Raw genomic sequence first — 71,064 nt, 5'->3', positions numbered from 1 at the left:
AGAAAAAATAAATGTAATTTTTTTTAGACAAAAGTTTCCTTTTTTACAAGTAGATTTTTCTGTGATAATCTTGTGGCAACTGTGCAGAATTATCTATTCACTTGTACTGGAAAGCTAATTGTTCCTTCTATTCTGGTATTCTTAAAATGACTATTGCCCTAAAAGACAAATATTCTTAATATTTTTCTTAGCCAGTGTTCTATTGCTGTGAAGAGACACTATGACCATGGCAACTCTTCTAAGGGAAAACATTCAATTGGGGTTGGTTACAAGTTCAGAGGTTTAGTCCATTATTGTCATGGTGGGAAGCATGGCAGTATACAGGCAGACTTCCTCTAACAAGGTCACACCTACTCTACTCCAACTAGGTCATACCTATGAGCCACTTCCTATGAGCCTATAGGAGCCATTTTCATTCAAATCATCACAATTTTTTTATAAACCTGAAAAATTTGAAGAGCTAGGTTATATATAACTAACAGACCCATTTGCCACAACAATGTAAAAAAAAATAATTGAGTCAAAGTCTAGAAGTTCATAGTTTAGATCTTGAATTTCCCCCAGAGACCCGTGTGTCAAAGGCTTGGTGTCTAGGTGACAGTATTAGGAGTTGGTGGCACCTTTGAAAGGTGGGGTCTAGTGGGAGGTTTTCAAGTTACTGACCTATATCTTTAAGGAGGACTGTGGGACACACAGCCCTTCCCAGGTTTTTGGCTTCTTAATTCTGGGTAAACAATTCCTGGTGTGCTACCTTAAGGAAGGGCCCAACTGAAACCAGGCTGGGACCTTCGAAACTGGTGTGGGAAGTTCTTCTGTATATGTGTTACTTTTATTGGTTAATTGAATAAAGAAGCTGGCTTGGCCTGTGATAGGGCAGAGTAGAAATAGGTGGAGAAAACTAAACTGAATGCTGGAAGAAAGAAGGCAGAGTCACGAGACACCATGTAGCCACGAGAGTGGAAAGACGTGTGCTACCTGCTGGAACCTTGTTGGTAGGCCATGAGCCTTGTGGTAAAATATAAAATAATGGAAATGGGTTAATACTAGATGTAAGAGCTAGCTAGCAATATGCTTAAGCTACTGGCCAAATAGTATTACAAATAATATAGTTTCTGAGTGATTATTTCGTAGTCTGGGCAGCTGGAAATGAACAAGCTGCCTTCTGACAACAGAAATAAACACTTTTTCATTATAAGGTGATTATTTCAGATATTTTTTCTTTAAATTTATTTATTTATCATGAATACAGTATTCAGCCTGCATGCAGGCCAGAAGAGGGCATCAGATCTCATATCAGATGGTTGTGAGCCACCATGTGGGTGCTGGGAATTGAACTCAGTACCTCTGGAAGAGCAGTCAGTGCTCTTAACCTCTGAGTCATCTCTCCAGCCCCTATTTCATATATTTTATGACAGTGCAGAAAGCTAACTAACATAGTTCATGTAAGATTACTAACTGGCTAAAATACTGGTGGCTATTTTGATTTGGTTTTGGTTTGGTTTGACTTTCTGGTGTTTTTGAAACAAGGTCTCTCAAAGTAGCATGGGATTACCTTGAACTCACTGGTTGAGGTAGACAGAACTCATGGCTATCCTCCTGCATTAGCCTCTTAGTGCTGAGGTTACAGGTGTGTACCGCTGTGTCCTACCTATGAAAACGTTCTTTGTTATCTAATAAACTGAGTCTGTGAAAAGACTCAGTAGATACAGGCACTTGCTGCCAACCCTTATGAACTCAGTTTGATTTTTTGAACCCAAACACACAGTGGAAGGAAAAAACCAACCCCACAAAGCTATAAAGTTGTCCTCGTCCACCATGGCACACACTCTCTCCCTCGCTCTCTCTAAATAAAGAAATGTGTTTTTTATCTAATAAACTAAATGTCATACTGATGTGAACATAACTGCAGTGTATTACATGGTTCAAACCATGTCATGACCAGATACTTTTAAATAGGCAAAGATCACTAAAAATGCCCTGTACTTGGTTCAAATTTATCCATGTTAATCAGTTTCTTGTAACAGCAACAAATTCCCGAGACAAACAAGATGCAAGGACAGATTTATTCTGGCCCCAGCTTTGTGGGTTCCCATCCAGATACTTGTCCCATTGTTCACTGTGGATCTGGACAAGGTTGGGTCAAGGGTGAAGGTAGGACAGAGCAGAGCTGTGGACCCATCCTCAGCAGAAGATGGAGAACAACAAGAGAAAGCCCTCAGTGACACACCTCCAGGGACCTATTTCCTCTAACTAGGCCCCTCCTGTGAAAGTCTCCAAACAACGTCATCAGATTATCCTTCAACCTGTGGATAAGAACATCCATTGAGCAGGTCAGCGCATTGGTGATCCACTCAACCTCTCAAGGCCTGGACTGACCGGCTGGACGCTAAGCCTTCACAGAGACTTTTAGGAGACTGCATATCTAAACCATGACTGCCCACATTTCCTTACTTCCACATTTTCCTCTTATTCCCCTGCATTTCCATGCTCTATAAATACATTATCTCAAGGGAAGGGAAGGAAGAGACAAACACCAGCTCGAACTATGCTTTAGGTATTTTCGTGAGAGAAAAACAAATGGCCCAGTGAGTTAAAAATTGAAGAAATTCAAAAGCACCGAATAGGCGCATGCATGGTGTGTTTGGTCCAAGTACACAGGATAAAGTGAAAAGGGTTCACACGAATTAACTGAGGGAAGGAAAGCCTGGCTCAGGGGACTGGCAGCTGGGTGGGGGCTAGGGGCGGGGCAGGGGAACCAAGTCAGGGAGACAAACAGGATGCTGGGAGGTGAGAAATAAGGGTGGGGAGGAGTGGGCAATCTTAAGAGGAACTAACAAGTTCTGTTGCTTATAGTTACCCAGAAAACCTTCAGAACAATAACAGACAACAATCTTGAAAGAGAGACCCTGGGAGCTAGAGGCCCTCGAGCTGAGGAGACCCAGGCAGGTGTTCCGGTGTACTGGGGAGGTCTCTCACATTCATGGTCCCAAATGCCGACTCCTCTTTTGTTGCCCTTGGACCCAATAGATCCTGGCAAAGGAACTTAGAGAGGAAGATTAGACCCTGGGCCCCAGGAAGTACGTGCCTTTAAAAATAGGAACTTGGGCTCTGTTCAGTCTAATTTGCTGGCTCCTCTGGTTTTCAGCTTTTTCTGCTTGGAAAGGTTTTCAAGTAGAAAGAGATTTTGAGGAAGAATTCTAGTTTCTAGAAACTGAGCAGGCCCAACCATTCAAGCGGCCGCTGAAAACTTAAAAGATAATTGTTTCATCCAGGCTTCTTACCTCCCACCTCCTCTCCTCTCCCTTGCCCCCTTTCCAGGTGCCTGAGTCTGGGGTGCTTTCAAGGGACCAATTTTGCATTTCTTTAGACAAAAATTACCCACTTCTTTCTAGCTACTTTTGTAGAAACACTTTTTTCCTTGTTTCTGAAGAGTGTGTTCATTAAAGAAAGACTACATCAGAGTATTGAAATGCAAAGAAAAAATTCCCCTGTCCACCAACCATCAAGACAAACCACTCCAATCATTTTCATGTACTTTCAGTCAATCTTTCTTTCCAAAGCTGATAAAGACCTCTGCCCCATTCTTGGTACATGGTGTGTAGCCATGGATATAGCAAATGCTTTATTCTCAGTGCCTGTCTGCAAGGGCCAAAAGAAAGAAGTATGCTTTCAGTTGGCAAGTCCAGCAGTATACCTTTATAGTTTTACCTCAAAAATATATTAACTCTCCAGTTTTGTGTCATAGCCTAGTTAGAAGAGATCTTGATTGCCTCTTCCAGAAACATATAATAACTCACTATATTAACAATATTATGTTGACTGGACCAAGTAAGTAAGAAGTAGCAATCACTTTGAACTCATTCATAACCCATATGTACATCAGAGTATGGGAAATAAATCCAACCAAAATTCAAGGACCTCCTATATTAGTGAAATTCTTAGGAGCCCGCTGGTATGGGGCCTGCAGAGACACTCCTTCTAGGGTTAAAGATAAGTTATTGCGCCTGGCCCCTCCCACCACCCAGAAAGAAGAACATTTACTGGCCTCTTTGAATTCTGGAGATAGCACATCTCTCACTTGACTGTGCTCCTCTGGCCCATATACCAAGAGACTGGGAAAGGTTTGTGTGGGGCCTGGAGCAGAAGAATGCTCTTCAACAGGTCCAGGCTCCTATGCAGGCTGCCCTACCACTTGGACCATATGCTCCAGGAGACCTACTGGTACCTACTGGTACATGACAGGTCAGAGGCAGGTAGGGATGCTGTTCAGAGTCTCCGGCAGGCCCCTATAGGTGGATCATATCAGAAATCCTTCGGATTTTGGAACAATTCTCTGCATCATCTGCAGACAACTATTCTCCCTTTGACATACAACTCTGAACCTGCCCTTGGGCCTCAGTAGAAACTGAAAGTTTGGCAATGGGCTACCAAGTTATCATGTGACCTGGACTGCCCATCATGAGCTGTGTGTTATCTGACCCAACAAGCCATCAAGTAAGACGTGCACAGCAGCAATCTACTATCTAATGGAAGTGGTACATAAGTGATCAGGCCCATATATACAGGTCCTAAAGGCACAAGCAAGTTACATGAAGAAGTTGCCCAAATGCCTATGGTTTCTACTCCCATTATAATGTCATCTGCTGCCAAGCATTCACCCATAGGGTCATGGGTTGTTCCCTGGGATCGGCTGACTGGGGAAGAGAAGACTACCGCCTGATTTACTGATGGCTCTGCCTGACATGCAGGCACCACTCAGAAGTGGACAGCTGCAGCACGACAGTCCCGTTCTGGGACGACCCTAAAAGATACTGGTGAATTCTTCATGGTGGGCAGAATTTTGGGCAGTACGCATGGTTATATAGTTTGTTTGGTGGGAGACATGTCCAGATGAGCAGTTGTTCACTGATTCATGGGCTGTAGCCAGTGGACTGACCAGATGGTCAGGAGCTTGGAAACAGCGTGATTGGAAATTGGACAGAAAGACATCTGGAAAAGAAGTATGTGGATAGGTCTCTCCAAATGGTTGAAAAATGTTAAGATGCTTGTGTCCCATGCGAATGCTCATCAAAAGATGCTCTGTGGACAGTCCGCCTTTCTTCAGGTTGTCATGGCCCCCCATGAATGAAGTGGCCATGGTGGCAGAGATGGGGTTACCCTTGATGACATAGACATCTACTGCTGTGTGCCAGATCTGCCAATAGCACAGACCAACCTTGAGCCCCCGATAAGGCACCATTTCCTGGGGTGACCCATTCCCTGGGATGACAAGCCAGTGACCAGGTATCACGTTGACTACAGTGGACCACTTCCCCCATGGAAAGGACATTACTTTGTCCTTACTGGAGTCGATCCTTATTCTGGTTATGGATTTGCCTTTCCTGTCTGTGATGCTTCAGCCAAAACCACCAGTGCACAGACTTTATTGAATGCCAAATCCACCATCATGGAATTCCACACAGTATTGTTTCTGACGAAGACACCATGCCCGTCTGTGCTCTATGTGCCGCCATACAGTTAGTGAACTGGGCAAGGGGCTGGAGATTGAAACACACAAAGACTCACAGACAGAGACACAGGTCATCCTTGATGCCAGAATGCCCCAAGAATGCCCCCTTTATTGTGTTCAGGGGAAGCTTATATAGAGATAGCCACGCCCCAGCCAAATGTACCAGAAACCATTCCCCTGCCATCAGGAACTCTTGAGGGTCTCATGCTCAGAGCAGCTGTAGGCACTCAGATCAGGGAAAACCAAGTTGTTTACAAGAAATTCAGGATCTGGAGGTTCACAGCTCTCAATAGGAACTCACTTCAGAGAAGTGCCATGGTGAGCCCATGATCATGGGATCCATCGGTTTTGCCATGTTTCCCACCATCCTGAAGTATAATGAGATATGACCATGTGTGTTCAATTGACAAGAAATGGACTTGTGATGGCTATTCTTGGTTGTCAGTTTGAAACAACATCTAAAAGTGGTGGAATTTTTATTTAATTTGAAGTAGGAAGATTCACTTCTAATCTGGATCTTTAAGGTAGGAAGACACACCTTAATCTCTCTCTCTCTCTCTCTCTATATATATATATATATATATATATATATATATATATATATATAATTTTGCACATAATCTTTATATATATACAATATACATATACATAAAATGAATAGAGATTCATTTTATAAGTTCTATTACTCTCAAGAACTATGACAGATATACTTTACAATGCTATAAAAAGCAAACACATTCTGTGGAAATTAAATTTTATATTTTAATCTCACCTGGGGCTGGTGACGGGCCACAGGATGTGCTCTGGCCATGCTATGCAGTGACAGTCCTCCAAGGACTTCACTTGGCAGGTTAGGTGAATTATTCACTGCCCCTCCAACTTATTAGGAACAGTTTAAGATGGGTTTGTTGAAAGCCAGGCAGGGGTGGTACATGCCTTTAATCCCAGCACTCAGGAGACAGGTGGATCTCTGAATTCAAGGCTAGCTTGTTCTACATAGCACGTTCCAGGATAGCCAGATCTACACAGAGTAACCCTGTCTCAAAAACAAGACAAAACAAAAAAATGGGTTTCTTGAGTAGGAGCATCATAGAACAAGAAATATATGTGCACATTATAGGTGTTGCTTATTCAATGATGTTATTTAGTATTTTTTCTTTTAAAATTCATTTTACTTATATTATTAGCGTGTGTGTGTGTGTGTGTGTGTGTGTGTGTGTGTGTGTGTGACATGAGTGCACTGTTGGGACTCTCCACCCTGGTTTCACTCCTCCCATTCCAGAAAGCCTGCCCCTCAAAAAGCTCACCAAGGATCAGTTCCTCCCCAAGAGCTACTCAAGACCACACCTACAGGGTATTTAAGACCTGGTCCCTAGGTCTACCACATGAGATTTCTCTCCTGTCTTTCTGAGAGTCACCACGGAATTGCTTTGCTCTGTTTATTAAATCTGGTCTTATTAATTCAGTTTGACTTATTGCATCAGCAGAGGAACCCCCAAACCAGGGATTTTCAAAATACTTACCATGTACAACATATGTTCAGAGGTCAGAAATCAACTTTTGGGAGATTTTTCTCTCCTACCATAGTTTCCCAAGCTTGAACTCAGATCACCAGGGTTTTGTGGTAATCAGTTTTCTGCCCCCTGTTAATGTTCCCCCATCAACATAGTAAGCTGGATCCAGCTGATTGAAAAAATATAGCAACAGGCTTATTGAATAAAAAAGCTCCCGGGTGGGTTCTCCAGTCCTAGAGATCAAGACTGGAGAAGGCATGCCCACAAATGAAAGCACAGAGACTTTACAGGTTGCAAGCAAGGGATGACAATGCGTTCGTGTCTACACACTGGGTTTACGCCCAAGTATGGTCAGAAGTTGAGGGCTTTAGGCGAGGACTTGGAGCTGGCAACTTCAGGGGAGGAAGCTGCTGTAGCCACCAAGAATGTGGAACTGGAGCTTTTTGGTGTCTTCCCTTCATTGGGAGACTCTGAGCGGGTAGGGTTTGGATAGAGAGAGAAACAGGAAGGGGCTTCCCGATCATACAGGGGTGAACTGGAGGTTCCAACCAAACATGTGACCAGCACATTTACCTGCTGAACCACCTCAACAGTCATTTCTTTGTTTTGATTCCCTAACTCCTTAGCCTGCTGTCTCTGCTTCCTGAGTGCTGGATTATAGGCATGAGCCACTATAACGGGCATAATATCTTTTTTTTTCCTCTTTCATTTCTTGTATGTGTGTTGGGTGTATATTTGTGTATATGTATTGAAATGGGTGTGTGGTCTCATACAGCTAGGTACCAGAGGCTGATTCAGATCTGCCTGCCTATCTCTGACACCTAAGTGTTGGGATTAAAGGTGTGTGCCACCAACGATGGGCCCTTGTTTAGTTTCTTTTTTTTTTGTACCCCCACACACACTTAAAAAACAAAACAAGCCGGGCGGTGGTGGCGCACGCTTTAATCCTAGCACTCAGGAGGCAGAGGCAGGCGGATCTCTGTGAGTTCGAGGCCAACCTGGTCTACAAGAGCTAGTTTCAGGACAGGAACCAAAAAGCTACAGAGAAACCCTGTCTTGAAAATCAAAAAAAAAAAGGGGGGGGGTCTTTCCATGTACCCAAGCAGACTTATAATTTGAGATCTACTTGCATCTCCCTGGTACTGGAATTGCAGGCAGGAACCACCTTGGAACTGCTAAGGTTCCATCCATCTCTTAAAGGTCCTACTTAGTATCTCCATATTGCAGATCTAGCTTTATGGCAGACACACTAAATTGAACCCACAATGCTCAGTATGTTATGTATTAATATAACAATAACTGCTGAGCCTGGTGGTGCAGCCCTTTAATCCCAGAACTCAGAAGGCAGAGGGACAGATGGATCTCTGAGTTGGAGAACAGTCTGATCTACAGATCAAGTTACAGGACAATTAGGACCACACAGAGAAACCTGTCTTGAAAAACAAAAAATAGATAAATGAAATAACAGCAATGAACAAACTCAGTTCCCAATCAGAAATAAAACCGCAGAATAAATTTACGTGTGTGTAAGTCACTGACTTCAGAATTATGAATCAGATCCCTCTGACATGTGATAACATGTTAATATCTCTGACCAGTCCTTCAGAGGTAGCTTAAAATCTCAATGCTATATAAACACTTAAGCTGACATGTTTCACAAGAAAAAAATAACCAATAGGCAACCAAACACAAAAGACAGAGTTTAGCTGAGCTATCAGGACTCAGGGAAGCCACTCTAAGGGCAGTAAAGCAGCTCTCTCCGGCTGTCACCAGCAGTTTGTGAGGGCCACAGAAGTAAGCGTGCTCCACCTTGACTGGAGCCAGAGAGTTGGAGTTTATTTTTGCTCTCTCGAAGTTGTTGACAACAGATATGGCTACAAGCAAGAGATCCTGACCTAGGGTGTGGTTAATTAGTAATTTGGGTGTAGAGGTGGATCCGCTCCACTTGGATGAAAGGTTGGAGAATTCGAGTCTTTTTCTTATATCCTGTTAATGAAGTAAGTCTGTTGTATCCCCCTGCCCCTTTTGGAGTTAAGTATAAAAGTGTGTGGAAAATAAATGAGGCAGACTCAGTATCCACTGAATGTCCCTCCTGATTCTATTCTGTGTTTCTTTCTCTTATATCTCTGTTCCTTTTGCTTAATTCTAATCCTCATGATCCTACCCTGGAATGTATGAATTTCATCAAGGCTGGTCTTTGACATTTCTTGGCAGGTTTTTTTCCTATAGAATAAAGATGTGGCAGAAGGAGGCTGAATCATCTTCCCAGGATCCCGTGGCCACAGTTCTGAGTACCCTCAGGATCCCCAGAACCAAGGTTCTATGCCCATTGCTAACATCCCTGCCAAAATTTCAGGAGTGGCTCTGCTGTTCTCTAGTTTCCTCTTCCAATTCTCTGGACCATGTTGTCCCAACGGGCAGCTTCACCTATGGATAGTAAACTCAGAGGTCTCCCTTTTGGCCCCTCACCTCTGAGTTTCAGGTTGCTCATGACGTTATTCCCAGCACTCTCACTTTCTAGATATCTGGAATGTCCAGATGTTAATCCCTTAGCTATCTCCCTACATCCTCTTTGTGTTTGAACTCTCCTACTTAGTTCCAAGATCTAATGATTTGGCTATTTGTGCTATTGTTCTTGATTGAATTCCTCCGGAATTTTGTTGTTGTTGTTTGAGTGATTGTTTTGAGATAGGGTCTGGAGTACCCCACGCAAGTTTGAACTTAGTATGTAATCATTGTTAATCTTTTTGTTTGGTTGGTTGATTTTTCAAGGCAAGGTTTTTCTGTGCATCCCTGATCATCCTGGAACTCACTCTGTAGACCATGCTGACCTCAAACTCAGAGGTCTTTCTGGTTCTGCCTCTGATTGCTGCGTTCAAAGGTGTGCACCACCACCACCAGCTTGCCTTGGTTAATCTCAAACTTCTAAAAAAAATTTTTTTTTGCCTCAACCCACCCTACTTCTGGGAATTCAGTTGTGTCCTGCCATTCCTGGCTATTTCTCTGCCACTGTCTTTGGTTGGCATGTTCAGCCAAAACAGAATCCAGGGCAATTGCTGGAGTCAGGCAGGCAGGGAATCATCGACAGAGTTTGAACTTCATCAGAACTCTTGGCCATCAAACTACGTATAGTACTGCACACCCGTAATCCCAGGACTCGGGAAGTACAGGCAGGAGGACTGAGGATTTGAGGCCAAACTGGGTTATGTAAAACCAAAACAAACCGAAACAACTCTTAGCCATCTAATTCAATCTCAATACTTCTGATACTCAATACTTCCTTGGCAATTTTAAATTGGACAGATGGATGGCTGGATAAATAAGGGCTTGTAGAGATGCTTGAAAGAATCTCCACGGCACTGCAGTGTTTTAGAGATGGGTGGCCCTCAATATCTTTCCTATATTACTTCAAAACCAGTTTCCTCTTCTCCTCTAAGGTGTGTGGACCTGTGGTGTCACAATCTCACAGTCACGTGACACTCTTCTGCCCTTGTCACTCTCCATCATCAGAGGAGGAGGAGAAACTTTCCTGAGCAAGAAACCGAAAGTTTCTAAACCGTAACAGAAAGAGGAAATCTCAGGGGGGGTTATTTTTTGCACAAGAACAGCTGCCTGAGCTGGAACTACATGAGGTGTGAGCGTGAAAGAGAAAGCAAAGCTTTGGAGCCTCGGCTCTACCGCCCTGGAGTCACTTTCAGCCTGGCTTATCTTGTGGTCACCTTGTTGAGCCTGGGTTATCGTGTGGTCATCCCATCAGCCATTAATCCATAAGTCCCCACGGAATAAGTTCATCTGCGAGACACTGTTTTAGGAGCTACAAAAGACGGACTGAAAGTGCCCAGGTCCTTGTCTAAGGAGCAAAAAACACATATTTTTAAGAGAGCAGCTCTTTATCCTCTCTTCTCCTCTCTCTCTCTTTATCTCTCCCTTTCTATCTTCCTCTCTTCCCCTCCCCCATCCCTTTTTATCTCAATAAAATTCCTCATTTAAAAAAAAGAGTAAGAGAGGGTTGGGGAGATTGCTCAGTGGTTAGAACACTCACCACAAGAGGACCAGAGCTCAGCTTCCCAGAACCCATATAAAAATACTGGGTAGGTGTGGCTGCTTGCATGTAATTCTAGCCATGGAAGGTAAAGACAGGAGTCTCCCCAGCAAGTTGGCTAGCAAGACTAGTAATATAGGTGAGCTCTGGGTTTGACTGAGATGCTGCTTCAAAAGAATAAGGTGGAAGAGAATTGAAGAAGATTCCCCCTATCAAACTGGATTACACACACACCATGTACACCAGAAAAGAAGAAGCTAATTTTAGTTGATGAGATGTTTAAAGAGGGCAGTGAATGACAGAAGGGAGAAGAATGGAATCTTCATTGTCAACCCGACTGGGTCTAGAGACACCTAGGAGATTCGCCGCTGGGGTGTCTCTGGAGGTGTTTCCAGACAGGTTTATCCCCCCGAATACGGGCAGCACCGCGCCAAGGGCTGGAGCCCCAAAGTGATGTGAACTCCAGCACTCGTCTCTCAGCTGTGACTAGCTGCCACGCATTTCTGCCACCACAGCTCTAGCTGTTCTCAGTGCTATGCCGTCCCTGCGACGATGGGCCGTTCGCTCAAACCGGGAGCCAAATAAACCTTTCTTTCTTGAGTTGTTTCTGTCACAGAAAGGAAACACATAGCTAGCGGGGAACTCGCTCATGAAGAGGTAACGACTGAACTAAAAACTAAACGGGAGAGAAAAGAAGCATCAGTATGGAAACTTGAAAGCCTTTCTCCTGTGGGACAAGATGGCTGCAGTACGTTTAGGTTCCACATCCTCACAGCACACTGTCCAAAGTAGGTCTGGGGGTTTCCTGTTGCGAGGAAGAAAAATATTTCCCACAAGGCCCTAGCGTACTTACCTTCCTGTCCCAAAGGCCAGAACTAGGTCGCACAACACCTACTCTCCAGCCAAGAGGGTGGGGTTCAGTGACTGCCTGGGAGCAACTGTGGCTCTGTAGAAGACGAGAAGGGGTGGCCTGTACTGAGCCCGAGCCACCTGAGCTGAGCCAGACCAGCTTGCTGTCACCCCAAAAGCCAGCTGGAGAGACTGCATTTATTTTGGAGTGATTGGGCACCTAAGCCTGCGACAGGCACTGTGCTAGTGTTGAGGGTAAAAAGAAAAGCGAGTACCAGGCGTGGTATTCCATTCTATACTTTCAGTGTTAAAAGGACTGAGGGAAACTGTTAAAAGTTCAAGGCTAGCTTGGACTCCTGTGTAAGGCCCTAGTCTCTCAGGTGTGGGAGCACACATTTGTAATCCTAGCTTTCAGCAGGTAGCGGTGGGAGGATTCAAAATTCAGGGTCATCTTTGGCTATATAGTAAGTTCAAGGCCAACCTGGGCAGGATTCATGAGACGCTGTCTCAAACAAACAAATGGGGAAAAAAAAACTCATTTCACTTAAAAAAGAAAGAAAATGTTTATATATATATATATATATATATATATATATTGTACACACATATAAATATAGTATGTGTGTGTGTGTATGAAAGGTTTAGGAACTAAAACCTTACGTGAGGTATGAACCACTACTGGAGAGGTGAATGCAAGAGAATCAGGACATTGCAATTCATCCTTCTGCATGAGTACATTGCAAGTTTGAGGCCAACTTGGAGACCCTGGCGCTAAATAAATAAATAAATAAATAATAAAAAGATAAAGAAAGAGAAGAAAAAAGAAAACCAAAACAAACCTTAGGTCTGGGGTGAGTAACAGCTCCGTTTAGAGCTCTGGAGTGCTCCCCAGCAGTCAGCTCAGTCTAGCGTTCTGGAGTGCTCCCCCAGCAGTCAGCTCAGTCTAGAGCTCTGGAGTGCCCCCCCAGTGGACAGCTCAGTCTAGAGCTCTTGAGTGCTCCCCAGCAAGTCAGCTCAGTCTAGAGCTCTTGAGTGCTCCCCCAGCAGTCAGCTCAGTCTAGAGCTCTGGAGTGCTCCCCAGCAGTCAGCTCAGTCTAGAGCTCTGGAGTGCTCCTCAACAGTCAGCTCAATCTAGAGCTCTGGAGTGCTCCCCCAGCAGACAGCTCAGTCTAGAGCTCTGGAGTGCTCCCCAGCAGACACAGGTTCTTTCAGATTCCCCAGCAGGATAAAAGCAAACCAAAGCAAAGCAAACTGACAGACCCCACTTAGGCATTATATCCACTCTGGTGCTTGCAAATACTCAGCAAGAGGCACTCCCTCCTGCTCCTCCTCCCCACACTCCTATTTCCAAGTACTAGGGTTCAGTGCACCTTCTCCCCTCTTCTCCCCACCCCTTTGCAGGGGGGAGGTGGAACCCAGGTCCTACACATTCTGTGCCACCATTGTACCACAGAGCTTGGGCTGCATTTCTTTATCTCAGAAGATCTTCCCTTCCTCTCATTTCTAGAACAATCTATCTACTCACTTGACATGCTGTCGCTGGACAGCCGGGCCCTGGACAGGTAATATTGCTCAAATAACAGTGTCTGTCCTCAGAGGTTCCACTCTCGTTCCAACTGAGGAACCATCATGGTGCACTGACAAGGACAGAAAGTGTTACAGGAGGAGAAATGGGCGCACACAACCCACCAGCAGAGCTCTTGCCGAGCAAGCAGAAGACTGTGCTAAAGCCTCAGAATCACAAAACGACAAACAAAGAAAAACATCTCCCAAACAAAAATCCAACATGGTTGAAAGTCATCAATAAATCCATGGATCAAATAATTATTATCAGTTCAGGGTATAGCTTGATGGTAAAGGACTTCCATGGTCTGGAGGCCCGGGTCCAATCTCCAGCACCAGGAGGGAAAATGTCCAGGGTGAAGGAGATGGCACAGTTGGTAAAGTATCTACAGCACAAGAGAAGGGATCTGGGTTTGGATTCCAGCATCCATGCAAGTATGGCCGCAGGTCTACAATCCCAGCACTGAGGAAGTAGAAGAATGGGGGAGTGGGGGAGGGGAAGGTTGGCCAGCCATCTAGGCAATCAATGAGCTGAAGGTTCACTGAGAGACCCTGTCTCAAAAAATAAGGAAAGGCCGAGCGGTGGTGGTGCACGCCTTTAATCCCAGAACTCGGGAGGCAGAGGCAGGCGGATCTCTGTGAGTTCGAGGCCAGCCTGGTCTACAAGAGCTAGTTCCAGCATAGGAACCAAAAGCTACGGAGAAACCCTGTCTCGAAAAATCAAAAAAAAAATAAATAAATAAATAAGGGAAGGGGGGATAAAGGACTCAGTGCAGCCTCTGGCCTCTGAACACACACACACACACACACACACACACACACACTCCATACACATATTATTGAACTGAGTATGGTATTGAATACCTATAATGCCCGAAGTTGGGAAGTAGAGGCAGAAGGATCAGAGTTCAAGATCATCTCCAATCTTTCTCTTCTCAGGAGGGGCTGGAGAGCACCTAGCAGGAGCATCTTAATTTGTCTGAAGAGGGTGGAGAATGGTGGTAGGAGAAGATATACCTCTGAGATAGTCTTGTCTTAAAGAGAAAACCATCTAGGGAAATAAAAGTGGAGGTAAAAAGTTGAGAGAAAAAGCAAGGGGGCTTCTCCGCCTAGAGCAGTGGTCCTCAACCTTCCCAATGCTGTGATTCTTTAATATAGTCGGCCCCTCACATTGCGGTGACCCCCCACAATAAAATTATTTCATTGATACTTAATAACTAATTTTGCTACTGTTACGAATTGTAAATATCTGATACGCAGGGTATCTGATATATGACCACTGTAAAAGGGTCACTCAAGCCCCCCCCCCCCACACACACACACAAAAGGAGTCAGGGGTTGAGAACCACTGACATAGAGACCCAAGCACATAAAATGGCCAGGGAAGCAGGGTAAACAGGAAGAAAGCAGAGTAGGGCGAGAAGAGAACAGGGGAAAGGAGTCTAAATGGGAGGTAGAGGACTGAGTTGGTTTGAATAAGATGCCCCCCAGATTTCTGGGCATTTGAGTACTTGATCTATCCCATGTTGGTGGAGGTCTGGAGAAGCTTAAGATGGGTGGCCTTGCTGGAGAAAGCCTTACTAGGGGCAGGCTTTGAGATAGCAAAGCCTTCCATCACATCAGCTCTCTCTGCTTGCTGTCTGCCATTTAAGATGTGAGCTCCCAGCTGTTCCTTGTAGCCTAGCCTGCCTGCTGCCACGCTTCCCTGCTATGATGCTGATGGACTCTCATCCCTCTAGAACTGTAACCCTGATGTGGGTTTCCCCTCTGCATGCTATGAATATGTTTTATTGCCATTGGCTAATAAAAAAGCTGCTTTCGGCCAAGGCTTAACAGAGTAAAGTCAGGCAGAAAATCCAAACAGAATGTAGAGAGAGAGTAGGCAGAGTCAAAGATGCCATGTACCCACCGAAGGACTCAGAAGCCCTGGAACCTTGTCAGTAACCACGAGTCTCATAAAATACAAAATAATGAAAATGGGTTAATTTAAGATGTAAGAGCTAGCTAGAAATACACCTAAGCTATTGGTAATTAATACAGTTTCTGTGTGATTATTTTGGGTTTGGGAGGCTGGGAACAAATGAGCAGCCTTCTCCAACATAACCCAAAATAAACTCTTTTCTAAGTTGTGTTGGCCATGATCTTTTATCATAGTGACAGAAAAATGAACTAAGGGGGCTGGAGAAATGGCTCAGTGGTTAAGAGCACTGCCTGCTCTTCCAAAAGTCCTGAGTTCAATTCCCGGCAACCACATGGTGGCCCACAACCATCTGTAATGAGATCTGATGCCCTCTTCTGGCCTGCAGGCATACATGCAGACAGAATATTGTATACATAATAAATAAATAAACAAATATTAAAAAAGAAAAAAAATGAACTAAGACCCAAGTGTGTACCAGGGAGTAGGGTATTGCTGTGAGGGCCTGGGTGTGTGTTTTCTTTTTGTTTGCTTGGGTCTTGTCAGAACTTGTAGTGATATTTTATTTGTGTTTTAACAAATAAAGCTTGCCTGAAGATCAGAATGCGGAGCTAAGCCACTAGAGTTCAGGGAGTGGTGGCACACACCTTTGACCCCAGGACTCACGGTCTCCCTGGGTTACGCAAGATTGAATCTGCCTAAAAAGAGAAATAAGATTCACACAAAGGTGCCCCCAGCACTCAGGAGATACACAGCTTTAATCACGGCACTAGGGAGGTGGAGACAGAGTGATATGGCTGGGTAGAGAGAGGAATATAAGGTGGGAGGAGACAAGTGCAGTCTGAAGTTTGGTGACGAGCGTGGCAGTCTGCAGTCACTCTGAAGACAGGATCGCCGCTTTGCTTGTCTGAGCCTTGGTAGAGATAAGAACTCTCTATTGGCGTGGCTGCTTTGCTTTTCTGATCTTTAGCTTGAACTCTAATATCTGTCTCTGGGTTTTTATTAATCATGCTACAGGGACTGCCAGCTCACAAAAAAATGACACGAAGACTTAATAATTATGAATGCTTAGCCTTAGTTTAGGCTTGTTCCTAACTAGCCCCCCCCCCCCTTTGGTTTTTCAATACAGGGTTTCTCTGTGTAGCCTTGGCTAACCCTGAACTCACCCTGTTGACCAGGTTGGCCTCAAACTAACAGAGATCTGCCTGCCTCTGCCTCTCGAGTGCTGGGATTAAAGGTGTGTGCCACCACAGCCCAGCTCTAACTAGTTCTTACAACTTAAATTAACTCATTTCTATTCATCTACATGCTTTAATGGCTTTTACCTCTCTTCCTGCATGTCTTGCTCCCTTTGTGTCTGGCTGGCAATTTTTGTCTTTCTTCTTTGAGACCTCTCTGTCCCCAGAAGTCCTGTCTATCTGTTGGCCATTCAGCTCACAGTGACTCATCTTCACACCGCATAAAGGAATATTCCACAAGAGATCCTGGCTTTAGTCATGAAGGAGATATAAGTAAAGGGATTATAGAATCTTCCTACATGGTTTCAGAGAGCCACTGAAGTCAGGCATATGGCAGAAAAGTCCTTTTGTGGAGGCCCTCAAAGGCTAGTGTGTGAAGTTGTGGAAGTGAGGCCACAGTTACAATTTAGACCCCAAGATGTTGGAGATGCCAGAGCTGTGGGAAATCTGCCAAGGAGAGCTGCCCACAGGGAGTAGATGAACCCAAGAGAGAAGAATGTGTACAGCAGCAGAGCTGGAAGGGCGGCGACATCCCACAAGGAGATGGAGAACTTTGGAGTTTGCCCTGCTAGGCTCCACACTTTCTTTACTCTAGTGTTTTCTCTCCACACCTCCATCCCTCCCTTTTGAAATGGATGTATAGGTTTTGTGCCACTGAACGCTAGAAGTACGTCATTTCCTTTTGGATTTTACAGGAGGTTACAACTGAGAGATTGCCTGGAGTCTCAGAACAGAGTTTAGAATTTTTGAAAATGGCGTTGAGACTAAAAGACTATGGGGACTTTTGAAGTTGGACTAGATGCATTTTGCATCATTACATGGCCGCAGACTAGAGGTGCCAGGGAGTGGGATGTGGTGGTTTAAGCATTTGAGTCTTTAGCCCTCTGTGGGTGGTGCTATTTTGGGGAGGGGGTCCGGGAGCTGTCTCCATGGAGGAAGTGGGTCACTGGGGAGTGGGCTGGAGGTCCAAGTCTCTCCCCATCTCCAGTTCTCTGCTTGTTTGCTGTTCAAAATGTGAGTTCGCGGCTGTTCCTGCTGCCATACTTACCTGCGGCCACACTTTCCCACCACAATGGCCATCAAACCATAAGCCCCAAATGAATCTTCCTTCTCTATGTTAGCTTGGTCGTTGAGTTTTAATGCAGAAGTAGAAAAGTAACTAACACAGGGACCCATCAGTGGAGACAGAAAGGTTGAACTTCAGGCTAAACTGAGTTACCCAAGGGCCCATTCCGGTTTGCATTCTTGCTCCGTGGCTTCCACTCTCTTCCCACATGGTTAGCCACCCGGCAAACAGGAGAGATACTGCAGCATCAGGGTGGACCAGGGTAGTGGCATGGAGTAGGTGATGGTGGAAGAGGGTTCCGTGACTTGCTAGGGAGGGGCAAGAGTTCAGGATGACTTCAGGCAGTTCTGTCTTGCCCACCTAGCAGGGCTTCCGCGTCACTCCCGGAGCTACTCGGCACAGGGTGGACACATTTGAACTTGGGTATTGAGTTGACCTTCCCAGGAGCCACCCAATACAAAGTGCTCACTGTTAGTCCCCCACCCTCAACCACACCCACATCAAAGCCTTCTTATCTGGTCTCTTTTTGCCCAACAGTGGAAACTTTACCCTTCTATGGTCCCATATCCATGTGAACAATAGAAGGGTACTATGGTTATGGATTTTCAAATTTTCATCACCCCATGTCCCCTTGAGTAGAAACCTTTATTTATTTATTTATTTTATTTTTGAGCACCTACTATGAGCTTGGGAAACAATTCCATAGTCATTGCATCTGTCTCAGTTCATTCAGAATCAGGCCATTCATGCAGAATGCTTATGGTTGGTGACCAATGAAAAGCAATTAACAAACGACACAAAAATCAACTGTCTTTTTCTTTGCGTATTTTACTCAAATAAACCACCCAAGACCCCCACCACTTACACTTTAATAGAGGATATTATGAAGGTATATGAACCAGTGAATTCAGGGTCTCCTCAGGACAGGCAATTTCAATGTTGGATGTTACCGGGTTCTAGTTTTATTGTACTGTGCAGTTTTATTAAGGAACGGGGAATCTATGTATCACTATGTTTTAAGTAGTACCATGCCTGGATGAGGCATCAAAGTGAGAATGGTGAACTTAAAGGGCCTTTAAAACATCTTGAAGCAATAACAAGCCACAGACTGAAGCCGGGTTGTTTTAAAACATTACACAAAACTAAAACAATTGAACCAATTTGTCCTTTGTTCTTTTTATTGCGTTCCTTATTACATTAATACTGTTTTAAAAATGAAACTCAAAGGCATCAGACTCTCGCACCAAGCTACACGAAATCGTTCTTGCACGGGTCTGATTCGGACAGAAAAGTGCCTCGAGGCTGCTGGCCTTCTAACGCTGTGAAAGGAAAGGTCGCGGGGCTAAGCCCCGGGCCAGCCTGAGCTCTCGCTCCAGGTGGGAGGAGGATCTGCCCGAAGTTTGCTAAGTTTTCTGGCAGCTGTGCAGAGCCACGGCCGCTTTTTTGCTTCAGGGCAGGCGGGGCCTGCGGGAGTTGCACGCCTCCGGGGGTCTCCACCTTTCCAAGAAAAGTCCCTCTGGGCTGGAGGCGCCCCCGGGGTCACCCCTGCAGGGCAGGAGAAAGGACAAGAGCGACCCCAGAGTTCCGGAACACAGAGCGCCAGCGCAAAGGCAGCAGCGCGACCCTGTGTCCTGGGCAGCGAGCGCGTTAGGAGCCGCCGCGCTCTCCGACGCCGGGGACTCGCGTCCTCCGCCGCGACACCCCGCTCCACCGCCCTCCTGCGCTCCGCCCGGGAGGGGCCGCCCTTCCCGCGGGAGCCAGAGATTGACATCTCCGCTCCCCCTCCTCGGCTGCACAGCCAGTCCGGGCTGTGTGTTTTGGAAGCGGTGCTACGGGGCCGCGAGCTGAGTGACGCCGCGAGCGGCCAGCGCCGCCCTTCCTTCCCCCCAGGGCTCGGGCGGCAGCGGGGCGGCCCGGTCGGCCAGGGCGGGGCGCGGGCTCTGGGAGCAGGGCGCGGGGCGGAGCGCTCGGCCGGGTGGAGGCCCAGGGTGGAGAAGCCGGGCGGGGGCTGCTCACGCCCAGCCCCGAGGCCGCGCCGCGCCTCGCGGGACAGGTCGAGCCGGCGGGGCGGCGCCCGGCTCCGGGGAATAATGAGTGTCTGTCAGGCCGGCCCCGGGTGACTGGGCGGGGCGGGGGCGGGGGCGGCGCGGGAGGCGGGGGCGGGGAAGGGCAGGGCGGGGTGCGTGTTTGCCAGTGACTCGCCGACCCCTCCGGCGGCTGCCTCCACCCAAGTGGGTGGGGACCCCTCCCAGCCCCGGCGGCTGCGGCGGCTCCCGCTGCCCCTCCCTGACCCTCCCACCCCGGCTCCCAGCCTCTACTTACCCCGCCAGCCCCGGGGAGGCTCGCAGAGCGAGCGGCGCCGGCGTCATGTGACTGCCCGGAGTAGGTGCCAAGGAGCCAGAGGGGAGCCGGGAGCCGAGCCGCGCGGAGCCGCGGCCCGAGCGCAGTGCGAGCGCCTGCCGAGCCGACCCCACCCGCGCGCCCGTGCGGTCGTCGTCCCTGTCCCCGACGCCGTTCGGTCCGGAGCGCTTGACCTGCCTGCCCGCCCGCGGGGTTCCGGGCGCCGGGGAGCCGGGCCTGGGTTTCCCGGCCGCTGCGCTTGGCACCGCGCTTGGCAGAGTAAGTCCCCGCGCCCTCACCTTGCCCTCCTGCGCCCCGCTTGGCGCCGCATCTGCTTGCTTCTCTTTTTTTATTTATTTTTTTCTCTTGGAGAAAGCGGGGCGCGGAGAACGGGTACAGGGTGCAGCGAGGGCGCCTCCGGGCTTGGGAAAGTGCATCGGAGCCAGGGTGGAGGAGCGAGGGGGAGGGGATGGCGGGCCGGATCGTGGGATGAGGGGACCCGGTGGAGTGGGAGCCCGCGGGCGGGGTTCACCTGTGTGGTCCCCGGCCTCCCGCGCTGGGCTCCCTTCGGTGCCCCCGGAGCACCCCGCGTGCGGCCGCGTTGGAGAGAGCCAGGTAGCTGCGGGGCCGCGCGCCTGCTCCTCCCCCTCCCACCCCGACTCGGGGGTCCCTCCCCCTGCCCGCGCCCCCAGCTGCTGCCTGCCCCAGCAAACTTGGAGCCCAGCCTCAGGCGCCCCTGGCGAGAAACTTGGGGGCGATTGGGACTTGAGGAGCATCTCCATCTTGGTACCCAGAGCGGGCGAGCTGCCGGATCATTTGGCTTGGGGAGGGGTAGAGGGGGAGGAAAAGAACCTAGAGTCTGCCTTTGGGGACTTAGAGAACCTGCCGCAATGCCTGAAGCAAAGGATTGCAGCTCGGCTGGCTGTGGAGAGCGCCTTCTGTGTTAGGGAACCGGAGCCGCGTAGGGACCCACAGGACAGTTGTGTGGACCAGTACCCTAACATTTCAGAGTGGCTAGCTTGGAGGTGGCAGATAAGAATTGGAATTGTCATACCCACGTCTTTGGCAGATAACAGAAACACTTGTGTAAATTTTCCTGCAGGACACAATAGTAGTAGTTAAATGAGACTTTGGATAATTCAGGCTAAATGGACACTGAAAATTGTTCGCCTTGTGTTTCTTCAAAAATAAACATTTTACATTTACATTGGAATCGTTGAGATTTTATTCTAAGAATCAAAAAATTTTTTCCTCTAATATTGTCCAAGATACTTTGTTCTCGAGAGAGTCTGGTGTATGGGAAAAGTATGAATTTTGGTATTCTGCGCTCATTTAGATTTAGACTCGTGTTACTAGGCAAAATTAGGTGAGCATGGGCCGGTTGTTGATAAATGAGTATTTATGCATAAATTTGAGGTGCATTTTTTTTAAGTGAATTCTGCTTGCATGATAATGCCCCTCACCCCAGGGAAGTCTTTAGGAGGGAAAAAGCTATGCAACATAAACATTCTAATTTTGCAAGTTGCGGTGTTTGGAAGAACGATCCCTCTGAGTTATTCCTTGGCTTAAACGTACCTTAGGCTGTTAATGGAATCCTGAAAGAAGATGTTTGATTAATTTAAGTTCCCTGGAGAAAAGCTGCAGACCGACGGCATTGCTTAAGTCCTAGGAAGGTGCATTGTGGAGATGGTTTGGCTGCCGTGAAGGGAAGCACAGTGTAAGAACTGAGATGTGAGAATAACAAAGAAAAGTAGCTGCTTGGGTCGCCAAGCCTTGTGCCACAGGAAACTCCGTAGCTGTGGGGAAAGCTATTGTCTTTTTGGCTGCGAAGTTTCTACATTAAAATCCAGTCTTGTTGCTATGGGCACAGTGATGCCTTTTCCCTCCCCCAACCCTTTTCCTTTTTTACCTGTAGTTATGTCTAGGTACCAATCCTTAAGTCTCTGATAATGGAAACCTGAGTTGAGTTAAACCATCTTGGCTAACAAAAGTATAAAGGAAAATACGGCAGGAGGGGCTTTAAATTGGCTTTGCTACCTTAAGAATACCTAAAAGAAAGTAGACATTGATAGAATATCTATCTGGGCCAGAAATGGTGCTGCGGTTTGTGAATTGCCAAGCACTTCTGGAGTAAATGAATTGCCAGGAGTAAAAATAATCACATTCCCCAAAAGGGGGAATTTGGAGAACCAGTGAGTAGCGGTGTCCTTCTCTACATTTGAAAAAGAATGAAATTTTCAAGTGGCTACATAGCCAAAGTCTGGGTCTTCAATTTAGTTTTGACCAAGGGAGGCTTTAACTTGGTCCAGCTTGACTTTGTAGGGTAACCCAGCTGTAACCTGGATTCCTAAGGCAATGCTCTCTTCTGCTTTTCCCCAGCATGCATGGTGTCTGCCTCGAATTGTTATCCCAGCATAGAGTTTGGTCAGGGCTGGGGGCTACTACTGGCCCTTGGGACCTGGCTGAAAGGGACAAAAGAAATCGGGAGGGAGGCTGGCACTGGGTATTTTGGGAGGTCTCTGCAGCTTGAAGATGATTATCACGTGTGCACTCGGGGTGTTTACTGGGTGGCAGCTCCTGTTTGTAAATAGGGCAGGTCCCCTGTAGAAAGCTGGTGCTATTATTCACACCCATAGAACAAACACCTCCACCCCCCTGTTGTTGTCTTAAAAAACTCCAGCTGCTCATGAATATAGGGTCAGGGAGGGCCGGCTAAATGTTTCTCTGCGCTCTCTCTCCAGCACTGCCGGCCGGGCTGTTTCCTGTTCTTTGTTTCAAGGCTGGGCTTTGCGTCATACATTCCAAGTGGCATATGTGTGCTCTTTCCTGTTTCAGGCTGTTTTCTGGTCGATCAGTAGCCTAAACCAGGCCATGGTCCCTGCCCCTCAACTCCGTATCCCCACCCAGGAGTTATCATGTCTCTACGCCATGATTGCTTAAGATGCCTGTGTTATGTCATAATGAGAAGTCAGTTAACCTTTTGGCACACACCCCTTGTTCCACTGTTGATGGGGGCAAATCAATACTTTTACCTTTTAAGACATATTCTATCGTTGGATTATGATGTGGGGGAATTCATGGGCATGCTGACACATCTGAAGGAAGTTGTTTTTGTGATTTTCCTGGGAAGATGGGTAGAGCTCTGGTTTTAAGATGGGCCCATTGCCCTGAAGCTGTCAAATTTAGATCAGGATTGACAACAAGAGTTGAAGACCTAGCCTTACGCGAAAGCTGGGACCCACCCTTGTTCGTTCTCACTGGGCTGCCCAAGGTGGGCCCTGGGGATGGAGAATTTAAATATCTTGGCCACCTGGGCTGAGTTGGAAAGTCTTGCTTGTTTTGAAGGAGAAATCTCTAGAAAAATTATTCAAGCTAAGCATGGCATTTATTGAGGAAGAAAAAAAAAGTCCCAGGGTTATTTCTTTTAAGGATAAAGATTAAACCAACAGAACAATTTTTTTTTTTTTTTAGGGACAAAGAGGTTACTCTATCCTAGAGTTGATTTCCAGCCCATTTTGAGAATAAAAATCTTAAGGAAAAGAAGAGCTAGGTGCTGGTTGGTTTTCTTTAATGATAGTTTGGAAAATTGTAATCTTGTTTTGAAAACAGAAAGATGTCTTTCATAATATCAGTTTTTCAGTCCTTCACTGTGGCTTCATCAGTCGGGATAAACTATTTAAAACCTACTGCAACAAGGTTTTGGGTATTTTCCCCCTCTGAACTCTTGAAAAACTTTTTTTTTTTAAAAAAAAAGGGGGGGGTTGGGGGGGACTTTTATGTGTTTTTTTACAAACTTACTTGGGGATTTTCTTTTAAACCCTAAAGGAATGGTCTACAATGATGCCTGGTGGAGCTAATTCAAGAGATACTAATACAGAATCAGGCCTGAGGTAGTTAATATCCCAACCTGCTGGCCTTACGCAAGGAAAATATACAGTGATCCAAAGTGAAGTGTCCCATCTGCTTCATGCCCAGAAGTTACCAGAGCCAAACCGTTGGTTAGTGATGCCTTCCCTGAAAAATCTTGGGAGTCCTCGAAATTCTCAGGGTTGGTTGGGTTTCTTTTTTTCCTTCTTCCTTGGAACAAGGCAACTTGAAATATTAAGCTGATTTGTAGAAAAAGACCTTTAAGCTGAAGTTCATAAGTCATCCAAATTGAAGCAGGGCTTATTTTTTGTTTTTTGTTTTTGTTTTTATTCCAGAGTTTTTATTCCAACTATATAGGGTCGACAGTCTTGATGGGGTTTTCTCCAGATCATTCTTTCTGCTTGGGTGGGGACAGGGAGGCGGCTAATATGATTGATTAGGGTCTAATCTAGTCTATCAGAAGTGCTGCAGAATTTTAAATGCTGTATTAAATTGTTGGGGAAACTATGTTTTTTTGGTAGCTGCTATAATTATAAGACATGGGAACAGTAGTTTCCTCGCTCCACCGTGGAACTCATGATGCCTAATTGAACTTCATTGTCTCCAGGTTCTTGCCTTTTCTTCTATTTCTAGATCTACAAGTTTGCTATAAATGGTGGCCTTCCTCAGTATTTCTTGCTGGTTTTATACATTTGCATTTTAAAAAAAACATAAGCAGCTTTGTCCTTTAAGCAGTAGGAGTTACATTATTCTTGTAATTGGGCTTCTTTCCTGAGGTGACTGGTTATCATTGACCCTAGCGTTTATGGGGCAGAAATCCCTAGAATCTTAGAGCAATTAACACCTGGTGAGCCGAGTGATTATTTTCTCAGCCGCGCCTCTGAGAGTGAGTTGGGAGAGGAGGGGATGGTCTGTCCAGACCCTGCTTCTCATCTTCGCCAGTCACGCCAGAGCTCCGAGACAGGAAACCAGACAGAGTCTGCCCTGATAAGGGAGAGTATTGTCTACAGGAGGTAGCCCTGCTCCCCCACCCCACCCCAAAGACTTCTTCCTTGAAAGTAAGTCCGGAAAGAAGCACTGCGCAGTAGAGGCCTTGCAAATCAGGAAAGCAAAAAGAGAAGAAGCATGTTCGCCTCTCAACTGTCTCCACACCCCAGACTGTGGATTGAGAACCCTCTTCAGGGCACCATTAAAGAAACCCTGCCCCCTGTGCCTTGGTCTGCATGGAGGGAAGTTCTTTGGCAAAACTGGTTGGTGGAGGTTTTTGAAATTCATTGGCTGGATGCATTACCATTTCCCCAGCTAACTTTGGGAGGGGGGGGGAGTTGGGGTGAAGATGGAGCAACAACTGACAAGCAAGCTCCTGGCCTCCCATGCACTCTGTTAGACCCCTGGACTAGCTTGCCCCCTGATTTCCAGAAAGGGGGCACCCAAGAGGACAACCCTCCCAGGACTACCATCCTGGGTCCAGCCTAGTCTGGGACGTACCCCACTTGCCAGTCTTTGGAAGGTGTAGGGATCAGGCAAGGGATGGTTCGGAGCTGGACTCAACCCTCATCCCTGGAGCGCAGCCGGATGGATCTGGACAGCCGAGAGGGAATGGAGATTGTTGAAGTCAGGCACACTACGCTGGAGAGCAGCCTGGGTTTGTCTCCTGTGGCCTCTGCCATTCTTTCCAAGAACTTGCTGTTGGCGGCTAATCACGGACGTCCACTCCTTTTATCTGTGCTTGTACTTTATACCCTGGTACCTTCAAAGCTTTCCACTCCCAAACGCATTGATTAGGGAGATCAATTTCCTGTTCCGCTCACCCTTTTCAAACATGGTACTTTTGCCTCCCCTAACTCCTTCCTTAAAGGGTTCACTCTTGGCAGTTTAGGAGATGCTGGCTTCACTGGTCCCGGACCAGTGCTCAACCCGGGCTCCTACCTTCCTGTGTATCCCACCTGAGAAGTGTAGTTCCACATCCACACCTTTGTTCATCTCCCAGGTATTTATTGAGCACCTAGTTATTACTGCTAATCTCGCATCATGTGCAATCATTCTGAGTTAGGCCACAGGATGGAGGGGAGCTGCAGGGAGTGATCCAACCTGAAAAGGCGTTTTGAAATCTTAATTGCTGTTGGAACCTCCCCGCAGCTCTGCTTACCGTGGACCAGTGTGCACACCACACCCTCCGTATTGGGGAGTGACCCCAGGGTGAGGTGATTCCACCCAAAGATGGCTCCCTCCGCCCAGGCTCTGCATAACAGAAAGCCCTGGTCTGAAAACAGGCACACTTTGGTTCTTGGCTGCTGTTCCACCAATGTGGACGCGTCACCTCACCTCTTCCTCCATTTCCTCATTTCTAAAATGGGGATGGAGGCCTGACCCCTCCACCTCTGTACAGTTACTGTGAGGATTTCCGTATTTACTTGGGTAAAGCTGCCAATTTTTTCCTCAGCAGTTTTATGGGCCAATTGCAGGTGCTTTGGCTAGCAAGAATAATAACCGAATTTGGGACCTTCAGAATATGGCTTTTGATCTTGTGTCCAGATATGCTTAGAAAGAAGGGGCAGGCAGCCAGCGCCAGGTGGAGGGGGTTAAAATTATTCCGGTTGGCTGCTGGAAGGTCGGCACTGAGTCCCATGTCCCCCAAGGACCAGTCTCGCTCATAGCGTGCAGTCCCGTCTGTAGTGGCGGTCGAGTGGTGTACCCCATCGCCAGCCTGGAAGTCAGTGACCTGGAGCTCCAGTCCTGGCTCTCCAGCTGTGTGAATTTGGTGGGATTTCGAGCCTCGCCCTTCAAGTGTTTTCATCGGTGAGATGAGAAGGCTGTTCCCACTCAAGGTGTGACAAGACATGGATGAGCAAAGAACAAGACATTCGTCATGAACGTGGTGGGGAACCAGCAGGACGGACACATCCCATAGCCTTTGCTCTCGATGGTCAACAACAGTAGTCCTCTCTGGTTTTGAGACAGGGTCTTTCTGTGTGGCCCAGGCTGGGGTCAAATAGGTAAGAATTTCTATGATTCCTCTGGAGACTGGGAATATCAGCATTTGCCAGCAAACCAGGCAGAAGTATCATTAAAAAAAAAAAATTAAAAAGTTGGCCCACACAACCCTTCACCTATAGCTGCCTCCTCCTCCCCTCTCTTAACTGTTCTGGTTTAGATTTTCAGAGCGCTTGACACCAGGCTTACTTAAAAGGCCTCCATGGGTGGACAAGAAAAAGATGTTTGAAGGTGGCAGTGGTGAGGTCTCCCCGAGACTGGGAAGGCTGGAGAGAGGTGAGGGGCAGTCACTTCTTAAGGAAGTTTTGATCATTAATTTCCTGTAGGGCTGGGCCCTCCCTCACCCTCCCTCACCCTCCCTCACCCTTGGAACAGGCTTGGAACGTTTCGAGTAGGACAAGACTGCGGAAGTCCTACTCAAGGCTTGGCCGCTTGCAATTAATTATTATTACTGGGGGGAGGGGTAGCTTGTTTTGTTGTTAGCTCCTTGGGCCTGACAGAGAAAGAAACATCTTTGTTTTTTCATTCTCCCTTGGAAAGAGGGAAGGAGCCTCCCAAAGTGTGGGGAGGCACCTGCCTGGACCCTTCTCACGGTGCTAGAAGACACACCCAGGTTGTCTAGGTAAGAGGCGGCCAACCTGGATGTATTAGGGACCAGTCAGCTGGCCACATAGGGAGGCCTTCAGCAGGTCTTTGAAGAATTAGGCGGATTTAGATAAGCCGGAAGAGGAGGGGGGCATTCCACACTGTTGCCCAGCGTCGAGGCCAAAAATGAACAAAAGCCTGGGATTGGGGGGGGGGGGGGGGCAGGGCCACTCGGGAGAGCCTGGGCTCCTTAGGAAGCTGGTGACAAGCACAGGCAGTATTGCCCCACCCTGGCAGCCCCAGGCTGCCCTGGAGGAGGGACCAGATGAGGTAGAGACTGGAGGCCAGGGGGCTGGGCTGCTGTGCTGGGTCACAGACTCCCCGCAGGACCCCCCCCCCCCCACGGCAGTAGTGGAGGTGGAGAGAAAAGGGGCGGGGCAGGGTTCACAGGTGACCTTAGGTTTCTATGGTGAAAGACCAGAAAATGAGGCAAATGCAAGGGAGGGAGGGGCAGCCCTTAGAGAGGCGACCAGGGGGAGGGTTTGGTCTGGAGTCCTGTTTCCCTAGCAGTAGTTGCAAGAGATTTCTGGTTTGTGTTTACTCTTGAAGAGGAGGGCAGTTTCCCCTGCACAGCTTTGGATCTGAAGGTACAGCCCTCTGAGGTCAGCTTCAGTGGACACTCCACGCCATCAGGAACTACCCCCCCCCCCCCCCACACACACACACACACAGTTCTTTCTGGTTCTTTTTAAGATCCTTGCCATCCTTGCTCAGGCTGGAATTTCCAGGAACCAGCTACAGCCTGGAGCCAGTCAGGTCCCTCCCAGCCTTCCCACTCCCTGTAGGGTGGGGCCGCATGGGTGGAGGCCCAGCAGGGTGGAGTGAGGTGGGTCTCCAGCGATGGGAGGCACCCAGGGAGCCAGGCAGATGAGAGGCAGCGTGGCCTCATGCAGCCCTTCTGGATGTGATTATATAACACCTCACAGAGGAGAGCCGGGAGGGCTTACGAGGCCTTTGGAACCATGTTCACAGCGGGATTAGACTTTGTGGGTATTTTTCAGTTTAACTTAGGTTGCTTGCCCTGAAAAGTGAAACACAGACTTGCCGGGAGCGTAAAGGAGGAAAGGAATGAAACCCAAGCACTAAGCAGGTGCCCTTGAACTTGAGAGCTGGTAGTACAGGCTGGGGTCTCCCAGCCCTACCCCTGCTGGACGGGGGTGGTGTGGAGATGTTGAGGGACTCTGCCTGCTGGTCACCTTTGCACCTGTGCTCATTTCCATGCATGTCAATTGCTTCACCCGGTCTTTCCGAAGTACAGGGTGTGGGCAGAATCTTATCTGAAGCCATGTCCTGTTTGGACAAGTTGGACTCGCCCTGGCAACTCTCCATGGGGTGGAGCAGATGGGTGGAGGCAGAAAAGTAAAATTGGGTGGCCTGTTCGCCGAGGAGGAGGGCGGATTGTTTGCTCTCGGGATCATTATATTCCATCTGCAGCGAAATAATTCCCGGCTCTCTCCCTTTGACAAAACATGGTAATGCAAACATAATTTATGAGAGGCAAAGATTTGGAGCTATTCCGTGGGATTCTTCTCCAGTCACCAAGAGAAGACTGAGGTGGGCGAAAAGACTTGGGTGGTGTGGAAACTGGACACCCTTCCAGGTAGGTGCCGGCCAGCGCCAGCTCTCCTTTAAGCTGGCCTCCGACTTGGGTGCCTGCTCCTGTGTCTCTGGCCTGGGCCTTTGCACAGCGCTCCCTGCCGTTCTACTCCCTGGGAGCATTCGAAGAGTTTGCTAAAGAAATTAGAGAAAGGTTTCCAGAGGAAGTTCAGCTCCGGGGACGTGCCTGCCCTCCTGGCCAGGATACACAGAGCTCAGGTTTTGTCCCTAAGGTCCTTTAGAGAGGGACGGTGGGGACCACTAGCTCACTTCCTCAGCGGAGTGAAAAGGGCACTTGCTGACTGTTGCCTGGCGTCTAATGAGTCTGTTCTCCCACACCTGGCTGGGGTTCCCTGTGAGGGAAGAGGGTAATTGGAACAAACAAGCCTTAGGGTCAGGCTGGGTTGGGGAGATAGTCACTCACATAGGGACCATTTGAGGGTTTGAGGAAAGAAACGCGGCAAAGAACAGGGATAAAAAGGAGAAGAGAGTCAGGCAAATCTTGTTCCACCTTCAGCAAACCGAGAAGTCTTGATCTTCCTCTCCCCCGTTCCCCCGCACCCCAATTCATCCCCTCTTATGAAGCAGTTGTTCGATGAGCTGTATCATTTCTAGAAGTCACTGAAATGGCTCGCCAGGTTTCTAATGCTACAGTTTTGTATGTTGACAGATATCTGACCCTTGATCCAATCTAACCCTTGCAGTCAAAAGTAGACGCGTGGGTGGAGGGGGGTTGGGAGGGACATCACTTCCGATTGAAAATCGGCTTTTACGGCCCCTTCCCTGAAAAAATGACCCAGTTGCTCCAATTATGAAAAGTTATTTGGGCCAAAGTGATTTTCTATATTGATTTTTAAGTATTTCAGTAACTTAGTTTTGAAATTAAAAAGATTTTGCTGTTTTATCCTGCCCTAGCTTAATTTAGATTGAGAGTTGGACAAAACAAAACTAAGATGTAAATGTGTGTTTGGGAAAACAAAACAAAAAAAAAACCGCATTTGAGGCTCCTCATTCCTGCAATACCCACATAAAGTGGTTAATAGGATTCCTTAGCTTGGTTAAAACCCACAAGGTTTTAAAGACCCTGAGGCGGGCACACGCCTGTCTTCTGCCAGTGTCTTAAGGCTCCAATGCCTGTATTAGTGCGCCACCTACTGGTTCCGTTGAGGATCGCTGCCAGTGTGGTAAAAGATTTCAGAATCCTTGTTTTAAAAATGAGTGAGATGTGGTGGTACCCATCTGTCATTCCAGCACTTGGGAGGCAGAGTCTGGTGTGGAGCTGCATCCTAAGCCAGTGTGGTTTACTGGTGAGCTCTAGCTCAGCCAAGACTGTTTAGTGAGACCCTGTCTCAAAAGTGGTGAAGGGCTTTTAAAAAGGATACAGGAGTAACCGCAGAGCACAGCACCGCGCGAAGACCCCAGTTCTTACGGCCTTAGCTTCCATTTTAGTGCATGGTTTAGATATTAACTTTAGTTCAAGTATGAAGGATTGAACCCAGGGCCTTTTGGTACTAGGCATTCTGCCCTCCAAGAGTTACGCCCCCTCTTTCCTGGTTCCTTACCAGAACCCCTAAAACCTAAAGCGGTGGCCAGGCGGTTGGTACAGAGCAGAGGCTGCTGCCGTTTTGAACAGGCAGCCTGATGTTAGGGCACTCTGCTTGCTTCCTGTCGTCTTCCCCCTGTGTGTCTTTAAACGTTTAACTACAGAGTTAATAAACATGGTCACATGGGTATATGAAGCTAAAGCTAGCCTTTGCTCCTGACTCTCTTACAAGCCCTGGATGGTCTTGAACTTGTGGCATCCAAGTGCTGAGATCTAAGCATATACTACCACACATGGGTCCCCCTAGAAGCTCTTGTTAACAGTCGAGGGGTCCAGGCACTTATCTTGCTTTATATATTGTTCCGAAGTTTGAGACCAACGAAGCTCGCATGTGTGTATGTGTGCGCGTGTGTGTATGATGTATCACGTATCCAGAAGTTGTACATATCTGTTGAGATGAATATTAGAGGGAAAAGGATCCTACAACCTGAAACAAGGAGTATAGTCTGTACCCTGCTTGTGAGAAGTGTTGCCTCGGGGCTAGAAGTTGGAGGCCACAAAGCCAGCTCTCTTTGAAGCTGCTCAACTGTCTGACCTTATCAGTGTTCACAGAGGCGTCACCTGGCTTTATGGTTCCTCACCACACCAGGAGATGCTGCACCTTCCTTCTCTAAGGCTTGGGGATAGGCAGGTCTTAGAGCCCCACCCTTGAGTGTAGCTGCTAGATTAAGACTGCTTATTAGATCCCAACACAAAGAGGTTTTCTTTCTAATGAGATCACCCTTTTTTTTTTTTTTTTTTTGCTGTCAGTTTGTTTTTTGCTGGGATACTAAGAGGGTAGTGACACCGTGGACTTGAGCAACCTGGTGTGACATTGCGTTTGCAGATTATTATACATCCTAGGGTACCGGACAGTGAGTGTGACGTCAGGGCCTTGTGGGTGATATTACATTAAAGAGCTGAGGCCAGGAGCCATCTGGTACCACGTTCGTGCTTGTGTGAAGATGTCGTAGTGTAACTGCCAGAGCACATGTGTGGTCGACTCTGGACACTGCATTCATGGGACCGCGAGGGTGGGACCCTCTCCATACCATAATAGAAGATGCAAAGACTCTGGAACCTGAAATTCTGTGTCTCTGTGTGGGTATGCGCTAGAGAGTGCAGGTGCACATGGAGGCACGGAGAGGGCATTGGGTCCCCAAGGACTGGAGTTACCAGTGGTTGGGAGCCACCCAAGATGGGTGCCAGGAGCCAAACTCTAGGCAGATGCCAGAGCGGTGTGTATCCTTAGCCATCTGCAGCCTCTGCAGGGTTTGTTTTTGTTTTGGAGACAAAGTCTTGCCATGTAGCCCAGGCTGGCCTCAAACTTGGGGCAGTCCTCCTCCCTGGGTCTCCCTAGTGCTTGAGCTCACAGGCACACTACTCTCTCAGGAGAGCCAGAGTGACCTGTGACCTTGAATGACCTTGTCTCAAATCAGAGCCCTAAGTGGGTACCCCAGGTTGGGATGGTGAGGACCTGATGCAGCTGTGTAAAGTCCCATAGCAGCCACACGGTTCTGTGCAGCACGCCGTGGTTACCAAGCAGAACAGGACGGAGTGACAGCAAGCTAATAAGGGAAACTGTGTGTGTGTGTGTGTGTGTGTGTGTGTGTGTGTAGGGGGTATGCCTTAAGATCCAAGTAGACATTTCTCAAAGAAAGAACTGTAAATGGCAAATAAAAATGAAACAGGTTCAATCAGTAATGTTGTAACTCAAAGTAAAATGATTTATCATTTGGGATCCATCAAAATGGAAGGAGAGAATTCTCCTTTAGAAAATTTGGTGTAAGATTTAAACTGTAGGGTACAGGTACAGAGAGGGTCAGTGCTGTCTGTAGTGGGAACATTTGGAAACGAAGGGTCCAGCAGTGTATTTATTATTTTATTCCTTTCTCTGTGTGTGTGGGCACAAGCACACATGGAGGTCAGAGAGCAGCTTGCTCCTGCTCCGCGTGGGGTCTGGGGACTGAACTGTGATCATCAGGATTAGCAGCAGACGTGTTTGCTCACCAAGCCGTCTGATTGGCCCTTGTGTCTGATGAAAAGTGACAGTTTCAGCCAGTGTCCTCACAGGGCAGTGTGGTGAGTCCGATGGTTTGAGCCCCCACTCATTACAACAAAGACGTGTTTTTCAATAAAGTGTCAAGTGACCATAAAGGCTCTTAACAGCGTGTGTACTGCGGTCCCACTTGAAAGGGTTTGCAGGGTTAACACGGGGGTCACTGATGGCCACTTCTGGGTTTCTTTCTCCCTGTGTTTTGCTGTGATGAGCGTGGGGGTGGGGTGGATCCTCTGCTGAGCTGCCCAGCAATGCCAAGCAAGGTTCCTGGCAGAAGAGGCTGTACATATTGTTCCAGAAATGTCAGGGTTTATGCAGCTGAGTAAGAAAGGCTGCTTCATCTAGTCCTGCCCGTGAGGCCTGGGTTTAATTATATGAAGTGAAGGGGGCATCTTTGGTGGTAGGTAAGGCCAACAGTCCAAGCCTTTCCAGAGGTGAGACAGAGGTAGAGTGGAGAAAGGGGCAAAGGGGTGTTTCGTTTTTCTTAGTTTATGTGACCTTGGTGTTAAGACTGGGTGTGTCGTTTTGTTTTGCAGGCCAGAGATCAGAACACCCTAGAAGGCTTAACTAAAAGAATGCTCATGTTTGACCCCGTCCCTGTCAAGCAGGAGGCCATGGACCCTGTCTCTGTGGTGAGTTGCCCACGACTGAGCTCTCTTAACTGGTAACATTATGTGTTGTGTTGTTTCCTGAAGTGCTCCTTGTTTGACAGGCAGGCACTAGACAGGTGGCATTTCTCAAAAGCCCCCAGTAATAAACGAGGTGCCACGATCCATCCTTGGGACCCTTTTTCCACACCCCTAGATAGGGTCAACCACAGGCTGATCTGTTCACAGTGAAAGTAAGTTCACAGATACATGTGTAAAATACATTGAGGATAAAGTCATTAAGGAAAAAGAAAACAGGGTAGACAGAAGCCATATGGGGCCGAGGCTCTATGAGGGATGACTGAGGAGAAGCCAGCCAGAGAGAGGACTTGGCAGCGAGGCCAGAATCCTATTACATTTGGAACAGTCCGCAGCTGGGTGGGAATCACATCCGTGCTCCTCTTGTACGCTTTAGCGCTAAGTTGTCCCCTCTGGTGAGCCAGGCCATAGTGCTGGGAGGCCACCAGTCCAGTCCTAGTGCCGTGGAGACAAGACATGGGTGACAAAGAGGGGCCAGCTTTTCAAACCAAAGGAGCAGTTTAGACATGAGAGGATGTGGTTCCGCGGATCCTGACTAACAAGGCAATGCTCCCAGTCTGTCTTGCTCTTTTCTTCCATGGGATTGGAAAAATAGTCAGAAGGGGAAGATATCTTGTCTGGATATGTATCTCAAGGCTGGGGCTGACACGCTTGCAAAATTAGATCATGCTTATGCTCTGGCTGTGGAAGATCTGCCAGAAATACTTATACCAGACACGGGGTCACTCTGAGGCGCCCAGAATGCAGTTACCATAGATATTACTAAGCCGGTGAGGTATTTCGAGTTGTCCGCAGTGAGGAGTGGAGCGAGAGCATCTTTGAGGAGATAGCATTTACATTCCAGCAGAGCGGCTACATAACGCAGCTCTCGCGTGCCCGAATGGAGTAGTGGAATAGTTGAAAAGTTCGAATGGCATTCACGGAAGAACCGGACTTTTCTTCGGCAACTTCGCAGCACTGTCCTTCCACCCCTTTCTTTCAGCTCTTGCAATGCTCAGCTTGCAGGAAAAGGTGAAGACAGGCACATTTCTCAGTTCTTAGCTGGAAAATATAATGTTCGTAAATGGCGCGTGGCCATCGTTGATATATTTGACGGTACATCCAGTGTTCTTCATCAACCATGAAAAGTATGCTCATGAGCCCAGTTGCAGCCGACATGAAGACCCGCATTAGCAGATTGTTGGGAGATAGTTAGGTGCGCAGAAAATGCAACTTAACTGCGATGGGAGGGGATAAAAGGGATTTTTGTTTTTCTGTGTGTTAGAGTGCTGTAATTTGCTTTCTATTGCTGTGATAAACACCACGATCAAAAGCAACTTGGAGAGCCAACTATTTCAGCCTACAGCTCCAGGCCACACTCATCACTGAGGGGAAATGGAAATAGGCAGGATCCTGAAGCAGAGACCTCGGAGGGAAATTGCCCTGACCTAGCTGAAGAGCTACTTTTCACTTGCTCGGGGATGCCACCTCCCATAGTGCACTGGGCCCTCTCACAACCATCGTTAGCCGAGAAAAATGTATACAGGCCAGTCTACAGAAGACACGTTTCTCAGTTGGCGTCCCTCTTCCCGGGTCCCCTGATCTTGTGTCAAGTTGACAAAACAAAAAACAACAACAGAAAAGCAAACATACGAAGTTGAAATGTGTAAAAGTGTTTTTTTTGTAATTAGTGCTTTTCTCCTTCATGCGCTGGTGGTCAGCTTCACCTGACAGAGAATTCATTCCATTCCAGAGAGCTTCAGTCTGTGCTCTCAGGTCAGCTTCCCCTCCCCCACCCTCACAGGAGGAGGTGAAGGGGTCAAAAAGCACTTGTTACAGAGCACCGGGCCTTTGTAAGTTGGGTTGTGTTTCCTTCGAGACAGGGTCTTGCTGTGTATCCCTTACTGGCCCTGACTCATGGCAGTCCTCCTGCCTCAGCCTTCTGAGCGCTAGGATTGCAGGCACTAGGCAAAGCTTGTAAGATTTTTACAAAGAAATTTTTCTCCCGTGTATTGATATTTTGCCTACATATATGTATAAGAACATGCAGTGCCCGAGGAAGCCAGAAGAGGGCATTGGAGCCCCTGGAACTGGAGTCACAGACAGTCGTGAGCTGCCATGTGGGTGCTGGAAGCTAAACCTGGGTCTTCTACAAGTGTAGTTAACCACTGAGCCACCTTTCCAGCCTCCAGAATTTTTTTTTCTAAATCCCATCACAAAAAGCATCAGGCTGTTGCTGTGTCTGTCCGTATGTCTTCCGTCACTCCCCGCCACCATCGCCTTTTACTTTTTCAAAGAAAATCCTGGCCAGAGCAGGGTTGTTATTTGTAATTCTTGTCATAGCTTAGAGAAAGTGAGGAACTAATGTTCTTCTCTTACTGAAATACAAACTCTGTTAAAGACTGCACACGACAGACAGGATGGCCTCCTGAAGAAGATTAAAAACTAGAGGTTCTGATTCAGGCTATCAAAAAACAATTGAAGAAAGAAAACTTGAAAAATATTTTTTACTCTTTCTCTAAATTTCCCCTGGGAGCCCTCTTTTCTTTTGCTTTCCTGGTGACTTGTCTCCCAGCAGACTCCTTGTTCTGTGAGAGACACTGACACCAGTCATGTCCCGAGCTCTGTCCCGATAGCAACCCTTTGTGGTTTTCCTGGACCAGGTGGACAGAAAGCCTTCTCTGTTTGCCTCAGAACATTTGCTGAGCCCAGAGCAAGTGTTGATGAACGTGCCACGCCTTCCTGTGCCTGGAGCCCCACCTGTGGTCTGAGGACTAGCCCCGTCACAGATGCTCCTTGTTTTCACGTCCATCAGCAGCAGAGACTTCCTGTTCTGCCACTGGTCCCACACCCACTTACTGTCTTGTAAAGCGAACTCTCCAGAGCTGTTCCTAGTAAAATATGACTCTGGAAATTCTCACTGTGCAAAGTACTAGTAAGACCCCTGGGAGAGTGCCCAAGCCTCTTTCTCCCCCACCCTCTCCACCGTCACCCCAGTTCCTGTTTTGAACCCTGTCTTCAAGAATCACAAGTATCGCATTATCTTGAGCCTCTCCGGGAGTGAAGACCTGCAGAGAGCCGATTAATTCATTCCCAGACATCCAGACATGAAGTGCTTGTGAAGCTCTTGCCTCCTGCTCCAGTGACAGACAGCAGTCAGCAAATACATACAGGTAGCGGAGGTGTGGACGTTGTGGTATGCATTTCACCGGGAGAGGAGCACCTAGGGCTGGGGTGCTGCCCGTGGGCCGTTTCTAAGTCTCGTCTTTGGATAGCTGTGTTGCAGAAGATGAGGTACGAGGACATTGGGCTTCCATTCATGCCTGCCAATGGCCAGAGAAGAACTTTCTGATCCAACACTTGCCACTGCTGTGTATTTGGGACCTGTGGAGCCATGTCTGTGCATGACCTTAGGAGACAGGAGTCTTCTAAACCAGAGGGCAAGTGGCTCAGCGGGGTCTCCAGCTCAAGCCACACCTGACGTGCATCGGATTTTACAGTGCACGCCACGTGGGTGTCAGCCACTGCAGGAGGCTGTGTGCTCCACCCAAACGAAGTAGAGAAGATCCTGGAACTTGTCAGTGAGCCAATTGGAAGGACCACGGCTCTTCGACCTTTTTGAGGCAGTCGTCCTGGAAATAGTTGATTATGTACTCAAAGTTGAGTGTCCAAAAGTGCCTCCCTGCACTTATCCTGGAACCCAAAGTATGAAGGACAGGGACGTTCCTTTGTGTTGACCGTGTATAAAAATGCGAAGCGTGTATTAGACTCCGCCTGGTGTGCGGCTTTTTGTTCCTTGACGATTTTGCAGACCCTGAGGGTATTAGTAAATCTGCAAATCCCCCAGGTTCTGCCTGCGTTCTGCTTGTCTTAAATTCAAGCCACGGTGACAGACAGCGATGAAAGTATTGTCCTCATTTTGCTCCCTGTTGAGCTGCCAGCAACTGTAGGCCTTAAAATCTAGGTCATTGGGAGGTCTCGGAAGAACGGGGCTGGAAATCAGGATTCAGCTTTACAGTGGAGAAACTCACGGATCCCATCCATTTCACATGGATCTGCCTCCCACCAGACCTGTGTCCTTTGGAAAATTAAATAAAGTGTATGTAACTTCTTAGTTACTGATCCTCTTTGTGCATAATGTCTCATTTTTTTTTAAGTGGGCCCGGTGCTTCTTTTAATAGTACCTATTTTATTAAATATGTTTCATATTTATGTTGTTGTGTAACTTGGACCTCTTTTCTTGTGTTATACTTGGGTATGGCCAGTTCTAAAGAAGGAAAGAGCTGTGTATGCTGGTGGAGACCAACACTTGAGCGGCAAAGACAGGAGGATTGCTACAAGTACAAAGGCAACCTGGACTGTGGAGTTAGATCCTTAAAAAAAAATCCACAAAGCAAAACAAAAATACAATTTTAAATTTCCAGTGACTAAGTGGGAGGAGTGCACGGGTTGTCGTTATTCAACCCTCTGCCCCTAGCCAAAGCTGGTGCCAAAACCTGCGTCCTGTTCTTCCTGGTTTATTCCTTTTGTGTATTCTGCACAGTACTGATAGTTTTTTTCCCATCTTTCAGCTGATCTCAGTAGAAGTCACTGAGTTACACAGGTAATAAGAGTAAAGAAGGGCAGAAGAAAACCACACGTGTTCATAAAGCACTGGAGAGGTGGCTCAGCGTCTAAAGGCGCTTGCTGCTCCTCCTGAAACCTCAGTCGGGCATGTATATCAGGTGGCTCCCACCCATCTCTTATTCCAGCTCCCAGACATCCCGTGTCTCAAGCCTCCATGGGCATCGGTACTCACAAGCACACCTACCTGTAGATACACGCTTGCAGATAATTCACAGTGATAACAATAATGACAAATTAATTCTTTAAGGGTGGGGGGAGAGAAGGGGGAGGGGAGAGGAGAAGAGAAGAGAAAAGAAATGGAAAGGAAAGGAAAGGAAAGGAAGTGACGCCAGAACCAGTGACTTTAGTCTCATTGCCTGGTCGCCTATTCCTGGGTCATTTGAGGATGGCACTAGGTCCAGAATGGTATTTCGATAAGGGCGAACCGTTGTGGTTCATAGACAGGCAGAGATTCCACATGTCTGGGCCTAGTGAAGAAAGGGTGTAATTCCAGGAATGATCCCAGTCAAAGCCACGGCAGGGAAGCTCAGAAGGAACAGTGTGCTGGTGTGGGGTGCACGACATAATCCCAGCACCATGAAGGCAGAGGCAAGTGGATCTCCGAGTTTGAGGCCAACCTGGTCTACATAGTGAGTTCCAGGCTAGCCAGGGGTACACAGTGAGACTCTGTCTCAAAAAAAAAAAAAAAGCAAAGAAAAGCAGCAGGTCATATGGTTTGGCCTGTCCTTGGTGGCAGCAAGGTGTCCTTAGGAAGGCCGCAAGCCTTTGGTAATGCAGACAAGCCACTTTAGAACACGTCCAGGCAGGTTTGGCCTTCAGACTAAACGTGAAAACATAGCCATGGCGCTCAGTTCTCCCTGGGGCCCAATAGCCTAATTTATAGCATTTGCTAAACCTTCCCCCAAAGGTATGTCTCTTTACACTTTATCTTTTTTTTTTCTCATTTCTGATAGTCCTACCCATCGAATTACATAGAATCGATAAAACCCAACAAATATGGGGTCATTTACTCCACGCCATTACCCGACAAGTTCTTCCCGACCCCAGAAGGCCTTACTCACGGGATCCAGATGGAGCCAGTGGACCTCACTGTGAACAAGCGGGGATCACCACCCTCGGCTGGCAGTTCTCCCTCCTCCCTCAAGTTTCCGTCGCACCGGAGAGCCTCACCTGTGCTGAGCATGCCGCCCTCCAGCCCGCCTATTAAGAAATACTCACCCCCTTCTCCTGGAGTGCAGCCTTTCAGCATGCCTCTGTCCATGCCGCCGGTGATGGCGGCTGCGCTGACCAGACATGGAATCCGGAGCCCTGGCATCCTCCCTGTCATCCAGCCCGTCGTGGTGCAGCCTGTCCCTTTCATGTACACCAGCCACCTCCAGCAGCCGCTCATGGTCTCCTTGTCAGAAGAGATGGACAATTCAAACAGTAGCTTGCAAGGTAAATTCTGCTGTGCCCTCGCACTGGGGCACCTGCCAAGTATAGACCGCATTTCCCTAGGGAATCTAGTGAGGCCTCTGGGCAGAGCTATCACATCCTCAGAAGGACCACCTGGTCTGCCCCTCGGCAACTCTTTCTGCTTTGTTTCACGGTATATGCTACACTTTGATTTACTGAGTACCAGCATGGTTCTGGGAACAAAAGGGACCTAAGTACTTTCCTTTTTTTTTATTTTTTTTTAAAGATTTATTTATTTATTATATGTGCAACATTCTGCCTCCATATATGCCCGCACGCCAGAGGAGGGCGCCAGATCTCATTACAGATGGTTGTGAACCACCATGTGGCTGCTGGGAATTGAACTCAGGACCTCTGGAAGAAGAGTCAGTGCTCTTAACCACTGAGCCATCTCTCCAGCCCCCCCTAAGTACTCTCTGATCCTGCTGCTAATGGCTCTTAAAAGGCGCCTACGTACCAGCCATAGACTGGGGACTAAAGATAGGGATAGCCAGACTTTGTAAGGAAGAGTCATCTTGAAGTGCAGGGCCTTCTCTCTGCTTCAGAAGTAAGGATCCTTTTCAAGCTGAGCCCTGCTGTATATAACCCTAGCCAGAGAATAAACACGCATATGTAAGTGTAGTTGCTAGAAGCCAGGCAGTGAGCTTTAAAGCTGAAATTGATTCATCATATGTAGAATGATTTTTTTTTCTCTTTTTTATTTTTTAGTACCTGTAATTGAATCCTATGAGAAGCCCATATTACAGAAAAAAATTAAAATAGAACCTGGAATTGAACCACAGAGGACAGACTATTACCCTGAAGAAATGTCACCCCCTTTAATGAACTCAGTGTCCCCCCCGCAGGCATTGTTGCAAGAGTAAGTATCCTTCGGTGTGCCTGGTGTTAGTAGTGCCATGCACCCGGGGACCTGGAGTGGAATTGCAAACCTAGGATATACTGTGGATGACCGGGGACATCCTGTGTTGTGTGTGGTGTCACTGGGTGGCGCCTCTGTAACAGTGGTCACGACAGTCTCCGGGAACAGCACGAACCACATCTCCGGCAGTGTGGCAACTTCAGCGGATGAGTCTCCCAAGGTGGCCACGTGCATCTTTTTTTTTTTTTTCCTTTTTTCCATCCATCTGGAATACACATATTTAGTGTTCTCACGAAGATTGGATTTGTTGTTCACATCAGCTTGAGTCCCGAAATGTTTTTAATGTGTCAAACAGAATCCGTCCCCCCCTCCCCACAGCTGCCGCTTCAAATGTAATTTAGTGTGTCTATTATCGAAAATCTTCAGGCCAACCACAGTGCTGGCCGCAGAAGGTTTCCGTGCAGCTCAGAGCAGCTCAGTGCTGAAGGACATCTTTGCGTCGCGTCTTTAATCATAGCTGCCGTGGAGCCTCCCCTCCCGTGCAGAACTGCAGCCAAGTAGGAAGGCTGTCTGCCCTGCCCGGCATCTGAGCGTGTGCTCGGACAGGACGATAAAGTACAGGGTGAAGTCCCAGCATTTATGGCTTCACCGCTGGGGTGAGCAGGCTCTGAGGAGATGACCTTTGACCCTGGCGCTGTGCTTCAGCCTGGGTGGGACCATAGGCTAATCCCCCCCCCCATCCACATTTTCTGCTTTTGTTTATTGTAATCACTCTTGTACTGTCTCTGTACCATAGTACTTCTGCATTGGGCCCACTGGTCAGCCTCCAGGGCCACAGCCACTGTCCCTTAGGGTCCCTCCCGTCATCCTTCTCCCACGTCACCTTTTCTCTGGCTTCGGTGAATGTTCCGCCCACCTTCCCTGTCTTATCACCTCAACATGTGAGTTCTCTGGCTTCAGTAGCTGTTGTGGTGACGTCAGACGGTCAGTCGTACCCACCTTTGACTGGTGTGGCTTTCCTAGTGGCTCAGGTGTGAACACCACACTGAGGGATGCTGGCGTAGCTGGTCCCTAACAGATACGGGGGGGGGGGGGGGCACTCCTCAACGCCCAGCTGCAGCATCAGACAAAGAAAGCATCTCGGGAACCTTTGCTTTCGTTTCTCACACTGGTCTAGTGCTTCCCCTTAAGAGTTCAGTGGCAGGGTTTTTGTCTGCTTTTTAAAAGATGGGGTCTCGTTGTGTAGCCCAGGCTGACCTTATTCATGGGCCACCTGCCTCAGCCTCCTGTGCCGGGGTTGCAGGCACGCGTCATCATGCCCATCTCCAAGTGTTTCAAGAGAGCCCCCTTATTATCCAGAGTGCATAGAGAGCTGGTGAGCCAAGGCACTACTTAAGGCACCCACAGGGGACCCACTGCTCTTGACCAGGGGACCCGCTTCGACCCACTGCGTCTCTCCAGGTGTTCTCCTTGCCGAAACGGACCAGCAGCAGAGGGCTAGTCTAAAGTCTTAGGAACTAAAGTGTGATACGTTGTGGGAGAAGATTTGAAAGCAGTCTTTAAATGCTGCTGAAAAGAATACTGTTTCCAGCTAGGTGTGGTAATCCGTGCCTCTGATTGAAGCCTTTGAGAGGAAGAGGCAGGAGGGTCAGGCTTTTAAACCCACCTGGGGCTTACGTGAGACCTGTCTCAAATAGACATGCATATTTTTTTCTTCCCCTTTTAAATGCTTAATGGGTGATGTACTTATTTAATGATGACCTAATCCTCAAAAAAGAAAAATCTGTAGATTAGCCACAACGGAGCATGCACTCTGGCTAACTCTTTCTCAGATGGGATTAAGTAATGTCTTGGAGTGGACCCAGTAGCAGCCCACATAGGACGCATTAGCCAGGCAGGGATCATTCGAAGCAGCCAGGTGCCTGGAACCCTGCTGCCTGGGCGTGGCCTTCCCAGCTTGGAAAGCCATTGTCCAGTCTAGGATTTCAGCTGTAGGGTCATTTTTAAATACACTCAAAGATATGTCCAAAAGGCTGCATTTAGAACAGAAAAAGGAGGGGTGGGCGTGAGAACGTAAACTTAAGGGCCAGTTTAGCTCCTAGCAGGTAGTTGTATGGTTGTATGATCCCAGGGGATATCTTTAAAAAATGAGGAGTGGGAAGCCAAAGAGCCTGAGATTCCCAGGACCTCTACTCTGAGCCTCATGCTGCCGTCTTTTCCAGTAGACCCTAACTTGATCTTCCTTAAAGTGGCTAGAAAACGCCACGTGATTGGACAGCTGTGAGGTGCAGAGGGGCGGGGGGACTTCTGACTCCGGCACACACACACACACACACACACACACACACGATCCTGTGGTTCTCTGAGTCGTCACTGATAGTGGCTTTCCCACAGCCTTTTTAGTTGGTAGCATCACCCTTATTGCACAGGTGAAATTGGGGTACAGAGGCGATTAGTGACATTGGGGAAAGCAGTCATAATTACCGTGCTAAAAATGAGTTAGATTCTCAACCTATAGAGCCCAGATTTCTAAAGCCATTTGACGGGGGCTCTCCCCAGATCCCAGACACAGGGTATAATTCACCACTGAGTCTTCTTTAGGGGGAAAAAAAAAAGAAAACTCCAAATAAACTTTAGTGTCCGTTTATCTGTCTCTCAGGCATCCGGGTAAGGTTTAAAGTACTGATGTTAAGTAAACCGAACCCACCTTCTTATTTACTAGTCTCCTCTTAACACATCTCAAGCCGAAAAGAAGTATGTTCAATTTTTTGAGCCTTGAAACTATTACTGCAGGCACCCCTCAATGCGCTCAATAACATTTCAGAATCGTGAGAAATAGTCATTTTACCCCCTTATTCTTTATTTTTTTTACCCCCTCCCCCACACAGAAATCATGTGTGCATCATTTAGAATATTTTAGGACCCGGAAATTCTAACTGAGCAGTGCCTTTACTCCCGGTTAGCGGACAGCTGCAAATGCTTGCATCCGCTAGCTCACTGCCCAGGAGCAAACGAATGGGTGGGTGGGTGACAGGCCACAGGAAGGGCTTGGGAAACCGCACACTTTTTTTCCCATTTGCCCCTGCTCTCTGTCGGCCTCCTTTCTGGCATGGAAACACTTCACAGTCATGGCGAGCCAGTGTGGCTTAAGAACCCTTGGGCAGGTGCGAGAGAGGTTAAGGTACGAAGGGCATGAGGCATCCCATCCCCACCTCACTGATGGCCGCTGGAGCCTCTGTCACGCAGGAACCACCGTGGCACTGAAAGAATGCGCTTAAGACAGCAGTTACAGGCTCGTTTGAAAGAGCCAGCCTTTGAAAAATTAAGCGTGAGTCAGCAATCATTAAAAGAGACATTAAGAGAAAGACTAGGACATAGATCTGTCAAGCAGTGTGTTTGCCGAAGAAGCAGGGATTTGACTGTTTACATTTTTTTTTTTCCTGCGAGAGAAATGGAAATCAGGCAGCCTGTGGGATCGTTGGTGCGGTGCAGAGAAGGAAGGTGCACGATCCGAAAGCTGCAGAGAGCCTCTCCCGCTCGGGGCACTTCCTCGAGCGGAGCACCTAACCTTCTTGCTGTCATTACTTATCTCCATGTCTGTCTCCCCCTAGAGTGTGAGCTCCTCGAGGGCAGGAACCCTGTTTTTATTCATCTTTGTATCCCGGTGCCAAGCACAGTGCCTGGCTCATGGTAGGTGCTCGCTACATGTTTGTTGAATGAATATAGCAGTGCTTCTTGGGTTGAACAGCTAATTCCTTTTATTGTTCGTATTTTATATTTTGTTGGGGGTTTTCATTTGTTTTTGCCCGATGTCGTAAGTGCTTTTTGGTTGTTAGTAGACAGAAGGAAAGAAAGCGCCATCACTCAAGTGTTTTGCATTTAACTTGGCTTTGGTAGGAACCATCCTTCGGTCATAGTGCAGCCCGGGAAGAGACCTCTGCCTGTGGAGTCCCCGGACACCCAAAGGAAGCGGAGGATACACAGATGCGACTATGAGGGGTGCAACAAAGTCTACACTAAGAGCTCGCACTTGAAAGCACACAGAAGAACTCACACAGGTAGGAGAAACACCCGCATTCTCGCACGCTGCTAAAGTCTGTAAATCTGGCATTCCAAACGCTCTTGAGAGTACAGGAATTTTACTCTTTTATTTATTTATTTTGCTCTTTTGTGTGGTAAGGCTGCTCTTGGCTTGAGCCCTTTGGTGGACGTTACAGTCTAACTGATTTGCTGCATGACCCTTGTGTAGAATGTAATTGTTTTTCTGAGTCTGGTGGCTCATTCTCATCAGGGAATACTCACAGAGGGATCTGGGATTCAGCACAGAAAAACAGCAGCGGTTTTCAGCGAATCCTGAGGAGGAGGCGGCAGAAGAAGCTGTATTGGGGCGGGGAGGGGAGGTCCCAAACAGCAATGGCAGGTCCGCACTAGGCATGAATGGGACCAGAGGGGTGGAGCATCAGGTCTTCCTGTCTAAAATCAAAGCAGTATTGAGTCTTTGTATTTGGACATAGGCATGTATGGGGCTGAGTAGCAAAATAGAGCCTGTAGGCCCTAAAACTTAATACCAAGCATTCTAGAGACAAGAGTCACTAAACAGGGATGAATTCGTCACCCGCCGTGACCCGGGTGTACCATACTCTACTCACAGCCTGAAGGCAACTTATATATGGCATTTTCCCAACTCTGAGCATTGACGTCATGCCACCAGGAGAACGTCTGCTATGAAAGACTTGTGGCAGATTTTAGAGCAAGTGGTTCTCAGCCTTTCCAACGCTGCGACCCTTTAGTACAGTTCCTAATGTTGTGGTGACCCCCAGTATAGAATTATTTTTGTTGCTACTTCATAACTGTCGTTTTGCTACTGCTGTGAATCATAATGTAAATACCTTGTGTTTTATGATGGTCTTAGGTGACCCCTGAGAGGGCAGCAACCCGCGGGTTGAGAAACGCTGTTTTATAGTGTTCTGAATTTCCTGTCAGCGGTGGCCAACTTGAATTACTGACTTTAATTCAATAAGATCACCAGGAAGCAGTATATCTGTGAGGGTCTTCGTTCTGGCTCTCACTAGGATTTCCCACAAGAGCCTTCCTGTGAGTGGTGGCTACAGGAAGGGGTATAGAAGGTAGAGAAAACTTCTGATGTTAATACATAGGGGCTTGGTGTCACTGTCAGGAACTAAATAAGAAAGTGGGCTGCCAAATTCTTTAGCAGGTATTTTGATTGATAGGAACTTTGTAGTTTTAGAAAACTATGGAAAAGAATAAGAAAAACTCAGAAGCTTCCAGTGGACCATGGACCATTTAATCTCCCGAGGGTTTAGGGCTTGGAGACCTAAAGATGCAGAATCCTGCTCCATGCTCGTCCCTGGAATGGTTCTTCCTGCCTTAAGAATTGTTTAGATCCTACCCCAATTCTTTTTCTCTGCTTTTCCATGGAGGATACTCTTGCTCCATGCTTTCCTATAGTGACTGTATTATTGACTTTATCTTGAAAGTTACATCTTCCAAGTGCGTTAGTTCAAAAAAATCTTAGCTTCTCCTTTTAACGACGACAACAGCAGAACCATTCAAGCTCCGTTTCCCTTCCTTGCAGGAGAAAAGCCCTACAAATGCACCTGGGAAGGCTGCACATGGAAATTTGCTCGGTCTGATGAACTAACAAGACATTTCCGAAAGCACACTGGAATCAAACCTTTCCAGTGTCCGGACTGCGACCGAAGCTTCTCTCGCTCCGACCACCTTGCCCTCCACAGGAAACGCCACATGCTCGTCTGAAAGCCTGGCTCCACCTCAGTGACTCCCGACTCTTCCTGGCACTCTTGTCTCTCTCCCTGTCCGTGTGCGTCTCTCTGTTCCTCTCCTCCTGCCCATTAGCTAACTCATTTTTTGTATGTACATTTTAATTTCGATTCAGCTGGTCTGAATCTCTGAATTTATATCATTCAAGACTTCCATATGGTCAGTAGTTGATTCTCTAACCCTCCCTTTCCTTACCACGGGTCAGACCTAAAGAATGTGAACATTTTTTTTTTTCCGGGGATGCTAAGCAAACCCTCCTTACAGATACGTTTAATGTAATGAGAACAAGGGAACATGTAAACTCACGACCAATTTGTCAGTTTCTCCATGTATTCCTTAAAAGAATGTCAAAGTAAATGTATCAGAAATACAGTATCCAGCCTGCTAGTCCTTGCCAGAGACCTTCGTACCTCTGCTACATTTTGTGTTCACCCACAAAGAATGGGGTTCCTTTTACCAGTTAGCAAGATAGATCCACAGAGATGTCAAGCTGGTCCTGTCCCCTCTTCCACTGACCTTCCCACTTGCTTGTTGGCCTGGATAACCAACTCTGCTATGTCAAAGTCCTTTGTCCTCCAAAGCACCCAAAGTTTATGTGGAGGCCTTCGCTGAGCCCAGGCTTCTGCTTTAGGGGAGCCATGTGCTCCCATAGTGTGGGGAAGAAGCAGAAGAGCCTGCGAGTGGAGGAGGAAGCCAGCGATTCTTCCTGGATAGGACTGTGGGCCATCGACATCTCGGCCGCTAACATGGACTGTGCGGTGCATTTGTTAAATGTCCATCCCTAGACATGACTCAACTAAGTGACCCTTGCTACCCAGCTGGATACCTGAAGGGTTATTGGTACCACCGCCTCCATTCCTGCAGGATCCTTCATTGTGGCTCACGACGCATTCAGAGTAAGGAATCCACAGAAATAATTGCCCGGTAATGTACAAACAAACAAAAACTTTTGAGACAGTGTAAAAGTGAACTCTCCCAACCCCTCTGACCTACTAAGTGGGCTTTTGCAAACAGGAAAATGAGTGGTACTTATATTCCCATATCCAATTAGTCACCTAGCTTTCGTATGGAGCTTTTTTTGTGTGAGCTCTACGGTGCCAAACCAGCTGTCATTTGTGTCCGTGACACAGCATATATGAGCATCCATAAGCTTGAGGGAAATCATTGAATTAACCCCTGAGTGACACTATTTGTAAATATACCTAGTGTGAATGAAGCACATAGATCTTTATTTTGGTGACAGATTTTTGAAAACTAGAGAAAAACCACAATTCAGGGATTTATATATGTAGCTTGAAGATTCCCACAAGTTTCTGCGGGAGCTAACAGTTTCCTGTCACTACTATGTATCCTGTTAGTACAAACAAAAACAATGCCTCATGCTGATGTTGATGATAAATAGCACCATTATTTGGGGGGACTTTTTTTTTTCAAAAGCAGGCTTTTGAACACCGTAGTCCAAACGCCAACAGAAAACAATTCACACGTAGAAATGCCATCGGTTATAAATTTGAGGAAAATGGCGCAGTGGGCAGATGTGGTTACATACGACACGACAGCTCCTTCACCCCCTCACAAAGGATGGAGGAGAAGAGAGGAGAGAATCTTGAAAATTCGTCCCAGCCACAACTCAGGATCCAACACACCTGGGAGGAGCACGCTACTTGATTGTCCTTGAACATCAGTGAATTAGTGATGCAGGCTACCCGCACACACAAGCAGGGAGCTTGCTTTGATGGCACTATGTTCAGAGTTGCAGGGACTGCACACAGAAGGTCCTGCTCAGCCCTGTGAACCAGCTGAGGGGAAATGTGGGTGGAAGCTGTAAAGAAATGTTATCTTAGCACTTGGGTTCCTTTTCGTTCTTTTTTTAGCTCTGCAAAAAAATAAATTAAAAGAAAATCTGTTCAGGCTATTAAAGCATGCTGATTAGGCTCTTGCCTTTCTGTACCCATGGCCTGAATTGAGGAGCGGAATGTCTCTTGGAAAAAGCAGGGTCTCCGTTGTGGGTGTGGAGTCACACCCATGCCAACACCATCGTGTCTTGAAGGGGTTCTTCTGCAGCGCACTGCAGAATCCAGCCTGGTTTTGTTGTTTCAGTTTGTGTGTTCCACACAAACTTGAGAAGGGGAAGGGTGCCGGGAAGGACAGAATTAGCTTTGCAGTGAAGTACAGTTAATAGCTTCCTGACAGATTTAAACTTTGCTCAGAAATCTACATTACATTACTCTTCAGCTTGCTTAGGTCATGTTAACAGTTCCATCAGAAAGATCTATTTTAACTCGGAAAGAAAAGTAACCCAGAGAACCCGTTCTCTATCCCCATGCTGGTCTGATATGCTTTTAGTTCATTGGCCCTTACCAAATTTTCTTTATATGTGTATGTATTTGTATCTTACTATGGTAGTTGAGAAATTTAGTCTTTTAGTTTTTTTGTTTTTTTTAAGCCGTTTTTGTGGAAGATAGAAGATGCCATGGAAACGTGTTTTTTGTTTTTTTGGGTTTTTTTTGATGGCATGCTATGTTAATGTCAGTGGCGGTTCGGTTGTAGTATTTTAAATTGATGAGAACAGGCTGCAAACACGAAGTCACCCCGTGTGAATTGTTACAGAGTTCATTCAATTCCAGCTTTCCAGTCGGAGTGTGCATCATTAAGTGGGCACTTAGCAGTCTAAAGTCCCTTGATTTGCAGACTGCAGCATAGCTTGGTTCAGCTAAGAAGATGCTAAATATGCAGACGTTTCAAGAGCGTTGGAACAGGATTACAGGGGAATGATATATGTATATGTATGTTGTATTAAACACCCACCTGCACTATCAGTATTGCACTAATGCGGAATTTGAGATACTTGCTGATACTGTAATCTGCACACCATTCTTTAGATTGTTGTAAAGACAATCTCCGAGATCAGAGGTTTTTAATAATTTGGTTTGAAAATAAGAATTGTCTTGAAGGAATTGCTAACGTACATGAAGTCACTTGAGTTTTCTTTATTCTCATCTTGGTCAAGGTTAACAGTTTCTAAATGATTGCAAATTCACTTAAGTAATACATTTACAAAGCCATTTTACATGCATTAAACGAGGGCTACAATGTGTTTTACAAATACTAGCACTTTTTTTCCTGTTATGTACTTAGTGTTAGAGGGTCAGAATAACCTTTCTGCTTAGCATCTCTTAAACCCTACCTGCAAGCATAGAAGGGTTATTGCATTTACAGTACTTTAATACTTGTATAAACTATGCAGAAATTTTTAATAAAGTGTAATATATTTTATAAGCTAATAAGACTGAATGGGTAAAGGTTTTTAGCATGCATTAGTATACTTGCAAATACTGAAACATTTTGGTAATCTTTCTTACTAAAGATGTGAATGTTTAATGTACCTTCGCTGTTTCTACCCTGTAGTCCAATGGGAATTCAGTAATGACATTTTGTCATGTCAAACTGTGAACATAAATTTGTACTGTACAGTCCTCATATACTATATACAGTATGCAATATATGTATTATATACTTGTTAATAAAACCATCCGAATATTATATGTGATCATGTGATTACTATAGGCAATGATCACTAGGAACAAAGGAGAGAGAGTTGTAAAGTTTCAAAGTAAGTCACTAATGAGCAGTAAGTTTTAATGATTAGGAAAGGAAATAGATCTAGCCTGTAGGTACACCACAGGAGTGAAGAGCCTTAAAATAATGACCTTCCTGGAAGAAGGTTGAGCTTAAGCCAAAAAGCTATAGGCAAGCCAGCATTCACCTGTAAATCCATCTGGTACATTTTAGAAGTGCTTTGTTGCATGGGGAGGTTGCTTGTTTGTCCTGGATGCCCGGCTACCTTAGCCCCAAAATAACCACACAAACTATATTAATTAAATCACCGCTTAGCTCATTAGCTCTAGCTTCTTATTTGCTAACTCTTATATTAATTTAACCAATTTCTATTAAATCTGTGTATCATCACGTGGCAGTGGCTTACCAGCAAAGCACCCCTATCTCCAGCTGTGGACCTATGGCGTCTCTCTCTTACTCTGCCCTCCTTTCTCCCAGCATTCAGTTCAGTCTCTCCACCTACCTAAGTTTTGCCCTATCAACAGGTCAAGGCAGTTTCTTTGTTCATTAACCAAAAAAAACAACACACAGACAGAAGGACCTCCTACACCAGTGCTTTGTTTCTCAGTCCTATCTACAATACCTCCTTGTTGTGTGTGATGGCCCTGAGGAAACACTTCCTCTATGGTTCTGCCCCCTTCTCTTAATCACAGCTGATTCTCCAGCACCAGGGGATCAGCATCCATTGTCCCTAGCAAAGCAGTTTTTCCTCCAGTGGTGCTGGTCTCTTAGGAATCACAGCCAATTTTTTAGCTCCAGAGACTGCAGATTCTTAAAACATCACACCAAGAGCCCTGGTAGAATCTTTAAGAGACTCTTAAACTTCCCTCTGAAACTTCACAAGCCAGACAGCATCATCTGCGTTGCTCCTAACATCCTCTTCCAAGATGCCACACAACAGTCCGCTCATCCCTTGGCGCTCAATGAGTTTATCCAGCAATGTCGCATCTGTCATAGAAACACCCCATTCCTGGTACCAGTTTCTGTCTTAGGGTTTTTAATACTGTAATAAGACATCATGGCCATACACAATTTGAGGGAAGAACTTATTTTGTTTATACTTGTACAGAGGACAGAAGAGTGATATACAGGCCTGCTCTATAGACAGAAGTTTCTGTCCTGCCTGGTCCTGCAGTCCTGTCCCAAAGAAACACACAGAGGCTTATTAATTATAAACTGTTTGGCCTATTGGCTCAGGCTTATAATTATCTAGTTCTTACAGCTTAACCCATAATTCTCATCTATGTTTAGCCACATGACTTGGTACCTTTTCTCAGTAAGACATTCGCATCTTGTTTCCTCTGCTTCTCAATGATGACTGCAACTCTACTTTTCCTCTTCCCAGAATTCTCCTAGTCTGGTCCCCAAGCCTATACTTCCTGCCTGGCTACTAGTGAGTGAATCAGAGTTTTAATAAACCAATATGAGTGACAAATCTTTACAATGTACAAGAGCATTATCCCACAGCATTGTTCCCTGTGGCTTGCTCAGCCTGCTTTCTTGTGCCATCTAGGATCATCTGCCCACAGTTGGTACTACCTACAGTGAGCTAGGCACCCCACAGCAACTATCAAGAAAATGCTGTTTAGTTTTGCCTCCAAGACAATCTGGTAGGGGCATATTTTCTCAGGTGAGGTTCCTTCTTTCCAAATGACTCTAACCTGTGCCAAGTTGACATAAAACTAGCCAGCACACTCTAGTTCCAGTGTATTCCCCAGAAGGTCTTGTGCTAATGAGAAGTTATTCAATGCAGCAGTGTTGGAGATGGGCCCTAGTGGGAAGCTCTTGAGTCATAGGGTCAGGTACCCTGTGGATGCTTTTCTCATGTGTCTGGGTTAATTCCTGAAGGACTGGATTGATTATCTTGAGAAGGGTTACAACCTGAAGCAATCGCTAACGTTTTTTTTATTCTACACATGCTCACTTCCCTTCCTCTTCCATCCTGGCACTGGCTGCATGAGGCCATCACTTGATCTTGGACTTCCCAGCCTCCAGAACTGTGAGACAGAACTTTATTTATTATAAACTGTAAACCGAGTCCCAGGGATGGCTTTACAACAAGACCAGGACTTCCAAGAAGTGGTAATTTTTTTTTTTTGGCACCTCAGTCATGCACCTGTTCTGAGTTTTGGTCTTTGGTTTTTGGTTCAGTTTGGTTTGGCTTGGTTTGATTTTGCTGTGTAGTCTTCACTGCCCTGGAACTCTCTCTGTAGACTAGGCTGGTCTCAAACTCATAGAGATAGATCTGCCTGCCTCCCAAGTGCTGGAATTAAAGACATGCACCATCATACCCATCTATGCCATAAATTTTTATCTAGTATTAAACAGGATTCATACCTTAGCAAGTCAGGAACAGACAGTAAGTAAGCACTTCACAAAAGTCAGTCTGGATAAACATGGGTTTTTCAGGCCTTCAATGGTCATGCCATTAAAACAACAGGTGGTTTCTAATTAGGATTTAGAATTTTTTAATTATTGCATTTCTTTAGTGTGTATGTATACACATAGTTGTGTCATGGGGTGCACATGGAGGTCAGAGGACAACTTATGGGGGTCAGGTCACCTTTGACCATGTGGGTCCAGGGGATCGGACTCAAGTTTTCAGGTTTTTCAGCACTGAGCCATCTTGTCAGCCCTAGAGTTCTTTCTGTTTAAGACAAAATGTGGTAGCCTTCATCCTCTCCCATCCTCTTCACAACTTTATTTTCATGTCATTGTAGACAAAGTACCTAACCAAAGGAAGACAAGGTTTCCTTTAGAGCATAGTGTCAAGGGTTTGAGCTCTTCGGTGCAGGGAAGGCACGTAGGTGAGAGCGTACGATGGCTGGGGGAAGGCAGCAGAATAGCGTGGATTGGGGACCCAACTACAATCTCTGAAGGCCCACCCCTGCTAACTGAATCCTGCCAGCGAAGTTATACTTCTCGAAGACTCTACTGCATCCCAAAATAATGCTACCAAATGGAGAACATGTGTTGAAAACATGAGCCTGTAGGGGACACTTCAGATTCAAAGCATTACATTTATTCTCGAAGCTCATGGCCATTCCATAATACATAAGGTATTTAGCCTAGCTAAGAGGTCTTGAAATCCTGACAGTTCCAAAAGTTAGAAAAGTCCAAATTCCCTTCTGAAACTCAAGGGAAAATTTTTTAATTGTGAACTGCTGCAAAATGAAGAAATTATATACTTCCACTATACAATGCCAGAGTAAACATTCCCATTTCAAAAGGGAAGCAAATATTGGACCAAAGCCTAGCAGAGTCAGCATTAAATCCAACAACTCTGTTTCTAGTACCCAGGGTAGTTGGTGGCATCATTCATACTCAGATAGCCTCGGCCCTTTGACCTTACCCATGGTGCAGCACACATTGCCTCTATTAGTCCAGTGCCACTTAGTGCTTTGTAGTTTTCTTCAGTCACCCTATGTTCCTGGCATCTCTAACAACCTAGGGTCTCCATTGCTACTCCAGCTTCTCCCTTAGTGTTTCACACATGGTGTCTTAGTTAAGGTTTCTACTGCTGTGAAGAGACATCACGACCATAGCAACTCTTTTTTTTAATATTTATTTATTATATATACAATATTCTGTCTGTATGTATGCCTGAAGGCCAGAAGAGGGCACCAGACCTCATTACAGATGGTTGTGAGCCACCATGTGGTTGCTGGGAATTGAACTCAGGACCTTTGGAAGAGCAGGCAATGCTCTTAACCACTGAGCCATCTTTCCAGCCCCCCATAGCAACTCTTATTTAAAAAAAAAACATTTAATTGGATAGTTTACAGTTCAGTAAGATTTTGTCTACTAATCGTGATGGGACATGGTATCATGCAGGCAGATATGGTGCTGGAGAAAGAACTGAGAGTTCTACATCTTGATCCACAGGCAACAGGAAGTAAACTAAGACACTGGTTGTAGCTTGAGCATAGGAGACCTCAAAGCCTGTCCTCACAATGACACACTTCCTCTAACAAGACTACACTTACTTCAACAAAGCCATTCCTCTTAATAGTATCACTCCTAGTGAGCTTATGGGGTACAATTATATTTAAACAATAACACGTATCTTATACTAGAGTTCTGACCTCAAATTCACAGAGACCTGCCTGCCTCTGCATCCCAAGTACTGGGATAAAGGTGTGCACCAACACCACCTGGCTTGGTCTGTTACTTTTGCATTGATCCTTACTCAAATGTTCAGTGCTTGAACAAAACAGAGACAAATTCTTTGCCACTTTTGCCATGATGTCAGACCCTAGTGTCTCATCCAATTCTCAGTCGAGTTCTTGTTTCCGTTTGAACACTGTGGGCTGTCTCCATTGTCTGTGATCCTGTTGGTGCTTCAGTCTCCCAGACCCCCACCAAAATCACTCATTACACTAATTTACAGCATTCTCTAGCCCATGCCCCCACACTCTTCTGCATTCGTCTTGAAAATCAGTTTCTAAGAACCACATAGCTAGGCTTATCAAAGCAAGAGACTTTCCTATCTGGTCCCATTTTCCTTATTAATTATCATTGTGCTACTGGCAAAATTACCTGGCAGAAAAAAAAGAAAAATCAAGATCAGGGGCTCTTGCCAGGAAGAAGTTACCAAGTCCAATGTGAATTATAAGAGTATTTTATACTCCCCCTCCCGCCCCCAACTCCACGCATGCAGGCTGTCTGGAGTATATATCTTCAGCTGTGGCTATAGCGGTCTACTGCAGCTGCTGGAATGTCCTCAGAGTGATTATGGAGTGTCCCAACAAGCTGGCTAGCCATGAGGCCAGTTTGGCTGGCCGCTTGCCTAGCGGTCATTTAGTCAAAGCAGCTGGGGCAGCAGGGAAGAGGGTCTAACAGCTGTCATGAAGTCTCATCACTCCAGTCCCCAATGATTTAGCCTATTTAAAGGAGAAAAAAAAAACATTAAAGGGAGTGGTCATGCAGAAAGCTTAGTACTAACGTTAATGGTGACTTAACAGTATTTAGTGGCTTTTCCAGTTCATTTTGTTCTACCAACATTACCCTGTCACCAAACTGAAATAAGAGTACAGTGAAAAAAAGCTATAAGCCAATATGTTTGATGAACACAGGAACAACACTTCTCAGCAAAATATCGCCAAGCTAAGTTCAATAGCTTATTAAAAAGATAATTTACCAAGATCGAGTTGGCAGAATCTCAAGGATGCAAGGATGGTTCAACATATGTGTCTTAGTTTGTTTTGTTACCGTGACAAAGTCCATAAGCAAAGCCAACCAGGGAAATGTCTTAGTTTCTTTTCTGTTGCTGTGCTAAAACACTATGACCAGGGCATCTGACAGAAGGAAGTGTTTATTTCGGCTTATGGCTCCAGAGAAACAAGAATCTGTCACCATGCTAGCTGGGAAGCCTGGCAGCAGACAGGGCTGAAGACCGGAGCAGCGAACTGAGAGTTCACATCTTAAACCACAAGCTGGAAGCAAAGAGAGCAAACTGGGGGGTGACAAGAGGCTTCTCCAGGGACGTATTTCCTCTAGCATGGCCACACCTCCTCAGTCTCTCCATATAGTGTCACCCAAGTGGGGACCAAGTAGTCAAATCAGCATCACAGCTGGGCAGTGGGATAGGCTTGGAAACGGGAGCCCCAAACTGAGAGTCCACGTCTTAAGCCACAAGTAGAAAGCAAAGAAGTATACTTGGGACAGGGGATGCCTTTTAAGCTCAAAGGCCACCCCCAGTGGCACACTTCTTCTGGCAAGGGCGCATCTCCTAAGCCACTCTAAACTGTGTTATCAAGTGGGGACCAAGGTTGCAAATGCCAGCGAATATGTGGCACAAGAACCATCTCATTCAAACCACCAGGAAAAGGGGGTTTATTGGTTTATAAATCCTGATCCCAGTCCATCATGAAGGGAAATCAGGGCAGGAATTCAAACAGGAACTTAGAAGCAGAAGTTGGATCAGAGACCGTGGAGGGGTACTGCTTACTTTCTTGCTCCCCGTGGCTTCCTCAGTCTGCTTTTTTATACAACCCAGGGTCACCTGTCAAGTGGTAACACTGTCAACAGCAGGCGAGTCTCCCACAACAATCTTTAATCAAGAAAATACTCTACAACTTGCCTATAGGCCAATCCGATGGAGGCCTTTCCTCCTCCGAAGGTTCCTTATTCCAGATGACTCTGGCCTGTGTCAAGTTGACAAAAAAACGAATCAGCATAATGTGGAAACCCATCAGGGTTACACATTACATCAATAGAATGATGGACAAAACCATTTGATTATCTCAACAGACAAGAAAAAACATTTGAAAAAATTCAACTTATCTCTGTGATAAAAGCTCTGAAAATATATATAGGAGGATTGTATCACAACAGAGAGAGGACTATTTAAAAAAAAAATAGCTAACATCAACAGAATAGGCGAAATCTGAATGCATTTTCTCTAAGATTGGAAGCAAAATAAGGGTGTTTATACCTAGTGCTCTTATTAATGAATAATAGAGCCCCCTGAGCTAGTGTAAAGATCTGAGGAAATGCTGAAGGAAGACCCCAGATTCAAAGAGCGTGCAAAGGCAAAGACCGCTTATTAACATTACAGCACAGAGAGTCGACGCCTGAACAAAATGGCGACAGCCCCCAAGGAGCATGCAGGCTACTTTTAAGCAGAGCTAAGGGGCGTTTCGAGGACAGTTAGGTCATCTCATTCAAAACTGGTTAAGCAAGAAAGTTACATTAGTATACTTTTAACTGGCTGAGGTTTAGTCTTATCATTTTTGGACATACGTGCACAAGCTTGGGCAAGCTCATCTGTGACTCAGAAGGGGCTGGTGGATTTGTCCTTGAGACAGTGTGAGGCTGACCTGACCTAGGCCCTGTGTTCATTCTTTCTTTTTTCCTGGTGTTATTGATAAATGGCCCTTTATGGGAAAGACACCTGTTTGCCTTTCTCAGAAAATTGAAACCTAAATTAGTTATGAGAATGGGAGAGTTTAAGCCCTTCACTGGGTCACGAGAAAAAAATGACATTCCCCCCCCCCCCCCCTCTCTCTCTCTCTCTCTCTCCCCCCCCCCCCACCTTGTGGTTGTTGTCTCAGCAAAGCTTCAGGCTGTGTCTGCTTGTCGGCCACTATACCCCCATCACGACGGTCATGAACTCACGCTCTAAAGAGTGTCCCCGAACTCTTCCTTCTATAAGTTGCCTTGATCATCTCAGAACCACAGTAGGAAAGTAACTAAGATACTTCCTTACATAAGCAAATCTTTTCTTACTTTGTGTGTGTGTGTGTGTGTGTGTGTGTGTGTGTGTGTGGCGGGGGAGGGGGGTCCAAGTCAGAGTTTTTTTGTGCAGTCCTGACTGTCCTGGAGCTCACTCTGTAGACCAGACTGGCCTCGAACCTGAAGATCCACCTGCCTCTGCCTCCCAAGTACTGAAATTAAAAGTATGTGCAACCACCACCCAGCAAACAAAAATTTAATAAATTGAAAACAAATTTAAAGAACACCCAGAAGGGTTTGGTATACACGCATTCAATACCAACACTTGGGAGGCAGAGGCAGGAGGATCTCCATGAGGTCCAGGCCAGCTGAGTAGAGTCCCAAACCAGCCAGGGTACATAGTGAATCCAGAAGGAAGAGGAGGACAAGGAGGAAAAAACACATTCAAAGCTACATATTCTGTTTTTGTAATGCATGCATAATCAAAGTCACAGAGTAAGCTTTCAACTTGAAAGCGGGCATCAGTGCAAGAGAAAAACAACAAAAAGAAAATGAGATCACTATATCTCAGCTTGGGGCTTCACTAGTCTATCTCCACACAACTCAGCTCTCTGCAGAGAAAAATTAGTCCAGAGAACATTCATTTGCAAAGGATCTAGCTGGTCCTGCCTCTTCCCTGCTATCTGATCTGGTCAGTCACTCTCCTCCACCACCCTGAAGTTCTGTGACGTCCTCAAGCCAGACTACGTTTGCTGATTTCTCTTTCAATAAGTGAAAGCTTTCAACCTTACTCATGGGAACTCACTTTTTATGAACATCAACTGGTTGAGCAAGAGGCTGAACTGAACGTTTGTAATGAGAAAGAGTCCTCTGTCTGGTTTCTTTTTGATGCCCCTTTCCCTTGTGAGGCACGGAGGGAAGAAGTGTCTGCATGCAAACTTTAATGAGATTCCATTAAATATGCTTCCCGGTCTTCCACTTGTCAGACATCGGGAAAGAAAAAAATCACTGATTTTACAAGAATTCAGTACATGGGGGTGGGGCGTGGGGTGACTGGGATTAAGAGTTTTCTTGCTCAGTCAGGAGGACACAAACTCCAGAAGAAAGACAATTTTACTGGAGGGGCGGGAGGAAGGAGCACTGGGCTGGCGGCCAGTCTGGTGGTCTCAGAAATACAATGTGATAAGCCAGGAGCGGTGCAGGCTCTGGGCTGTCTAGTGTTGCCTAATGTAGGGGACTATTGAAAGACTCTAAATGCATTTGTAAGCTCCCTCAACCCTAAGACATTTTTTCTAAAACCTTACACTCACTCTATCTTGGAAAAGGGACAGTCGCCCCCCCCCCCCCCCACACACACACACACACACACACACTGGACTGCTCATTCCCCTGTGTCCTTGAGAATAATCTTCAAACGTAACTCCATTTTGGGAATTGAGGCAAATACAACCCACGGATGTTGACTCAGTTCCTGATGTATTAATTTAGTCACTGAACCAAAGGTCAGGATGGACCACAAATGCTCTCCCTTATCACCTGAACACGTAACTATTCTCCTGCCCTGGAATAGACCAATCATCGCTAGTAACCCTTGAATAAGCCAATCCAATAAGTTGGGAAACAACCTACAGGTCCCCCCCCCTTGTGTCTGTGGCTTTTTGCTTTAAAAGATGGACTGTAACAGCTATCGAGGTCCTTCATATCCCGAACCTGAAGGACCCTGTCATGACAGAATAAAAATCCTCTTGCTTTTGCATCAATTTGTGGTTATGTGAATGTTGTCTGGAGCAACTTTTATCTGATGTTTGGACTTCTAGTCCAGCACTATGATGTCCAGGAGAACTAACAAGACTATAGCAAGATGAATGCAAAGCCATTTACAACCATCAACAGTCATTTCTACAGTGAAAAGGAACCCCAAATAAACAGTATTTCAAAGGAATAGCTATGCTAACCATTAGAAAACCTAAAGGTCCCCTGGTATCTCCTAATGACCCGCCTGACTATACACTCTGTTGACCACTGTGTGTGTGTGTGTGTGTGTGTGTGTGTGTGTGTGTGTGTGTGTTGAGACAGGGTTTCTCTGTATACCCTGGCTGTCTTTGAACTCACAGAGATCTACCTGCTTCTGCCTCCCAAGTTTGGCGATCAAAGGCATGTGCCACCACACCCAGTTTGACAGCATTTTTTTTTCTTGTATAGTCTTTGTATCTCAAGGACATCATTTCTGTCACAGTACCTCTTTGAGTAGCTGGAAGAGGTAACACAGGCTGTTGCTATGTAGTTCAGGCTGGCCTCTACTTCCTGAGTGCTGGGATTAAAGGTGTGCGCCAACACCACACGGCTTCCCTCATTTCTTTTTACTGAAAAGTTTATTTGAGAGTCTATTCCAAAAAATACTGGTAAACAGAGAGGGGAAAAGGGATAAAAGGGAGGGAAATAAACCAAACAAAAGTGTGACCTGATCAGTGACTTCTGTGGCTGATGAATCAGGAACAAATTGAAGCCAACAACACAAGAATTCAAAACGCAAGCCGATCCCCACAATAGCAGCTCCTGGTGGACAGTCCCTAACTACCTGAGATGCTTATTAGGAGGTCCGGGGAGCTTTTATTTGAAATTTCATCCTTGCGGGATAGACTCTTATTGTGACACAATCCCAGATCCATGAGCTTCCTCTCCAGTCAGGTGCAGGCAGCAAGCAAGCGGGGATAAAAGGATTCTTGGCAGTGTTCCCACGCTGGGATGAACTGACAAAACACACCCTGGAAATGACACAAAACATGTGACTAGAGCCTACTTAGCCCACGCTAAACGACAGATCCTAGTTAATATTCCTCTAGGTGAACCCCCAAAAGTGCCCACAGCTGCTCCAGGCCCCAAACATGAAGGGAAGTCAGAGAGGAAGAAGGGGGTAGTTAAAATGTCATTAAAGGTCCATGCGCAAAGTGAAGCCCCTCTCGGGGTTGGAAAGACCCATGAAGCCGCAGCTCATCACAGGAAACACACCTCTGACCCCATGTGGCTGCACACCTGGCTGATAACCAGAAGCATCTGTGGCCCATAAGAGCAATCCAGCAGCCAAGGCCTCCCCACTGTGGATCTGCTCCCACAGGAGAGGGAAGAGGTGTTAAGCAGCTGGGGAGAGGGTCACAGAAGAGGAAGGGAAGAAATGGAGAGGACATCCCGGGTCTCTGAATTCATTGTCTCCAGAGTTGCCCTGGTGACCTGCGAGCCGGCATATGTTAAGGTCTCTTGGCATTCTGAGTAATGACAGCAGTCAAGGCCACCTTCCCCAAATTCCTGTCACTGCCTTCCCCAGCCAAACCAGACTGCTTCTCCCTCTGCACTCTCAAGTCTGACCAGTTTTAAATATGATGCACAATGCTTGGTTCACACACACACTCACACACACAATCACACTCACACACACACACACTCACACACACACACTCACACACACAATCACACATACACCCACACACACAATCACACATACACTCACACACACACACACTCACACACATTCTCACACATACACTCACACACACACAATCACACACACACTCACACACACACAATCACACACACACTCACACACTCTCACACTCATACACACACACTCACACACACAATCACACACACACTCACACACTCTCACACTCATACACACACACTCACACACACAATCACACACACTCACACACACTCACACACACAATCACACACAATCACACATACACTCACACACACACTCACACACACATTCTCACACACATACTCACACACACACTCACACACACACAATCACACACACTCACACACACAATCACACACACTCACACACACACACACAATCACACATACACTCACACACACACAGACACTCATACACACACATCTTGTGAATCATGAGGGCAAACATTAGCTCAGGAGCTGTACCTGACTACTAGAACCTAAAACTAGCTATGAGAAGCCTGAAAGATCACTGTTTTTCCCTGTGTTCCAGAAGGTGCACTTGTGGAGGTCAGAGGACAGTTCTCTCTGTCACCATGCATTCCCAGGATCCAACCCTGATCCCAGGCCTGCGTACTGATGACTTTTACCTGCTCACCCACCTTCCTGGCCATCACACAGTTGTGAGTTAGTTTGTTTCATTTTAGATAGGGTCTCACCATCTAGCCCTGAGTGACCTGGAACTCACTACAGAGACTAGGCTAGTCTCAAGCTCACAGAGATCCATCCACCTTGCTCCGTCTTCCAGCTGCTAGGATTAAAAATATGAGCCACCACGCCCTGCTCCATATGGCGTTCTTAAAACAATATGGGGCTGGAGAGATGGCTTCACAGAAGAGTGTAGTTCAGTTCCTAGCACCCACATGGGGAAGTTTACAACTTCCCATAACTCTAGCTCCAGCGAATCCAACTTCCTCTTCCAAGCTTCAAGGGGTGTTGCACATATGTGCACAAACACACACCTCTGAAAACAAATCTTTTCAAAAATCCCCACAAAACACAGTAGCAGACCTTTTCGTGGAGTCTGTCCCTCCGCCTCAGTTCCTGAAGACAGAACCAGCTGCCTTCGTTCACACATCTGTCTTGTCCTTGCGGTTTTGTACCTGGACCTAGTGAGTCAATCTCTCTGAGCTTCTCTTGCCTGGATTGGCTCATAGTTCACCGACAGAATTATAAGGATTATGTGAAGTGATGTTTGAAAAAAGCTACATGGGATGTTGCTCAATATATTAGTTTCTCACTATTTTACCACGTACCAATGATAAAAATGAAAGAGACAGGTGGCGGCGGCTGGAGAGATGACTCACTTGCTAAGAGTGTTTTCTACTCACCCACAGGACCTAAGCTTGATTCCTAGCACCCACGTTGGGCAGTTCACAACTGTCTGCAGCTCCAGCCTGGGCACTTCTGGCCTCTGCAGGCTCCTGCACGCTTATGCACAAACCCTTACACAAATACGCATAGATACAGATCTAGAGATAAAAGGAAGTTTTAATAATTTTTTTTAGAAGAAAGTGACCCACGAGAGTGGCTGCAAGATGTTCTCAAACACTTGTAATAGAAAGATCACTAGATCTTTCAGAGATTGACAGTGTTCATAAAAAATTTAATGTGTACATATCTCCTTTCTAGGGACGTGCTGCAAACTGAGCTAAACTAATTGGTTGGGCAGCAACCATCAGTTCTCCTCATGAAACCCTATCCACTCCAGTGAAGAAAAGTAGATGACCCAGTCTTAGTGGTTAAAGCCAACCCAGCCTATGGTATAGATACAAGATGAGCTTTTGTACACATTGCTAAAGGTGTGGTAGATATGGTCATGTGTTGATGGAGCCCTCCAGGTTCACCCTCCCTTCCTTTCTTCCTTCCTTCCTTCCTTCCTTCCTCCTCCTTCCTTCCTTCCTTCTTCCTTCTTTCCTTTCTTCCTTTGTTCCTTCCTCCTTCCCTCCTTCCTTCCTTCCTAGACCAGGTTGTCCCTAAATTCACAGAAATCTGTCTGTCTCTGTCTTTGGAAAGCTTGAATTAAAGGCATTCATCACCCAGTCTGGCTCTTCTAACTTCTTTCTAATACATTTTTATAGAGAAGTCAAAAATCTCTTTCCTTCTGCTCTTTTAGGTTCTCGGTTGGCATCTGTGAAGGTTTGAATGAGAATGGCCCCACAGACTTATTTGTTTGAATACCTGATCTCCAGTTGGTGGAACTGTGGGAAGGATTGGGGGTATGGCCTTGTTGAAGGAGGTGTGTCACTGGGGGATCGGCTTTGAGTTTTCAGAAGTCCATGTCATTCCAAGTTATCTTTCTCTGCCTTGTACTTGCGGATGAAGATGTGCGCTCTCAGCTACTGCTCCAGCACCATGCCTGCCTGCCCGCCTACTGCCTTGCTCTATACCATGACAGTCATGGGCTCTAATACTCAGAAACTGTAAGCTCCAAAGTAAACACTTACTTTGATAAGTTGCCTTGGTCATGGTGGTTTATCACAGCAATAGAAAAGTAACAAATATAGAAGTTGGTACCAAGGAGTGTGTTATTCCAGTGATAGATCTAGAGTCACCAGGCTTGCTGGCAAACACTTTAAGCAACGAAGCATCTTTTACATGGATCTTTTAAAAGATAATACAGTTGGGGCATAGCTCAGTTGGCAGAATGCTGACCAACATATCCAAAGTCAGGGATTCAAGCCTCAGCACTACAAGGTGGTGAAAACAGCAATAAATTCCAGAGGAAAAAAAAGACAAAATGTTGGTCTCTAGGGTAGTAAACTGTGGAAGGCAACTGAAAAGAAGACCAATGGATAGGATGAGCAAGTCAGGAAAACTCATCACACAGAGCCTTCCGGTGCCATCTCTAGTGCTGTTAGTGATTCCAGCACAGCTACTATGCTGATAGTCAAACAAGTGGAGAGGGTGGCTTGTTTACACATGCTTCTTTCTCCCTTTTCTTCTTCTGAGACAGGCTTTCTTTGCTATTCTGGAACTTGCTCTGTAGACCAGGCCAGTGTTGAACTCACAGAGGTCTGCCTTCCTCTGCCTCCAGACTGATGAATGGAATTCAAGGCAGGCCAATCCATCCTCCTCTTTCAACACAGTAACAGAAATGTCTTCTGCTGGGATCAAAGGCCTGCGCCACCACCGCCTGGCTGCATCTGCTTTTTAAATTCAGCTTTTACTCCAGAAGTACCCAGACCAAAGTTGCACATTGGAGGTGGCTCCTTCTCCTACCCTTTACATTTCCACGCTCTCAACGTTTCCAAAACATCCTGACTTTTATTGGGAAAAGATAAGTAAGGAGCATGGTTAGTGGAAAGTTCAGCGCCCTCCTAATTCACAGCTTCTTAACCTGTGGTGTTATCCCCTGTGGGGTCATGTGACTGACCTGTAGTGTTATCCCATGTGGGGGCAGCGAATAGCTCAGCAACAACAAAAGGTTTCTGAAGGCTCAAGGACCAAAGACTGAACTGAAAACCAAACACGCAGTGAGCCTGACCTGTTTCTGGTGGCCCTTGCCTTTGTTGCCGTCCATGACGTCACTGCAGCCTAGGCTCTGATGTCCATGTATGTATTGTGCTCTGTACAGTGTGGCCACACATGGTTGGTGAGCAGTGACTGAAGCAGCTTGGCTCAGACTGGAGACTACTGTATGTTATATGTAGCAGGAACTGCACTGTTTCAGATATATATATGGAAACATAAAATAATTACAGAAAGCAAACACTTTAAGTATAATTTTACTATCATTCCTCAGTAAGTATCACGTTAGTATTTTTTAATTGTACCAGAATGTTTTATTTTAAATATATATATATATATACACACACACACACACACACATACACACACACACACACACACACACACGCATTAGCTGTCTGGCACAGTGGCACACGCGTTTAATCCCAGGACTTGGAAGGCAGAAGCAGGAGGAGCTCTGCGAGTTTAAGGCCAGTCTGACCTACATAGTGAGTTTCAGGTCAGGCAGGGGATACACAATGAGACCCTGTCTACAAAGAGCAAATAAACAAAAACTCACGTTTCCCATTGGTGCGAGTGATGGGCGTCTGTGGGTGTGCGGATGGGTAGGGGATCGGCGTGCTTGTGCCACTAGCACTTCTGGATTAGAGAACACTTACACACGTCAGGTCTCTCCTTCCACCGTGTGGGTCTGGCAGATTCAGCTGGGCAGGCAGGCACTGACCCATCTCACTGGACCAAATGTTTGATTTTTAAAATTGCTCTTTGAGTTGCTGACTCGGGTTTCATTTAAAAATCACTAAGCGAATTTTGGCTTGGGGTTAGGCAAGATTTTTCAACAGTTTCTAAAATGGTCTTAAACACGTTTCCTCCATTTTTATACAATATATGCATGCAAAGGGGAATTCTTAGCATTGATGATTATAAATCAAAATATTAATCAACTAAGACAGTGTTGAAGATGCTTGACGTGCAGGATCGGACACTCAGCCAAGGTCTCGCCGCTTTTGTGAAATTAAGTGTATGTGTCTTGCTGATGTGAAAAATTACACACACCTTTAATGAGTGTTAAAATTATATGTAGGCCAGATAATTGTCTTAAAATACATTTCTTTATGATTTATCTCAGTCAGTGCTTAAATTGTATACCTGCTTTATCTATTTGTATATCCAGGGTTGCATAAAAATTCTCCAGCTGAAAGGGGCTGTTAGGGGGCAGGTCTAGAGAAATCCTGGGCTAACCCAAGGCCAGGAGCTACTCAGCTTGCTGCCCCAGGGGAAGGGGTAGCAAGGGTCCAATAATGGCCTTTGCCTGGCAGAGGACAGCAGAGGAGAGGATAGCATACACGTGCAGGAGAGAATTACTGCTCCTCGCAGATGTCTCTCGGGAGGAAGGGAAGTTTAAACTGAGCTTGCCCCGTGTTGTTGCGGCCTTCGCCAACCAGGTTAGGCCTCCTCCTTTCTCTCCCACCACCAAAGGAAGCAAGAGGAAGAGAGAGGCCACGGTTGTGACCTGAGGGAGAATCACCAACATGAGGAAGAAGGGAGTCCTTGTGGAACAGGTCAAGGAGAACTCCCACGGTCTCAAACAGTCCTACTAAATTTTGTGTGAAGATCTTACATTCGTGGGCGATTTGTGTCTTAAAACAGAAGCAAAGCATGCATCCACACAAATCAATCAAACAAGAAAGAAACGCACAAAAGCAAAAGATGGTTTCTACGTCTGTGTAGGATACAGTAGCCTTCAGCCAACCAGAGTTTCTGCCAAGAGAAACTGGAAAAACCAGGTCCAATTGAAAAAAAAAAACAAAAAAACAAAAAAAAAAAACCTGTTTTCAAAATCACTATGGAGCTGGATGAAGCAATAAGCACAGGAGGGAGGAGCTGAATCCAGAGAAGGAAACTAAAGGGTGAGTGACTAACAACTAATGCCGCTGTCCCTATCCAAAGCAGCTCTCCCCCTGTAGGCAAAGTCCCAGCTGTCTCGCGGCCCACAGGACTGTTGAAAATTGAATGGCAACGTGCTTGTGTGTTCATCGGTCTGTCCTTGCAGATTATAAACCTAACATGTGACAGAAGAGTCTGTCTGTCTTTTCATTGCTGTGTTCCAGCCCTGCGCTTGCACACAGTAGGTTTTATTTTTATTTTTTTAAATGCTGCAAGATCCCGGGCGGCAGTAGGCAACAGAAATGCTGTAGGTCCCAAATGGTGGTAGTGGGCCATGTGGCGGCAGGCACTTAGGATCTGTCGGATTGAATCTAGCTGAAATAGCGCCGTGTTTTCTGGCTGGATTCCTAAGGCGCCCCTTTCTTCTTGGAGGCTCAGCTCTGTTTTAGGACTTTGCTGCAGCCTTTCCCTATGGGACCTGTGCCCGCTGGTTCTCTGTAATACCTCCAGGGGTGGGAAGTGGGTGGGGTTGAGAAAGCACTAGTTCAGACTCCTAAGTCACACCCAAGCCATCACCCTAAGGGCCCCAAGTCTCTCTCTAACCACAAAAAGCCTGAGGCCCTCACAGAAAGAGTTCTGAGATTGTTCTGGGAACCTGTGCGGCATCCAGTATGTTCCCCTCAACCCGTTGCACAATCTCGCCAAAGCCAGGAGGGTTGGTCAAGTCTACCTGCTCTCCCACACCTGCCTCAAGATTCTAATGCCCGGCTTGCCCACCTTCAACCCCGTCCCCAGGTCTCTGGGCCACTGTCCCCGGAACATCCGCCCATGCAGGCGTTCTGTGGAAGGCCTCACTTTTCAGGATACGCTGCGGACTGTTCTTTTGTGTACTTTTTACATCTTTTCCAGAGACAGAAAAAAACCCAACTAAGCCCCCAAAACTGGGATCCGCTCCCAGCCTTGTTGCTGTACAGTCTTGGACCATCTGTTTTCTCAGGCAACTGAGTCATTCATTGTTGGCTTGAGTCCAGAGTAGCAACTTCAAGCACCCCCAGACAGCGCGCTCAGACAGTCAGGCCCAGGAAGACTGCTCCATGTGATCAACATTTACACAGGACTTACACACCGTTGGCGACGATAGCAGGGAGGGTGGGGAGACATGGAGCCCTGAAAAGTAGTAAGGGAGCCTCACACCTTCTTGGTGTTTATCGAGCCCCAGAAGCCTCTGAGGTTCCAGGGGGGAAGAGGTGTTGAGTGTTGAGTCGACTCCAGAACCATGCAGTAGAGTCATTTTGCTTTTTTAAATTGTAAACGATCTCATAATGTTTGAAGTAACTTTATGGTTTTGTGTTGGGCCACATTCCTACCTATGGTGGGTACGTGTGGTTCCTGGGCCTGAAGGTTGAACACACCTGAGCTGTACCTGGAGAGGGCGAATGGCTTGGCTCACTAGAGGCTTCCCTGGGTCATGGCTGTTCTAAGCCCTCTCTACCCGTTGGTCCCTGTGAAATGGATTCCTATCTCTCCTTGGGTCCTATTCCAGGTGTCTCTCCCAGCAAGTTACAAGGCAGAGAGTGGTATCCTGGCTCCCAGTTCAGATTCTTCTCTTCCCCGTAGCAGGTCTTCTGCTGTCTCCAAAATAACTTCATGGATGGTTGGAGGTCCCTGGTCCCTGGTCACTCCATCCTGGATGGATCCAGGCACAGCCCCAAGCCTGAATAGAAGGAATGCTATAAGTGCATATGAATTAAGTTAGAATGTCCAACCAATCCACCAATGTCACGAAGAGAGTGAATGTGGGTGCCAAGACTCCCACGAAGTCGTCCCCCCCCCCCCCGCATCCCTCTTCCCCCTGCATCAGCCCCCTCTACTCCCAGCTTACTTTTTAATATGATGGGAAAGCTGTGGAGGGCCATGTTGAGGGGAGTGAGAGTGAGGGAAACAGGCCACAGTCACTCTGCCAAAGAGTCAGGCCTCAGCAGATACCACTGCCCCCTTCCCCACAGTCAGACCTGGGCCACTGGGTCCCCGGGCTTACTGCTTGGCAGCTTTCAGCAAGGTCTGGCCTGGGCAGCCCCACCCAGCATTCTCACCACACCCTGCAATTCTCGCCACCCAGAAGTTCTTGCCACACCCTGCCTGCTCCCGGAAGGTAAACAAGGCCTCCAGAGAAGGGCTGTGCTGTGTGCTTGCCCTCTTGGCCTTGGCTCAGGAGACCACAGACGGATCTTTCATTTACAAATGGCCCAGATCAATAAACACGAAAGTCAGTACCGAGGCCCTCCTGAACTTCAACTGACCTCCAAGCTTGTTGGTTCTGAGGGACAAGCGCCCAGGCACCTGACTCCAGGGGACAGAACTAACTGGGCTACCCAGGAGGAAGTTTGCACTTGGGAAAGATGGAGGGAGGGGTGTCATGTTCCCTGGGGAAGACCAAAGTTTGATCATGCCACCAAAAGTGAAGAAACAGTTGGGACGTTAGTAAAGACCTCAGCAATGAGAGATGACAAAGTTCCTCTCTGTGGAGTCCTGCGCTGCACAGATACAGCAGCTAAGGCAGACTGAGTGCTGGCTGGGCAGCCAGCAAGGAGCCTCAAATCCTTACCTTATTTGTGGAATGGGCTCAGTCACGCTGAGGGTGGAGTTCACTGTTTTCATTTCGTTGGTGAGGAAGCTGTGGTCCAGGGCGGGTTAGCAGCGGGCCCAGGGGCTGCTGATGAACCCACAGAGGCTGAACCCCTGGTTGGAGACGATACTAAGACAGTTCCCTCTGAGTTAATGTTGCCTCTACTTTCTCAAGTCACAGGACACACAGAAAAGGGATCGCTTTAGGGGTGTCTTTATCCATTTTGTATGCTGCAGCAAACAAAATATCACACACTTAGACTGTACAAACAGAAATATGTTGTTGAAGCTCAAGATCAAGGCACTATGAGGTCTGGTGTCTGGTGAGATGCCCATCTCTGGTCATGGGGAACATCTAGCTGTGGTCCTCACAGCAGAAAGGCAGGGCTTCCACCCGGCACTAGCCACATTCATTCCGGACCTCAGCACCTCCAAAAGTCAACTGCCTATAACCATCACTTTACGGATCTCACGTAGGGTTTCATGGGACACAAATAAGCCATATAGGGAGACTGCTGAGGGTCCCCCCAAATTGTCAGGGCTCCTCAGAGTAGCAGGGCCACATGTAGAAACTTTTGTATGCCCAGGGAAGAAATTGGTCCATTTGCCCTAAAGCTCCCGCGTGGCAAAAGTCTTTAATCCCAGGATTTGGGAGGCAGAGGCAGACAGATCTCAGTTCGAGGCCAGCCTGGTCTACAGAACGATTTCCAGGACAGTCAGGACTACCCAGAGAAACTCTGTCTTGAAACAAACAAACAAACAAACAAACAAAAAGTGGCTACTCATTGTTAACTGTGTGTACTAAGAGGGTAGAGAGGTGCAGTCGAGGATGAAGAGACCCCCTCACAGAGACGATGCAAGGAGCACTTATGACCTGGCCTCCTGAGAGCTGCGCCAGGTGGCGCTGTGGCCTTCTGGGTAATTTCCTGCAACCGGTGTGACAAACACCATTGGACAGAAAACTTTGTGCTCAGCACAAAAGGGCAATGCATTGAATGTGGACAGGTTGAAGCCACAAACTTTGCAAAGCAGAGGTCTCTACTCCATACAGCCACGAGATGCAAGTTAACGGTGAGCAGGCTTTCCCACGTAGGAAGTCTAGTAGAAACCCTGGTTTATCGGGCTCTTGGTTATCAGTGCCCCTTTGCAAATCCTCCAAGAAATGTACTAGAACATTCACTTGATTTTTCCCATATACTGGATCTTTCCTTCGTACGTTTGAAATATTTCAGAAGTAATTAACAAAGGTTTAGGATCCGGGTTTTTCCTCAAACGGGAACCCGGATTGTTTAAGCCATTGGCGCCCTCTGCTGGATATCCAGGAAGAAACACGCCTCTGAGAAGAGCTGGTGTTCTTGCGAAGGTCCTGCCCTATTCCAGGGTTCTTCTTCCCGTCCTTCCAGGGCTGGGAAGCTCGGTGATAGTGCTGGAAATGGCAGTGAAGCTTAGTGAGGAAGAAATTCGACTCGAGAGCCAGGATGCCCTCACACTGAATTCCTGGTTCTGTGTGACTTTTGGGCTATTGACTCTCTCTGTGTTTTACCATGAAGGACTGGCATGAAAATTAGAGCCTCCCTCCCAGAACACCTATGAGATGTAAACCAAAGACTGTCTCAAACACTAACTGAAGGGCTGTATCAATACTAAGAAGAGCACCCAATACAGGGAGAGGAACATGTTAATTACACATGCACTGTTCCTTGCTATGGCACCAACACAGAGCCATTTTTGACTAACAACATCTAAAAGAAATCTTTCTTCCCCTGTCCGAACCCTAAGGATCACTCCCATGGCCATGAGAAATCTGACCCTCTAGGGATCATTGCTAGGGAGGTGCTGTTGAAAGGATGATGGCAGAGATAACAGCACCCATAAACGGTATCCTCCATCAGTCCTCCAGTGACTCCACCGGGACCCTCTCCTGCTGTGGGGTGTATTGTGGAGCCTTATTCTAGTTTGGAAGGGATGGAAGAAATCACTATTGCTATTTTAAAAAACTTTCTCAAAGGTGAATGGTAGGCTAAATCTCATAGCACTCAAGCGGTTCCGACGTTTGCTGGGCTTCTCAGCTTTTTCTCTGAAGATAGAATAAGCGGTGGACAGCCTCTTATTTCTGCAGTTGGGGAAGTTGGCTGTAGCTTCATTTCTGAGCAAGCAACAGTTAATTTCAACCAAGCAATTAGGATTCTCGGGAAACTGGAGACATTACAGGTGAACATTCACGTATGTAGTAGTACTTACATACAGATGATGCATGTGTCTGCAAATCTATACACATGTAGATTCCATTCTAAGTATACAGTGCAGCTATGCACATATGTGTATATAAAGTACACTCAAAAATATCCAGTATGGGGGATGGAGGCTGGAGAGATGGCGCAGTGGTTAAGAGCACTGGCTGATCTTCCAGATGTCCGGGGTTCGATAGCCAGCACTCACATGGCAGCTCATAACCATGTGTAACTCCAGTTGCAGGAGATCTGACACCCTCACACAGGCATACATACAGAAGAACGCCAATGCACATAAAATAAATGTAAATTATTAGTTTTTTTCAAAACAGGGTTTCTCTGTAGCTTTGG

The 71,064-nt window shown here is 46.8% G+C and overlaps 2 protein-coding genes across 3 annotated transcripts; one reads left to right on the top strand and one right to left on the bottom strand.

Annotated features, from left to right (window-relative positions):
* Positions 1–18,944: 18,944 nt before the first annotated feature.
* On the bottom strand, positions 18,945–20,476 carry LOC121460747 (putative uncharacterized protein FLJ13197). Its single transcript, XM_041671295.1, has 3 exons — positions 20,455–20,476; positions 20,022–20,382; positions 18,945–19,244 (listed from the first exon to the last, which is right to left on the bottom strand). Exons 1-3 carry the CDS (start codon positions 20,474–20,476, stop codon positions 19,148–19,150), a joined length of 480 nt encoding a protein of 159 aa, XP_041527229.1. The 3' UTR covers positions 18,945–19,147.
* Klf3 (Kruppel like factor 3) lies at positions 20,187–49,732 on the top strand. 2 transcript variants are annotated; one of them, XM_041671141.1, is made up of 6 exons: positions 20,187–20,318; positions 33,319–33,414; positions 39,027–39,510; positions 40,237–40,387; positions 44,285–44,445; positions 45,984–49,732. In XM_041671141.1, the coding sequence occupies exons 2-6, from the start codon at positions 33,358–33,360 to the stop codon at positions 46,163–46,165; spliced, it is 1,035 nt and encodes a 344-aa protein (XP_041527075.1). In that variant the 5' UTR covers positions 20,187–20,318; positions 33,319–33,357; the 3' UTR covers positions 46,166–49,732. The 2 variants fall into 2 exon arrangements, with proteins under 2 accessions (XP_041527075.1, XP_041527076.1); XM_041671142.1 differs by lacking the exon at positions 20,187–20,318 and adding an exon at positions 28,918–29,145.
* The last annotated feature ends 21,332 nt before the right edge of the window (positions 49,733–71,064 follow it).

The sequence above is a fragment of the Microtus oregoni genome, unplaced genomic scaffold, assembly GCF_018167655.1.
Source record: "Microtus oregoni isolate MIOR12 unplaced genomic scaffold, Mior012 000021F_ref0000039, whole genome shotgun sequence".
Taxonomy (NCBI): Eukaryota; Metazoa; Chordata; class Mammalia; order Rodentia; family Cricetidae; genus Microtus; species Microtus oregoni.
This window is presented reverse-complemented; position numbering and strand designations above follow the sequence as displayed.

Coding starts and splice junctions, on each gene's coding strand:
- LOC121460747 (XM_041671295.1), bottom strand. CDS start 20,476: ATGCACTTTCCCAAGCCCGGAG. Junction 20,383..20,454: donor GCACTTTCCCAAGCCCGGAG/GCGCCCTCGCTG, acceptor AAATAAAAAAAG/AGAAGCAAGCAGATGCGGCG. Junction 19,245..20,021: donor GCCTCCCCGGGGCTGGCGGG/GTAAGTAGAGGC, acceptor CCTGCCCTGCAG/GGGTGACCCCGGGGGCGCCT.
- Klf3 (XM_041671141.1), top strand. CDS start 33,358: ATGCTCATGTTTGACCCCGTCCCTGTCAAGCAGGAGGCCATGGACCCT. Junction 33,415..39,026: donor CCATGGACCCTGTCTCTGTG/GTGAGTTGCCCA, acceptor CATTTCTGATAG/TCCTACCCATCGAATTACAT. Junction 40,388..44,284: donor CCGCAGGCATTGTTGCAAGA/GTAAGTATCCTT, acceptor TGGCTTTGGTAG/GAACCATCCTTCGGTCATAG.